This window comes from Cricetulus griseus, chromosome X, assembly GCF_003668045.3.
Source record: "Cricetulus griseus strain 17A/GY chromosome X, alternate assembly CriGri-PICRH-1.0, whole genome shotgun sequence".
NCBI lineage: Eukaryota > Metazoa > Chordata > Mammalia > Rodentia > Cricetidae > Cricetulus > Cricetulus griseus.
In genome coordinates this window covers 14,426-86,514 of record NC_048604.1, presented here as the reverse complement: position 1 = coordinate 86,514, position 72,089 = coordinate 14,426, and the positions used below count along the sequence as shown (strand labels likewise).

At 38.1% G+C, this 72,089-nt stretch overlaps 1 protein-coding gene and 1 pseudogene across 2 annotated transcripts; one reads left to right on the top strand and one right to left on the bottom strand.

Moving 5' to 3' along the window:
• Positions 1 to 27,711: 27,711 nt before the first annotated feature.
• Vamp7 (vesicle associated membrane protein 7) lies at positions 27,712 to 57,512 on the top strand. 2 transcript variants are annotated; one of them, XM_027432514.2, is made up of 8 exons: positions 27,712 to 27,864; positions 30,884 to 30,973; positions 34,494 to 34,551; positions 37,364 to 37,501; positions 39,436 to 39,526; positions 42,483 to 42,550; positions 54,514 to 54,606; positions 55,688 to 57,512. In XM_027432514.2, the coding sequence occupies exons 2-8, from the start codon at positions 30,945 to 30,947 to the stop codon at positions 55,754 to 55,756; spliced, it is 546 nt and encodes a 181-aa protein (XP_027288315.1). In that variant the 5' UTR covers positions 27,712 to 27,864; positions 30,884 to 30,944; the 3' UTR covers positions 55,757 to 57,512. The 2 variants fall into 2 exon arrangements, with proteins under 2 accessions (XP_027288315.1, XP_027288314.1); XM_027432513.2 differs by having other exon boundaries at positions 30,884 to 31,038.
• Positions 51,479 to 51,576, bottom strand: LOC113837632 (annotated as a pseudogene).
• Positions 57,513 to 72,089: the final 14,577 nt, after the last annotated feature.

The following is a 72,089-nucleotide window of genomic DNA, read 5'->3' as shown; positions in this document are numbered from 1 at the left end:
TTGTTTCTTTTTCTGATTTCTTTGACTCACTAACCAGTTCTGTCATATACTTCATTGTTCAAGGCAGAAACCTAATTAAATTTAGTCTTGTTTCTACTGAACCTTCCCATTCATTATCCCTCATTTTGAGACAAAACCAAGTTGTATCATTCCATCCACAAATATTTTAACATATATCTGTAAAGGGATAAAGACATACTTTAAAACATAACCTCAATATCATATCTAAGGATAACCATTCCTAGATGGTATAACTGGATGCTGACATGTAGGAGATTGCAGATAGATCCATATACTGAAGAACAACTGAGACATTCAGCCTCATGGAATGGATAACTACTAAATTATTAGACTTTCTATATTACTAGAATAGTTGGACCATAAACTGTAAGTCACGCTAATAAATTATATATATATATATATATATATATATATATATATATATATATATATCAATCAGTTCTATTTCTCTAGAGAACCCTAACAATAACCAATAAAGCCTACTTGTGATAAATAAATCAATTGAATAGCCATATATATGCAGTACTAAAGAATGGAACTTATGGCTAAATACACACACACACACACACACACACACACACACACACACAGGTATGTACTACACCCCTTTTAGAATCAGATCGCTTCATTACTACATCAAATATTCAAGGGAGAAAAGTAACCTATAACTAAATCAATTAAACCTATCTATATGGGCATATATCTGTCCTCATGTTCCTCCATTGGCCTATCTGTCTATCCATTTTCCAATAACATAATCTTCTTATTAGTATAGATTTACAGTAATTCTTAAAGTAATGAGTTGCTCACTATTATTAGTTTCCCAACTTTATTATTCATTGTCAAAATTGCTTTAGCTATTCTGGCTCATTAGTTTACCTTATAATTCTAAGACGAGCTTGCCTATATCTACAAAAAAAATCCTTTACACAATATTCCTAAGAATTTCATTATTTTTATAAGTCAGTTTGTGGAGAATTTATACCTTTACTATACAGAATATTAATTCATGAATCTAGTATAACTATTTGTTTAGGTATGTGATTTTTTCATGGGCATTTTGTTTCTTTTTTAATATTTTTAATTTAAATTAGAAACAATCTTATTTTACATATGAATCCCAGTTCTCTTTCCCTCCCATCCTCCCATGTCCCCCACAGACCTCCCTGCCTGCCTCCTATCCACTCCCCAGGGAGAGTGAAGCCTTCCATGGAGGGAATCATCAAAGTCTGTCACATCATTTGTGGCAGGGCCTTGGCCCTCCCCATATATCTAGGCTGAGAGAGTATCCCTCCATAGGGAATGACCTCCCAAAGTCCATTTGTGCACTAGGGATAAATACTGGTTCCACCAAAAGAGGCCCCATAGAATGCCCAGGCCTCCTAACTGTCACCTATGTTCAGGGGTCCTGGTTCAGTCCTATGCTGGTTCCCCAGCTGTCTGGCTGGTGTCCATGAGCTCCCACTTGCTCAGGACAGCTGTTTTTTTTTTTTTTTTTTTTTTTTTTTTTTTTTTTTTTAATTTTATTTTATTTTATTAGTTCTAGTTAGGGAACAAGCTTATTTCAAGTCCCTTCTCCCTCTCCCTCCCCTCACCCCCAAACTTTCTCCCCCACCCCCAGCCCATCCCCCCAACCCCATCCACCCACTACTCCCCAGGCAGGGTAGGGCCCTCAACGGGAGCTCAGCAAAGTCCACCAAGTCTTCCTATGCTGATCCTGGGCCCTTCCCCATGTGTCCAGGGCCAGAGTGTAACCCTTCATATGGGATGGGCTCTCAAAGTCCCTTTTTGCACCAGGGAAAAATACTAATCCACTACCAGAGGCTCCCTGGAGTGCAGAGGCCTCCTTATTGACATCTATGTTCTGGGGTCTGGATCAGTCTTGTACAGGCCTCCTGGACAGCATCTGGGGTCGATGTGCTCTCCCTTGTTCAGGCCAACAGTTCCTGTGGGTTTCTCCATCCTAGTACAGACCCCTTCGTTCTTCATTCCTCCCTCTCTTCAACTAAATTCCCGATTTCGGCTCATTGTATATCTGTGGATGTCTGTCTCTGTTTCCATCAGCCACTGGGTGAGGGCTCTAGGATGGCATAAAGAGAAGTCATCAATCTCATTTTAGGGGGAGGGTTTTTAGGTTATCCTCTCCACCATTGCCTGGATTGTCAGATCGTGTCATCCTTGTAGGTCTCTGGAGATCTCCCTGGTTCCTGATCCCTTCTCGGGCCTACAGTGGCTCCCTCTGATATCGTTTCTCTCATCTTGCTCTCTTTCCTCTATTCTTCCCCCAACTCAATGTTTCTGCCCCTCCATTTCCTCTCCTCTTCTCCTCTTCTCTTGCTCTTATTGTAGCAGCTCCTTCCCCCCCCCACCCTCATGCCCCCAATTAGTTCGGGAGTTCATGCCATTTCCATTCCTGGGGACCATTTAACCCTTAGAGTCCTTCATGTTTCCTAGTTTCTTTGGTGAAGAGCATTATATACTGGTAGTCTTTTGTTCTATGTCTAAAATTCATATATCAGTGAGTACATACCTTGCTTGTCTTTTTGTGACTGGGTTACCTCACTCAGGATGGTTTCCTCTAGTTCCATCCATTTGCCTGCGAATTTCAAGATTCCATTGCTTTTTTCTGCTGAGTAGTACTCCATTGTATAAATGTACCACATTTTCTCAATCCATTCTTCAATAGAGGGGCATCTAGGTTGTTTCCAGGTTCTGGCTATTACAAACAATGCTGCTATGAACATGGTTGAACATATGTCCTTGTTGTAAGTACATGCCCTATTTGGGTATATACCCAAGAGAGGAATGGCTGGATCTTGAGGTACACTGATTCCCATTTTTCTGAGCAACCGCCATACTGATTTCCAGAGTGGTCTTACAAGATCGCACTCCCACCAGCAATGGAGGAGTGTTCCTTTTTCTCCACATCCTCTCCAGCATAGATTGTCATTGGTGTTTTTTATTTTAGCCATTCTGACAGGCGTGAGATGGTATCTCAGAGTTGTTTTGAGTTGCATTTCTCTGATGGCCAATGATTTTGAGCACTTTTTTAAGTGTCTTTCAGCCATTTCAGATTCCTCTGTTGAGAATTCCCTATTTAGTTCTGCACCCCACTTTTTAATTTCGTTGTTTGGTGTTTTGGTGGCTAGCTTCTTGAGCTCCTTATATATTTTGGAAATCAGTCCTCTGTCAGATGTGGGATCGGTGAAGATCTTTTCCCATTCTGTGGGTGGTCGTTTTATCCTACTGACTGTTTCCTTTGCCTTGCAGAAGCTTCTCAGTTTCAGTAGGTCCCATTTATTAATTGCAGACCTCAATGTCTGTGCTTCTGGCGTAATGTTCAGGAAGTGGTCTCCTGTGCCAATTTGTTCAAGGGTTGTTCCCACTTTCTCTTCTAGAAGATTCAGTGTGGTTGGATTTATGCTGAGATCTTTGATCCATTTGCACTTAAGTTTTGTGCATGGTGACAGGTATGGATCTATCTGTAATTTTCTGCATGTCCGAATCCAATTGTACCAGCACCATTTGTTGAAGATGCTGTCTTTTTTCCATTGTATAGATTTAGCACCTTTGTCAAAAATAAGGTATCCATAGGTGCGTGGGTCGATATCAGGGTTTTCAATTCGATTCCATTGGTCTATCAGTCTATTTTTGTGCCAATACCAAGCTGTTTTCAGAACTATGGCTCTATAGTAGAGCTTGAAGTCGGGGATGGTGATGCCTCCAGAAGATCCTTTATTGTAAAGAGTTGTTTTGGCTATCCTGGGCTTTTTATTTTTCCATATAAAGTTGAGTATTGTTCTTTCAATGTCTGTGAAAAACTGTGTTGGGATTTTGATGGGGATTGCATTGAATCTGTAGATTGCTTTTGGCAGGATTGCCATTTTTACTATGTTAATTCTACCTATCCATGAGCATGGGAGATCTTTCCATTTTCTGGTATCTTCTTTAATTTCTTTCTTTAAGGTCTCAAAGTTCTTATTGTACAGGTCTTTCACTTTTTTGGTTAGTGTTACCCCCAGGTATTTTATGTTGCTTGTGGATATTGTGAAAGGTGATGTTTCCCTGATTTCTTTCTCATTGGATTTATCATCTGTGTATAGTAGGGCTACTGATTTTTTTGAGTTAATTTTGTATCCTGCTACCTTGCTGAAGGTGTTTATCAGCCGTAGGAGTTCCCTGGTAGAGTTTTTCGGGTCACTAATGTAGACTATCATGTCATCTGCAAATAGTGAAAGTTTTACTTCATCCTTTCCAATTTGTATCCCTTTGATCCCCTTTTCTTGTCTTATTGCTATAGCCAGAACTTCAAGTACAATATTGAAGAGATATGGAGAGAGTGGACAGCCTTGTCTTGTTCCTGATTTTAGAGGAAACGCTTTGAGTTTCTCTCCATTTACTTTGATGTTGGCTATTGGTTTGGTATATATTGCCTTGATCATGTTTAGATATGTTCCTGTTATTCCTGTTCTCTCCAAGATCTTTATCATGAAGGGATGTTGGATTTTGTCAAAGGCTTTTTCAGCATCTAGTGAGATGATCATGTGGTTTTTCTTTTTAAGTTTGTTTATATAGTGGATTACATTGATGGATTTTCGTATGTTGAACCATCCTTGCATCCCTGGGATAAAGCCTACTTGATCATGGTGGATGATTTTTCTGATATGTTCTTGTATTCGGTTGGCCAATATTTTGTTGAGTATTTTAGCATCGATGTTCATGAGGGATATCGGTCTGTAGTTCTCTTTCTTAGTCATATCTTTGTGAGGCTTGGGTATCAAAGTGATTGTAGCCTCATAGAAAGAGTTTGGCAATATCCCATCTGCTTCTATTGTGTGGAACAGTTTGAGGAGTACTGGAATTAGCTCTTGTTTGAATTTCTGGTAGAATTCTGCAGTGAAGCCATCTGGCCCTGGGCTTTTTTTGGTTGGGAGGCTTTTGATTACTGCTTCTATCTCATTAGGGGTTATAGTTCGATTTAAACTGTCTATCTGATCTTGATTTAATTTTGGTAAGTGATATTTATCCAGAAAGTTGTCCATTTCCTTTAGGTTTTCCAATTTTGTGGAATACAGGTTTTCAAAGTATGACCTAAAGATTCTCTGGATTTCCTCAGTGTCCGTTGTTATGTCTCCCTTTTCATTTCTGATTTTGTTAATTAGCATGCTCTCTCTCTGCCTTTTGGTTAGTTTGGCTAGAGGCTTGTCTATCTTGTTGATCTTCTCAAAGAACCAACTCTTTGTTTCATTGATTCTTTGTACTGTTTTCCTAGTTTCTACTTTGTTGATTTCGGCTCTCAGGTTGATTATTTCCTGGCGTCTACTCCTCCTTGGTGAGTTTGCTTCCTCTTGCTCTAAAGCTTTCAGTTGTTCTGTCAATTCTCTAATGTGACTTTCCTCCAGTTTCTTCATGTGAGCACTTAGTGCTATGAACTTCCCTCTTAGCACTGCTTTCAGGGTGTCCCATAAGTTCGGGTATGTTGTGTCTACATTCTCATTAAATTCTAGAAAGTCTTTGATTTCTTTTTTTATTTCTTCCTCAACCAAGGAATGGTGCAATTGGGAGTTATTCATTTTCCACGTAAATGTAGGTTTTCTGCAATTCGTATTGCTGTTGAATTCTAGCTTTAATGCATGGTGGTCTGATAAGATACAGGGGGTTATTTCAATACTTTTGTACCTGTGGAGGTTTGCTTTGCTGCCAACTATGTGGTCAATTTTTGCTGTTTTTGTGGCTTTCCCCAACATGGTCTTGACCCCTTTGCTCATCATTCCCCTCTCTCTACAACTGGATTCCAGGAGTTTGGCTTAGTGCTTAGCTGTGCTTCTGTTTCCATCAGTTACTGGATGAAAGTTCTAGGATGGCATTTAAGGTAGTCATCAGTCTCATTATAGGGGAGGGCATTTAAGGTAGACTCTCCACTATTGCTTAGATTCTTAGTTGGGATCATCCTTATAGATCTCTGGACATTTCCCTAGGGACACTTTGTTTACTTGGGTTATTTTTTAATATCACTGGATGCAATACTTTGTTATTGTTTTTTTTTAAATCTGTGTTCACAAAGAATATTGGTCTCTTGCTTCCAGTAACATCCTTTGGAACAATCAGACATCAGCAGGAAAAAAGGGAAAAACAACAAATCCTCAGCATAAACTTAATACTTTTTACAAAAGTTAATTCAAAATGCATCATACTATAAATAAATATAAAACACAACAAAATATTTTAAATACTGAAAAAACGTATGTATTTAGGTATGTTCATGAACGAGCTAAATACTCCTGGATGGATACATTTGAAACCACCAGCAATTACCTCTTGGTTGAAGGAAGGTGCAGTGAAGTCTTTTAGTGTACATTTTAATCTTTGTAGATTACATTTCCTCTTTAAAAAATAAACACACATAATTTACTTTAAAACAGTTTTAACTAACAAATCACAATGGCATATAGTATATGTTTATGAAGTACATTATGATACCTTGAAAATATATTAAGAATATCAAATCCTGGGAAAGATGTGAGCAACTAGGTCTCTCACACATTACTAGAAGGATAAAACATAATGCAGTAACTCTACATATTGGTTTGATAACTTCTCACAAAGTTCAATATGTACTTAACAATGTGACCCAGAAATTCCACCACTGATTTTCTGCTATAGATAAATGAAAATTTGTGTTGGAATACCAGTGTTTAAAACAACTATATTATAATTTATCTAAGCTGAAAACAAATATTTTTCAGTAAGTGAATGCATAAACAAATTGGTATATCCATATGAGTACAAACTATTGATATATAGAGAATCTGATGGTGGCATTATATTCCATAAAAGAAGCTTGTGTGAAAAGTTACGTATACCATCATGTCATCCATATAACATTCTGCTGAAGACAAGACTATTTTATTCATGGGGGCAGTAGCTATAAAGAACTATGACAAAGGATTATGAATATTTAATATGGTGGTGATAACAAATGTCTAGATATATCGTAAAAATCATAGAATTATACACCTAAAGATAAAACATAATTTTCTGTATGACAACTTTAAAATAATATTGTTGGAAGACATTGCTGTCTGGTCAAAGTCTCCCCATGGCCTAGCAGCTTATATCAATAGCTCAACATCATGGAGCTCCCTCCCTCCAGAAGAACTTCCTGCCTCTCTCTGTTCTTATCTGGAGAATGTCCCTGGGCGTGGAGGACTGACTATCTAAAAGCTATCTCTAAACCAAATGCCTGTCCCTAAATGAGATGCCTGACTTATCTTTAGCTTGAACCCTGGAACAGATCCCTGTTAGAAGGCTCTCTTGCTGCACATATAATAACTAAGACTTGTGCTAAGAGTCTTATGATAGGAGCATGCCTCTTAATGCAAATTAGGGTTTGTTGTCAGGATCCCCAATCATATATAATCCTTATACTCTGGAATAAAGTTGAGCTGATTCACCAAAGTCTGTCTTCCAGAGATCTGTCTCCATTACTGCTCATGGGATCCATACAAAGGTTTCTGTCACTGCTACTGCCTCTTGCCCTCTCAACCTAGTAGCCAACAGGATGAGAGGGAAAGAAGACCCCGCCACACACACACACACACACACACACACACACACACACACACACAATATTAAAACTATTTTCAAAGTTAACTTTAGTTTTGAATTTAGTGTTCAGAATCTCACTGTTCTGTATTGCCATACCAGAAATATAAATCCTAAATATTTTCAGAAACCAAGCTGGTTTAATAAATTGATTCAGTTATACAAGTGTAAGAAAAATGGATTGATAGGAATTTTTTTAAATTATAGAGCATCTCAACAAAAGATTTTTCTACTCTAACTAAAAACAGGACAAAACTAGATATACATATTTCACCCAGACATATTGATCTATATATTTTTACAACTAAGATAACATATTAATTAATTTTTAATATATGCTAAATAGATCTTACACCAAATATATAGATATCTTTGCATGACAGAAATACCTGTTTCCTACTGCTATACCAAAACTTAACATGATCATCAATGAAATCATTTTTCTTTTGACTAAAAACTTTTTTCAACTTTTAACTCACTGCTACATACCTCCCAGGCATAGTTTTACATAGGACCATCTACTTCTATTCTTAATACTTATTGCAGTTTAGAACTAAATTAATTTTTGTGTTATAACCTGTTTTCCACACTACACTATAATAAATGTGGATAACAATTATCTCTTGGAGAGAGGGAGCATGGTGGTGTCCCCAGCTGAAGCCCAGAAGCATCTAAGAAAAGCAGAATGGCAGCGACACCAGCACCAGCCCAGAAGCATCTGGGAGAGAGAGAACATGGCAGTTGTGCCAGCCCCAGCCCCATGGGAAGTGTCAGATTGAGAGGGAGCACAGTGGTGGCTCCCAGCCTTGGCCTGGAAGTGTCAGAGAGAGACCATAGCCATGACCACAGTGACCCAGAAACATAGACAGTAATGGCTTCCAGAAACTATATTAATAAGTCCCTCTGGGAAAGAGCACCTGTGTCCTAGACACCAACCAGTGCCAACATCTGTATGAGATATACCACTGCATCAGCAGCCACCAGAGCCACAGACTTTTCTGCACCTTGCAGAGCAATCATGAGAGCTATGGCCCTGCAAGCACCTGGAGGAGTGAACAGCTAAGCCTCACAATCACTTGAGGCTCTGCCCTTTCTGCTCCTAGGTGAGCAATAAATGGAGCCACACAGAACAACTGCACCAATTAGAGGAAGAGGAACTCTCTGAAGCAAGGCTCTACCTATACTAATTGGAGGAAGAGGTGTGTAGCCAACAGTGCAAAAATACACTCAACAACATAAAAAACAATATGGCACCACCAGAAACTATTGGCTCTACAACAGTGAGACCTAAGCATCCCGACACAGATAAAGCAGAACAAAATGACCTTAAAATAATGTTATGAAGATGATTGAGGTACTTAAAGAAGAAATGAAAAATTCCCTTAAAGAAATCATGGAAAAGACAAATAAAAATTGAAGAAATCAACAAATCTTGTAAAGAAAACCAAGAAACAGCAATCAAACAGGTGAAGGAAATGGTTCAAGACTTAAAAACTGAAATAGAGGCAATAAAGAAAAAAACAAAGCAAGGGAACTCTGGAAATGGAAAATCTGGTTAAATAATCAAGAACTACAGATGCATGCATAAACAACAGAAAATAAGAGATGGAAAAGAGAATCTCAGGTGTTTGAGATACAATAGAGGGAATAGATTCATTGGTCAAAGAAAATGTTAAATCCAACAAATTCTTAACACAAAATACCCAAGAAATATGGGACACCATGAAAAGATCAAACCTGGGAATGATAGGGATAGAAGAAGAAGAATACCAACTCAAAGGTACAGAAAATATATTCAACAAAACCATAGAAGAAAAACTTCCCAACCTAAAGAAGGACATGCCTATGAAAGAACAAGAAGCTTACAGAACACCAAATAGACTGGACCAAACAAAAAGTTCTCTTGCCACATAATAATCAAAACACTAAACAGCCAAATAAAGAAAGAATATTAAGAGCTGCAAAGGAAAAAGGCCAAGTAACAAATAAAGACAGACCTACCAGAATTACATCCAGTTTCTCAGTGGAAACAATGAAAGCCAGAAGGCTGTGGACAGGTATTATGCAAACACTAAGAGACCATGGATGCCAGCCCAGACTATTATGCACAGCGAAGCTTTCAATCACCATAGACAGAAATAAAAAGATATCCCAAGAAGTGCCTTGGTCCTGCCTCAATATGATGATGGGACAGACTTAGTAGACTTTCTGGGGAAGCCTTACCCTCTCCAAGGAGCCAATGGGAAGTGGGGGATTGAGTGAGGGAGTAGAAGGGGAGGAGGGAGTGGAAACTAGGATTGGAATGTAAATAATAAATTAATAAAAATTAAAATGAAAAACAAATGATATTCCAAGACAAAACCATATTTAAACTATGCTATCCACAAATCCAGCCCTGCAGAAAGTATTAGAAGGAAAACTCCAACCCAAGGAAGTTAGCTACACCCACAAACCCACAGGTAATAGGTAATTCCACACCAGCAAATTCCAAAGAAGGGAAATGCATATATAATACCAACAACAACAACAAAAACAAAAATACCAAGAACCAGCAATCAGTGTTCATTAATACCCCTTAATATCAATGAACTCAATTCACCAACAAAAAGACACAGGCTAACAGATTGGATGCAAAAATAGGACCAATCCTTCTGCTCCATATAAGAAGCCTACCTCAACTTCAAAGGCAGACCCTAAGAGGAAAGGAATTGGAAAAGATTTTTCAAACAAACGTACCTAAGAAACAAGCTGGTTTAGGTATTCTAATAAATAACAAAATAGACTTCAAACTAAAAGTAATAAAAAAAGATGAAGAATGTCATTTCATATTCATAGCATGAAAAAACCATCAAGATGAAGTTACAATTCTGAACATCTATGTACCAAAGAGCACCCACATTTGTAAAAAGAAACATTAATCAAGCTTAAATCACACTTCAAGCCCCACACATGAATAGTGTGAGACTTCAACACTCCACTTTCACCAATGGACAGGTGTAACAATAAGTCTTTCTGTCAAAGCCACCCGTGTCCTCCCACCATGTGGGTGCTTTCTGCCAGGTAGCTCAAGTTCAGCCTACCGCCATGTTAAGGTCCCAGGTTACACACAGAGACTTATATTAGGTACAAATGCTGCTTGGCCAACGACTAGGATTTCTCATCTGCTAGTTCAGTCTTAATTATCATAACTCTATATATTTTATAAGACTTATCTTATGGAGGATGACTTCTGCTGGTGTCCTCATCCCGGGATCACATGGTGGCTCAGAGCAGAGAGCAGGAGAAAGTACGAAAAGGGTGACTTCCTTTTTGCCCTTGTTTAATATACTGAGACTGCCTGCTATGTCACTTCCTGTCTGGATCTTTTAATACATTTCCTAGAATCCTCCTTGACTCCTATCTTGCTTCCCATCTATCTTGCTTCCTCATTGGCCAAACAGTACTTTATATATCAACCAATAAGACAAACACATACAAGAAGCACTTCCCCCATCAGACAGGTCTCCCAAACAAAAATTTAACAGAGACATAAAGGAACTAACAGATATCATGATGGTGATGGACTTAACAGACATCTATAGAACTTTCCACCCAAATCCAAAAGAACACACTTTCTCAGCACTTCATGGAACCTTCTCTAAAATTGACCACATACTCGGCAACAAAGCAAACCTAAACAGATACAAAAAAATGGAATAAGCTCCTGGATCTTATCAGATCACCATGGCTTAAGGTTAGAATTCAACAACAATGCAAATTCCAGAAAGCCTACAAAATCATGGAAACTGAATAATGCCCAAATGAATCATCCCTGGGTCAAGAAGAAACAAAGAAAGACATTAAAGACTTCCAAGAATTCAATGAAAATGAAAGTACAATATACCCAAACTTATTGGACACTAGGAAAGCAGTGCTCAAAGAAAGTTCATAGCACTAAATGCCTACATAAAGACATTGGAGAAATCCCATTCTAGCGAATTAACAGAACACCTGAATGCTCTAGAACAAAAAGAAACAAATTCAGCCAGAAAGAGTAGATGGCAGTAAATAATCAAATTGAAGGCTGAAATAATAAAATAGAAAGAAAGAGAACAATAAAAAGAATCAATGAAGCAAATAGTTAGTTCTTCAAGACAGTCAACAGGATAGACAAATGCTTATCCATGCTAACTAAAAGGCAGAGAGAGAATAACCAGATTAAGAAAATCAGAAACAAAGAGGGGGGTATAACAAACAGACACTGAGGAAATTCAGAGAATCGCCAGGTTATACTTCAAAAACCCATATTCCACAAAATTGGGAAACTTAAAAGAAATTGACAATTTTCTGTATAGATACCACATACCAAAATTAAATCATGACCAGATAAACAATTTAAATACACCTACAACCCCAAAGGAAATAGAAGCAGTCATTAAAAGTCTCCCAACCCCCCTTTAAAAAAGCCTAGGACCAGATGACTTCAACACAGAATTCTACCAGACTTTCAAAGAAGAGCTAATACCAATACTTCTTAAATTATTCCACACAATAGAAACAGAAGGAACATTGCCAAACTCCTTTTCTGAGGCTACAGTAACCCTGATACCCAAACCACACAAAGATGCAACAAAGAAAAAGAATTACAGACCAATATCCCTCATGAACATTGATGCAAAAACATTCAATAAAATACTGGCAAACCAAATCCAAGAACACATTAAAAAATCATCCACTATGACCAAATAGGCTTCATCACAGAGATGCAGGGTTGATTAGACATACAAATCTGTCAATGTAATGCACCATATAAAAAACTGAAAGAAAAAACACATGATCATCTCATTAGATGCTGAAAAAGCCTTTGACAAATCAAACACACATTCATGATAAAGGTCTTAGAGAGGTCAGGGATACCAGGACCATAACTTAACATAATAAAAGCAATTGACAGCAAGATGACAGTCAACATCAAATTGAATGGAGAGAAACTAAAATAAATTTCACAAAACAGGGACAAGGCTGTCCACTGATACAAAAATGAATATTTATAGATATTCTACCAACTCTGAGAGAACACGGATGCCAGCCCAGACTACTATACCCAGCAAAGCTTTCAATCAATATAAATGGAGAAAACAAGATACTCCATGACAAAACCAGATTTAAACAATATCTAACCACTAATCCAGCCCTACAGAAAGTACTAGAAGGGAAACTCCAAACTAAGTAAATTTACTACACTCACATAAACATAGTCAATAGATAATCCCACTCTACAAAAACACAAAATAAAAGGCAGGGTAAATCCTGATACAATACCAGTACCAACAACAAATCAAAAACAAACAAGAATAAACACTCAATGGACCTTAATTTCCCTCAATATTAATTGTCTTAACTCGCCTATAAAAAGACACAGGCTAACAGCTTGGATACGAAGACAGAATCCATCCTTCTGCTGAATACAAGAAACACACCTTGAATTCAAAGACAGACATTACCTCAGAATAAAGGGTTGGGATACGATATTCCAATCAAATGGACCCAGGAAACGATCTGGGGTAGCTATCTTAGTATCTAACAAGTTAGACTTCAAAATCAATCAAAAGAGATGAAGAAGGTCATTTCATATTCATCACAGGAAAAATCCACCAGGAAGAAGTCTCAATTCTAAACATCTATGCCCCAAATGTGAAGGCACCAACATTCATAAAAGAAACTATTAAAATTCAAATCACAAATAAGGCCTCACACAGTTATAGTGGGAGACTTCAACACCCCACTCTCACCACTGGACAGGACCACCAGACAGAAACTTAACAAAGAGACAAAGGAACTAACAAAAGTTATGACCCAATTGACATCTATAGAAATTTCTATCCAAACACAAAAGAATATACCTTCTTTTCAGCATCACATGGAACCGTCTCAAAAATCGACCACACACTCAGCAACATAGCAAACCTCAACAGGTACAAAAAAATTGGAATAATCCCCTGTGTCTTATCAGACCACTATGCTTTAAAGTTAGAAATCAAAAACAAAACAAAGTGCAGAAAACCTACCAACTGATGGAAATTGAACAACACGCAATTGCACCATTCCTGGGTCAAGGAAGAAATAAAGAAAGAAATTAAAGACTTCCTAAAATTCAATGAAAATGTAGACACAACATACCCAAACTTATGGGACATTTTGAAAGCAGTACTAAGAGGAAAGTTCATAGCTCTAAGTGCTCATGTGAAGAAACTAGAGAATAGACACACCAGAGAGTTGACATCACAGCTGAAAGTTCTAGAAAAAATGGAAGCAAATTCACCCTGGAGGAGCAGACGCCAGGAAATTATCAAACTGAGGGCAAAAATCAATAAAGTCGAAACAAAGAATACAATTCAAAGAATCAATATAACAAAGAGTTGCTTCTTGAAGAAAATCAACAAGAAAGACAAACCGTTATCCAAACTAACCAAAAGGCAGAGAGAGAGCATGCAAATTAACAAAATCAGAAATGAAAAGGGGGACATAACAATGGACATTGAGGAAATCCAGAAATCTTCAGGTCATACTTTGAAAACCTGTACTCCACAGAATTTGCAAACTTAAAGGAAATGGAGAATTTTCTGGACAGTTATCACTTACCAAAATTGAATCAAGAACAGATAAGCAACTTAAACATACCTATAACCACTAAGGAAATAGAAGCAGTCATCAAAAGTATCCCAAATGAAAAAACCCCGGGGCCAGATGGATTCACTACAGAATATTATCAGAAATTCAAAGAAGAGCTAATACCAATATTCCTCAAATTGTTCCACCCAATAGAAACAGAAGGGACATTGCCAAACTATTTTTACAAGGCTACAATAACCTTGATACCTAAGCCACACAAAGACACAACTAAAAAAGAGAACTACAGACCAATATCCCTCATGAACATTTTTGCAAAAATACTCAACAAAGTATTGGCAAATCGAATCCAAGAACACATCAGAGAAATCATCCACCATGATCAAGTAGGATGCATCCCAGGGATGCAAGGATGGCTCAACATACGAAAATCCATCAATGTAATCCACCATATAAACAGACTAAGGGAAAAAACACATGATTCTCTCACTAGATGCCAAAAAAGCCTTTGACAAAATCCAACACCCCTTCATGATAAAGGTCTTGGAGAAATCAGGGATAACAGAAACACACCTCAACATAATAAAAGCAATATACAGCAAGCCAACAGCCAACATCAAATTTAATGGAGAGAAACTCAATGCAATTACTCTAAAATCGGGGACAAGGCTGTCCACTATCTCCATACCTCTTCAATATTGTCCTTGAAGTTCTAGCTAGAGCAATAAGACAACAAAAGGAGATCAAGGGAATGAAAAATCGGAAAGGAAGAAGTCAAACTCTCACTATTTGCAGAAGATATGATAGTTTACATTAGTGACCTGAAAAACTCTACCAGGGAACTCCTACAGCTGATAAACTCCATCAGCAAAGTGGCAGGATACAAGATTAACTCAAAAAAATCTGTAGCCCTACTATATACCAATCAGACATTGGTGGAGAAAGAAATCAGAGAAACATCACCCTTTACAATTGCTACAAACAACATAAAGTACCTTGGGGTAACACTAAACAAAAACATGAAAGACCTGTACCGTAAGAATTTTGAGTCTCTAAAGAAAGAAATTAAAGAAGATACTAGAAAATGGAAAGATCTCCTATGCTCTTGGACAGGTAGGATCAACATAGTAAAAATGGTAATCTTGCCAAAAGCAATCTACAGATTCAATGAAATCCCCATCAAAATACCAGCACAATTCTTCACAGACCTTGAAAGAACAATTCTCAACTTTATATGGAGAAACAAAAGACCCAGGATAGCCAAAACAACCCTGTACAATGGAGGAACTTCTGGAGGCATGACCATCCCTGACTTCAAGCTCTATTACAGAAAACAGGTTGGTATTGGCACAAAAATAGATAGGCAGACCAATGAAATAGAGTTGAAAACCCTGATATTAACCCACACACCTATGAACACTTAATTTTTGACAAACAATCCAAATATATACCCTGGAACAAAGAGAACATCTTCAACAAATGGTACTGGCATAACTGGATGCAGACATGTAGAAGACTGCAGTTAGACCCAAGCCTATCACCTTGCACAAAACTTAAGTCAAAATGGATCAAAGACCTCAACATAAATCCAGCTACACTGAACCTATTAGAAGACAAAGTGGGAAATACCCTTGAATAATTGGTACAGGTGACTGTTTCCTGAACTGAGGTCAACAATTGATAAATGGGACCTCCTGAAACTGAGAAGCTTCTATAAGGCAAAGGAGACAGTCAGCAAGACAAAACGGCAGCCCACAGACTGGGAAAAGATATTCACCAACCCCACATCTGACAGAGGGCTGATCTCCAAAATATACAAAGAACTCAAGAAGCTAGTCTCCAAAACACCAAACAATCCAATTAAAAAGTGGGTACAGAACTAAATAGACAATTCTCAATAGAGGAATCTAAAATGGCTGAAAGACACATAAGAAAGTGTTCAACATCCTTATCTATCAGGGAAATGCAAATCAAAACATCTCTGAGATATCATCTTACTCCTGTCAGAATGGCCAAAATCAATAACACCAATGACAGTTTATGCTGGAGAGGATGTGGAGAAAGAGGAACACTTCTCCACTGCTGGTGGGAGTGCCAACTTGTACAGCCACTTTGGAAATCAGTACGGCAACTCCTCAAGAAAAATGGGAATCAGTCTCCCACAAGATCCAGCAATTCCACTCTTAGGCATATAGCCAAAGGAAGCACATTCATACAACAAAGAAATCTGTTCAACAATGTTCATAGTAGCACTATTTGTAACAGCCAGAAACTGGAAGCAGCCTAGATGCCCCTCAACTGAAGAATGGATAGAGAAAATGTGGTACATTTACACAATGGAGTACAACTCAGCGGAAAAAAAAACAATGGAATCTTGAAATTTGCAGGAAAATGGATGGAACTAGAAGAAACCATTCTGAGCGAGGTAAACCAATCACAAAAAGACAAACATGGTATGTACTCACTCATATTCGGATTTTAGACATAGAGTAAAGGATTACCAGCTTACAATCCACACTGCCAAAGAAGCTAGTAAACCAGGAGGACCCTAAGAGAGACATACATGGTCCCCTGGAGAAGGGGAAACGGTTAAGATCTGCTGAGCAAATTGGGAGCACGGGAAGAGGTGTAGGGAGCTAGAAGAATGAGAAGGGGAGAAGAAGAGGGATGCAGAGGACATGAGGGAGCAGAAAGGTTGAGTCAGGGGAAGGATAGATGATAACAAGAATGGAGATATCATAATACAGGGAGACATTTTTGGTTTACAGAGAAATCAGGCACTAGGGAAATGTCTGGAGATCTACAAAGATGACACCAGCTAACAATCTAAGCAACAGAGGAGAGGCTAGCTTAAATGCCCTCCCCTGATAATGAGATTGATGACTAACTTATATGCCATCCTATAGCCTTCATCCAGCAGCTAGTAGAAGTAGAAGCAGACACCCACAACTAATCACCGAACTGAACTGGAATCCAGATGCAGAGAAGGTAGAGTGAAGAACACAGGGGTCCAGACCAGGCTGGTGAAACCCACAGAAACAGCTGACCTGAACATTGGGGAACTCTTGCTCCCCAGACTAATAGCTGGAATACCAGCATGGGACTGATCCAGACCCCAGGAACATGGGTTTCAGTGAGGAAACCTCAGAAATCTATGGACCTCCTGTATAAGTTCAGTACTCATGCCTAGCATAGGTGTGGACTTTGGGAGCCCATTCCATATAGAGGAATACTCCCTGAGCCAACACACATGGGGGTGGGCCTAGGCCCTATCCCAAAGGATACAATAGACTCTGATGACACCCTATGGAAGGCCTCACCATCCAGGGAGAGCAGAAAGGATATGTGATAGATAGGGTTTTTAGTTGGGGGGTGGTGGTAGAGAAGGACGGGTGGGAGAAGGGAACTGGGATTCTCATGTAAATCAATCCTGTTTCTAATTCAAATAAAAAAGTTGAAAAAAAGAATATTTATATAAATTTTTGTTTTCATTTTAATGGGGTTGATTATAAATGGTTAATAATCGCAGTCAATCTCTTTCTAAAGGAAAAAGGGAATGTGATATAGAAATGAATACTTTGCATTGGTATTGATTTTGGTTTATTGATACAAATAAGGTTAATTTTGTTATATGCATATTTCTACTCTTGTTTAGGTAATATGTTTATACAACCATTTTAAAATGTAATATATAATTAAATACAGATTATAGAGAGTCATCTATAATAGTCAGAACTTATAGTTAGGCTTTCTAGATACACAGGGATATATTTCAAATGTATAGGTATTCTTTAAAACCTTTCAAAGGCATACAGAACATAGCATTTAAAATGGTTTATTTAGGGTTTTTCATGAAAATTGAAAGTTCTCCTATGCTCTTGGATGGGTAGGATCAACAAAATAAGAAATGGCAATCATGCAAAATCCATCAAAATCACAATACATTTCTTCACAGACCTTGAAAGAACATTACTCAACCTCATATGGAAAAACAAAAATCCAAGATTAGCTAAAACAATCCTGTACAATAAAGGAACTTCTGGAGACATCGCCATCACTGACCTCAAGCTCTACTATAGAGCTATAGTAGTAAAAAAAAACCCTTGGTATTGACATATTAACAGATACATGCATCAATGGAATCAATTTGAAGACCTTGATATTACTCCATATACATGTCAACACCTGATTTTTGACAAAGTAGCCAACAAGGTACAATGGAAAAAGGGAAACATCTTTAACAATTGGTGCTGGTATAATTGGATGTCAATATGTAGAAGATTTCAAATATATCCATATCTATCACCTTGCACAAAATTCAACTCCAAGTGGATCAAGGACCTCAACATAAAGCCAGTTACACTGAACCTAATAGAAGAGAAAGTGGGAAGTAGCTTTGAATGCATTGGCACAGGAGACTACTTCCTAAATATAATACCAGTAGCACAGACACTAAGAGCAATAATCAATAAAAAATGGAACCTACTGAGACTGAGAATCTTCTATAAGGCAAATGACACTGTCAATAAGACAAAATGAGAGCCTATGGAATGGAAAAAGATCTTCACATACCCCAGATCTGACATAGGGCTGATCTCCAAATACATAAAAAAACTCAAGAAACTAGACAACAAAATCCCAAACAATCCAATTAAAAAATGGAGTGGAGAGCTAAACAGAATTCTCACAGAAGAATCTCAAATAGCCAAAAGACATCTAAGGAATTGCTCAACATTTTAGTCATCAGGGAAATGTAAATCAAAACAACTCTGAAATACCATCTTACGCCTGTCAGAATGGTTAAGATAAAAAAATACTGAGGAAAGCTTATGTTGGAGAGGATGTGGATTACGGGGAACACTTCTCCACTGCTGGTGGTAGTGCAAGCTTGTACAGACATTCTGGAAATCAGGATGACAGTTTCTCAGAAAATTGTGACTCAATCTACCTTAAGACCCAGTGATATCCTTCTTGGATATATACCCAAAGGATATTCAATGATACCACAATGACACTTTCTCAACAATAATCATAGCAACATTATTCATAATAGACAGAACCTGGAAACAACCTAGATGCTCCTCAACTAAGGGATGGATAAAGAAAATGTGGTTCGTTTACACAATGGAATATTACTCAGCTGAAAAAAAAAATTACATAATGAAATTCACAGGCAAATGGATAGAACTAGAGAAAAACTATTCTAAGTGAGATAACCCAGACTTAGAAAGACAAACATGATATGTACTCACTCATAAATGGATTTTAGATACAAAGCAAAGAATAACCAGACTACAATCCACAGCTTCAAAGAGGCTAGATCCTTCCTCCAGTAATTGATCAAACCAGATATAGAGATCTACAACCAAGCATCAGGCTGATCTCCAGGAATCCATTTGAAAAGAGGGAGGAGGGAATACATGAACAAGGGAGGTCAAGACCATGATGGAAAAATCTACAGGGACAGCTGAACCAAACTTGGGGAAACTCATGAACTCTAGACAGACAGCTATGGAGTCTCCATGGGACCAAACTAGGCCCTCTTTAGGTGGGATACAGTTGTGAAGCTTGGTCTATCTGAGGGGCCCCTAGCAGTAAGATCAGGATCTATCCTTAGTGTATAAACTATCCATTCCCTATGGTAGGATTCCATGCTCAGACTTAAAGCAGAGTGGTGGGGCTTGGTCCTACCCCAACTTAATGTGACAGATTTTGTTGACTTGCCATGGGAGCCCTTACCTGTTGGGAGAAGTGGATGGGGAGTGAGTTGGGGGGAAGTCAGGGTGATGGGTGGAGGGTTAGGAGAGAGTACTTTGGTTGGAATGTAAAATGAAATTAAAAAATAAATAGTAATAACAATAAATTATATCTTATTTATATAATCTGATAAGTAGTCAGTCAATATTTGTTAAATAACTACATGCCACTATTATCTACCTAATCACTGGGAAACTTGATAGCTATACTCTTTTACTTGTTGTGTTTCCTTTCTAATGAATCAATCTTTAAAAATTATTTTATTTTTATAAAACTTCATAGGATGCCATGCTCAGCCTTAATGCATGGGAGAGGGGCTTGGCCCTGCCCTAACCTATTGTGCCAGACTTTGTTGACTCCTTATGGGAGCCCTTACCTTTGAGAAGGAGTGGACTGGGGGTGGGCTGGAGTGGAGGTAAGGGGGACAGGAGGAGGGTTGGAAGGGAGAACTGTGGTTAGAATGTAAAATGAAATTTAAAAGAATAAAATTATTTTTTTAAAAAACCTTCATATAGGGGGCTGGAGAGTTGGCTCAGAGGTTAAGAGCACTGACGGCTCTTCCAGAGGTCCTGAGTTCAATTCCCAGCAACCACATGGTGGCTCACAACCATCTGTTATGAGATCTGGTGCCCTCTTCTGGTGTGCAGATATACATGGAAGCAGAATGTTGTATACATAATAAATAAATAAAATCTTTTTTAAAAAAAAACCTTCATATAGGTGTATTGTATAAGGAGCATACCCCCTATACCTCCTTCTTGCCTTTTTCCAATCCATTTGTTCCTTGTTTCTCTAGACAATTTTACCTTCTATTTTCATTTCATATATACATATATGTTCTTTTATGACTATATAAAATGTAGGATCCACAAATGAGAGAAAATATGACTAGCTTAATTTTAGTGATATGGTTATATCTAATTGCATTCTTTTTCTGCAAACAATATAACTTCTCAACAACTCTCACTTTTTTCTAGTGCTTTTGCCTTAGTTTTACATCATTTCATAACATATTCAATCATCTGTTTTGAAGAGATACTATGTTACTTCTGTAATTCTGTTATCAGCTTTTCTAACAGTATATTTTGAGGTGGTATTTTTAAAATTCCCATTTACCTTTACAGTTTATTCCATACAATTTCATGGTTAAAAGCATTGATTTAGTATAGAAGTGAACACTATCAAATATCTTCTAAATGACAAACAACAACATTATGGATCATGCATATATTGGTCATCATCATTTGTATTGTGCAAAAGGGGAATCAAAGACTCAGAGAGGTTAAATAAAACATTCAAATCCACATATCTAGTAAGAAAGGTAGGATTCAAGACCAAGTTTGATTATGAGTCTCTGCTCTTTTTACTATAACATTATCTTCTCCAGTTATTATTACCTTTATTTCCATTGTACCATTTGACTAGCTCTTTGTATGTTTTGAAATTTTTGCACACACTATCCCTCTGAATCTTATTTGAATTGTCTGAGACTCTGAAACTCAGAGAAAAGTCTCTTGACCAAGGTCAAAGAGTAAGCTGATAAAATACAAGGACTGTGACTCTATCATTTTCCATTATGTCATGGTATCAATGTAGGTACTCTCAGGTAGGATTATCACTTCTTTTTAATATTCTTTATAGCACTGAGAACAGAATTGGGAAAATAACCCCTTAATATATTTATTGTGTTTCTTGTTTTACAATTTGACTTAATAGAATATCTAGAGTATTTGTTTTGTTTTGTTTTGTTGCAAATAAAGTTTAGTGACAACCTGAATGACAATGCCTTTCCATTTAGTTTCTCAGAGAACTGAAATTTTCTTGAATTAATGTATTCACTTGGTACATGGCTAGCCTTTAATTACTTCTTATTTTCAAATCTTCAATAATTTAGCACCCAACAGTCTTTTAAATAGGAACAATTATCTTGCTTTATGATCCTTTTTTCTAACCAACATCCTTTTATCTTTAATCTAGCCTTCAAGCTAAAGACAAGTTTTGAGAAATAGCAAAGAACTTTTCCACATATCAGTGAATTAATTCCCAACATTGCCCTCCTTTACAATACTCTCATGTCCAAATACATAGTAAACTAAAGATACAAATCTCAGTTATCACATGTCATGTGGGGGTTTTCTTTTAATGTGTGAACAGTAACACAACTGCTGTTGGTACAGATAGAGCAGTTTTGTGCAGCTGAGGGAAGGGTTCAGTCTTAGGTGAAAGAGTATAGTGACAATGAGTCAGGAGCTTGAAAATGACCCACCCCTGCCATATTTTCTACAGAATCTCTTGGTGGAGAGCCCAGATCCCTTCCAGTAAGCTGCTCAAAATATTTGATTTCGTTTTTTATTTGGTTGCCAATTTATTAAGTGGCTAACCTTGGACTGCATCTACCAAGCATTTAATTAATTAAGGCCAGTTTCAAATACCTTTTAAGATTCTTGCTAATTTAAATATACCAAGCTGGCACATTTATAAAAATGCAGCAATTTCTGAAATACTAAATCATCTCCAGTAAGATGAAGTAGTTGTCAGCAAAACATTAATCAAGTCAAGAACTAATTGTTAAGATGAAACAGTAAAAACAATCCAACAGTTCTCTTCCCTCTCCCAACATTTTGAAAAAAAAAGTGGTAAGCAGTATATTTTCATGAAATTCTCAGAGCCTTTTAAATATATTCTTCTTGTTGGAAAATGGGGAAACAGGATATCAGCAAAGTCACAGCCTAGTGCTCTAATACACAAGTGTCCTTCATTTACAGAATGATTTTTTAAGAAAAAAATTAGTCATAATTTCTATATTTCTACCATGTATTCCAGGAAGGAAATGTGCTCATGCCAGACATAATTTTTGACCCCAGATCCTGGTGAAAGTATTGTTACATGTGCACCTTTGTCTAGCAGACCTTCAACTACAAAGTCATGTATTCATATTTCTAATTTTGGTCTTTGCTCATTTATAGAAGTTTGCTAAAATTCTCAATTTACAGTTTTTCCTGATTTTTTTGTTCTCTCTTCTATAGCTCTTCTATCATCCAGAGCAGTGTGGTTTCTTACAATAGGCATTAGGTTCTTTAATTGCTCTAGGACAGAAATGTCTGAACCAGATTTGGCACAGGGGCAACTTCCTCCTGCCCACTCTGGGAACTCCTGCCCTGGGGTCTGCAGTTAGGTCGACTCAGTCCCTGAGTACCAAGCAACCCTGAGTCTGCTGAGGAATAAAATAATGAAGGAAAAAATTATCAGATCTATTTAAAAAGTATTAGATATGTTTGCATGATTATCTGTTGAGATAATATGGTAAGACATTCAAAGTCTGAAACAAAATGAAATGTAAAATAACTGCCCAAGGAATTAAATTTTCTAATAAAAATCTGTGTATTTCTAGTACATAAAATATATAAAATAAGTTCAAACAAAAAGAAATCACTAGTGAAATCAGCAGCAACAACAACAAAAAACATACAATACATGCTTTATCTTGATCTTGAAACTTGAATAAAGAAAATAAGTATATCCTGGAAATTGTTAAACCAAAGCAGGTCTTCACTGTATATTTGTAGCCCCAAACACAGACTACATGTGTAATTACTCAAAACATAAGTTTTAACAACAAAAAATTGATTTAGAATTATGTCAGATAGATAGTACCCCCACACAACAAGCAGAAGTAAACACAAATCTCCAGAGGAATGTAGTATCAACAAAATGGCAGAAGGAATTTCCCCTTTTATTGAAAATTAATTTTTTCATATATTATAGTATTACTATGATTTCCCTTCCCTCTACTCATCCCAGTTCCACCCATATCCCCTCCCATCTGGATCCATACCCTTTCTGTATCTCATTAGAAAACAAACAGGTGAAAACCATGCTGTGTCTGCCACCATCGGAGTCATGGACCTGCACTCACTGGGAGAGGTGAGTGCCAGGCCTTCTCCTGCCCCCTTCCCCCCTTTCTGGAGACCCTTGATCCAAGCACATAGTCCCATCCCACCCAATGAATCCCCCAGAGACCTGGGGGCAGACCAAACCATCCTGCATCCACCGCCATTGGAACCTTGGACCTGCACCCACCGGAAGAGGGAAAGGCCCCACCTGCATCCACTGGAAGAAGGAATTGGAAGACAACAGTATAAGAACACATTCAACAACATAAACAGTAATATGACACCATCAGAATCTAGGAGTTCTACACCAGCAAGACCTGAACACCCCAACACAGATGAAGCAAAAGATAATGACCTTAAAAACAATTTTATTGATAAAGGCCCTCAAAGAGGAAATGAGAAAATTCCTTAAAGAAATGGAAGAAAAAACAAACAAAAATGGAAGAAATGAAGGAAAAAGACAAACTAAAAAATGCAAAAAAATGAACAAATCTCTTAAGGAAAGCCAAGAAAAAACAAATCAAACAGGTGAAGGAAACAATTGATTGGAAACAGGACAGACAGTCTTAATCTCAAGTGCCTCTGATCTTTTTTCTTGACTATGGCCTAAGTTTAGTTTGTTTCCTGAAGATTCTAAAGTCTTTGCCATTTCTCCACAATACCCTTTCCTCTAATTTTCACAATTATCAATTCATAATGCTTTCCTGCTTGTCATGGTGAGACCTAGTTTATGTAAGTATGTTAGGTATTTTCATTTGTTATGTTTCTTAAAAAGGTTACATGTGAAAGTTCAAGATATGGTTATTATAAAAAAGATAGTATAAAAGACTACTGCCTGCAAGTTTAATGTTTTAGTGTCTGATTATGACACAAATGACCTATTGATCTAATTTTTACTCTGGACATTCCTAATTCTTTACATATAATATTTCACTAATGCTTACACAAGCCTTGGACAATAGGAAGATATCTGTTCAGCAAATCTACATGCTAACACATTCTATTCAAGGTCACTGACAACTGAAACATTGTTTTAAAAACAAGCAGTGTTTTTGAAGAACTGTTTATTATTATGCAACCTCAAAACTGGCTGTCTTCTTTCAAGAAAATCAGTATGTACACGGAAAATCCAACTGGCCCATTTATGTTCATTTTATAAACATCACAAGTTTTCATGGAAATATCAATTTGTTCATTACTCATCCTTAAGTTAATAGAATTCACATTCCTAATACTTATAGACAGGGATACTACAAACAGAATTACAAGAAAATTATAACATTTATTCAGTGAAGTAAAAAGGGAAACAAAAATTCAAATAAAAGTAATATAACACTAACATACACAGAGATGGTGAACAGAAAGAATCCTCCATCTTCTAGATCTAAAAATACACTGCCTCACCCTTTCATATAAAAGAGTAAGTATATAATTTGAAAACTTTTAAACTGTTGAGTTTTGTTGCTATATTTTTTATCCAAATACTCCTTCTTCATTCTATTCTTACTCTTCCCTTTCCAAAATACACATAGAAAATGCAAGAATATTTCTTGTGCGATGTCTCATTTTTGCTTCATTTGTATTGAGTAGTGATTGTGAAAATTAGATTCCAACTTCTTTAGTCTCTTCAATGTAGATGCACACCAGTGACACTATATGGTGCTCCCAGGCCTTTTACCTTTAGCCTAAAGTGTGGTTGATACATACTCAGTAACACTTCATTGGAGAAAATAGATTTTCCCTTTCCTAGCATGTATCAATTGTAAATAACTTATTGGTTAGGGATTGGACTTTGTATCCACTCTCCCTTATTAGTGATTTGAACTTGTGTGGGTCTTGTGCATGCTGTACAACTCCATAGTACAATAAAGAAAAGAAAAAGGTAAAGAAAAGTAAAAAGGTAAAGACAGATAATGGAGGGTTTTATATTTCCAATGATACACTATAGGTAATGTTATCCTCTGCTTAGAATTACTATTCATTAATCATTGACAATCTTTGAAAACGAATGAGAAAACCGAAGCTGTGTGCAATGAAATATTAAGTAGTTAGAATACGGATTACTTATTTGTAGCTATGAGCTTTGAAGAAATATATGCATTCATAATCACACCTAGCATTTTTGAGTGGACAGCCGATTGGTTGTCCATGCACTGATTTTGCCATTCATTGAGATGGGATTTAGAGAGAAACAAGCAGGTTATGGAACAGGTGAAAATAGAAATCTATTGGGTAGATTGGGAACTATTATTAAGTTATACATACCCAAGATGTCCAGTTGACACTGGGGCCTCAGTACTATTGTCTGGGCTTCCTTCATGTTGTTCTTTTGTTTAAGTTAGAAAGAAACGTGCGCTATGGAACCGGCGTGGAACATGAAACAGGAGGTACATTAATGGTTAACCATAGAGTTTATTAAAGTGGGGGAGGGGGAGAGCAAGAGTGGGGAGAGACAAGATGAAGAGGGTAAGAGCAGAACAGTAAGAGAGACAGACGAAGAAGGTAAGAGAGCATAAGTGGGTGGGGATCTGTCTTTTTTTTTTTTCCGAGACAGGGTTTCTCTGTGTAGCTTTGGAGCCTATCCTGGCACTTGCTCTGGAGACCAGGCTGGCCTCGAACTCACAGAGATCCGCCTGCCTCTGCCTCCAGAGTGCTGGGATTAAAGGCATGCACCACCAACCCGGCCTGGGATCTGTCTTTTAAAGGGGTCCTTTGCAGACTAGTACTCATGGACTCTGGGCTGACCAGAGTACTGCCTGAGTGCATTCTGCCAGGTGACAGGAGCAGACCAGCATAATGCCTGAATCCTTTCACTGTGTAAATGAGAATCATCAAGATATGAATGCCAGCAATGCAATGGGGATAGCTGATATAACCAAGAAGTGTGAAGGTTAAGAAAACAAAGTGCAGGCCAGAGGTCTAAGCAACATGTAAACTCCGAAAGTAAATGAGCTGGCATAGAGGTGGGAAGCAAACCTGTGACGGTAGTATCTTTTGAAGACTAGATTTTAGGAAACAAAGGTTTTAAAAGAGATAAAATTCAGAATATGTATTTTGCAGAGTTGAATTATAGCAATGGCTGAAAAGTACTTTTTAGCAACATTGAGAACTTTGTATTAAATGGAGAGTTTGGAGAACCACACTCAAGTGTGTGGTGAGGAGGCTGGAAGTATGGGATTGAAAAGGGTGACTTTCGAATGTTTTTCAAAAGAGAAAACTCCAGGGTCTCTAAGTGAAGGTAACAAAGAGACAGGAAACTGGGAGCTTGTACGGGTAGCTGCGGAGGTGGAGGTGGTAATGAGAAAGAAGTGTTCATCAAAGAAGTAAAAGGATATAGTAGTATAGCAGATTCAAACCACAGGAAAGTAGCTGCTGCTGATTACTGTTGTTGTTGCTGCTGCTGCTGCTGTTATTTTTGCGGCCAAAGCATGGGGAAAATGATTGGTGAGTAACACAAGGAAGTTAATTTTTTTTTTCATAACGAAGGGACAAGGGGTTCCTGTCAGAGAAATTCTGTTTTGTCTATGAACAGGCGACATCATCCCTGATAATCAGCTGGGAAATGGCGGGGGAAGCTCAGCTCCTCATTTATCCTGCTGATTATACCGGTAGACTACTTGTGTTGGCTTGCATTCTCTGGTTTTCTGGTATTAAATGGTACAGCATTAGATTTTGTTTTAGGAGCTGTTGACCGGACTAAGGAAGACGTGGTGACATTATAGTCGGAACTACTACTCCCAGAGTGCAGTATGGGCCCTGGGAAGTGCGGAGGGTAGGGAACGTCTGGGATCCCGCCCTCTAGCCCACTCCCATTGGAGGAGAGCTCACGTTCCCAGGAGGCCACATATAGGCGGGGCGCTTTGCACGGAAGCTTGGGTGTCAAGTCCCATCCTTCTCTGGTTTCCGGCAGTGGGCGACACTGGGAAGACCTGCGCACCTTGGCCCGAGCGGGAGTGCCCGCTAGAGGGTACCTTGACAGGTAAAGGGAGTGGGGCATTTTGCGGGAGGTGAGGAGACAATTCGGAGAGAGAGCGGAAGTGTAAACTGGAAGGTGCCAGGGTGGAGTAAAAGGCAGGGCAAGTGTGACTTGAATTTTTATTTTGTCTACAGTTCTAATTGTTGAGCAGGTTCAGTTTTGGCAAAGCATGTTTTACTCAGCTAAAGAGGTCTCGGTTAGTGTCAGAACGCTTCGTTTAAGTTGTAATTACAGGGTAGGAAATATTATTTTTCTCTCATTCGCGTTCTGCAGACTTTTCTATAGCCAAAAAGCTCTTTCACCCATGTTCACCGACATCACTTTCTGTTTCTTGTTCTCCTTCTGTTCATGCTTATTGTAAATTCCTATCCTCCACACACCCTTAGCAGTATTGACATTCCTTTCTCAGTTCTAGTAGGCAGTAGATCTCCACTCAAGCCTATTGTTTGAGCGTGTTACTGTTATTTTTATTGATGGCCAATATTTACCAAATTGATCATATACTTTACTCTTTGGTTAATATGGCTCTGACTCTCATAGCAAATGAATTATCAAGTCTTTTTCTTGGGATTTTATTAATCGCACTTTATGACATGCATCACCATTCTCTTTAAAAAATTCTTTCCCTTTGAATAGCTATGGCTGGAAGCAATATATTTAATATATAGTTATTAAAGAATGAACACACACTAGATACTCCTTTAAGTGCATGAGATACATTGATAGTAAAAAGACATAGGAGGTGACTAATCCAGAAACTTACATGTTTGGGGGACAGGGATGAGAGGAATAATACATCAGTATGGTGGTTTATGTTTGTTAATGCAAAATTTTAAAGGTAGTTTGCTTGACAGAATAAAATCCTGTCCTGAAAAAGTGAGAGGGATTGAGTTGGACTTCAGATCATTTTTGAGAAACAATGCTTGTAATAGCAACAAGAGTAATCTTGATCTGTAACCTGACTCTTCATCAACACCCCTTCTTTTTAATTGTCTTCCTTGATAGTGTTCTTCCTTTGCTACCCGTTCCAAGGTTATCCAACAAATTGTAATAAACCACAAATCGTGGTTTATCTGCCATTGATTTATTTCTTGCTAATGTCTCAGAATAAACAATTGGTGATTGGATTATTATCAATCAACTGTCTTACCTGAATTAGGGAGAGAGTTTGGTAGTAAAAAAAAATACTCTTCTTGCCAGTTTCTATAGAATATAAAGTTATCTCTAGGTATAATATTATAAGTGTACCCAGTGTTCACTTAACTGTTTGATAAATATTCTGTGCTAGGTATTGTGCTGAGAATTGGGAAGATAGGGTAAAACAAACAATCTGACTTATCTTTTAAGGAGAAATGTTAACAGTATACTGAGGAAAATTATGATACATACATAGTCATTCTTTTATTCAAGATTAGCATCACATAATTGCATAATCTTATTTTGAACAGTTTAAACAATTGTAGTCATTCCTAGTTTATTCATTCTCTACACCTTATTGTATTTATTTATGTCTGTCTCCCTTTATATTATGATTCCCTTAAGCTGATTATGTCTTGGGTTTTTAATCTTCCCCTTAATTATTGGTTATGTCTTGGGTTTATCACTGACCCTATTCTTTTATACACAGTGTATCTTTTATAAATTATATTTTAAATGTCAAATCCACATGAGCTCATCTTTGATAAAGGATATAGAATCAATTCCTTGGGGAATTTACTATTTAGTGATGAGTTAGGGGAGGAAAAGTCATCAAGAAGAAAGCTAGAGAAGCCAAATACATAGGAAAGTTTCAAGAATGAGAATCAGTTAGCATGTTGATGGCTCTTGAAATTAAGTAAGGTGATAATAGAAAAATGATCATTATTTTATATCATAGAGGGAGACTGTTAGTGATTTTAGGAAGCATTATATTTTGCATTTTTAAGGGCAAAAGCCAGCATATAGTAAATTAAGGAGTTAAAAGGAGACAGAGAAGCAAAGATAATATATAGACAAAAGTCTAAGAAATAGAATTATAACTGCAGAGTGGTGATACATGGTCAAGGGAGTCTTTTAGATAAAGAGAGATAAAAATATGAGACACTGGTTTGGAAATTATAATTATACATATTTGTTCAGAGGCTTCTGGAACGCAGACTACTGAAGACATAACTCTAGGGAACAAATTTATTTAGGCAGTAAGAATGAAGACAAGATACTACTAGAAGTTCAGCTTAAATGATAGATGAATGCCTTTTTGCTCTATGTACTGTCCTTCAGTGCTGATATTCTAATCAGGGCTCAGCAAATTCCCTGAACCCAACCACTTAATAGTTTTCTACTTCATCTAATCAAATATGGTTATATGAAATATTTTCTTATAGGCTCATCTAGGCCAGATTATTTAAATATAGTTTTCAGAATTTGAGCTCGGTCTTAAAAATTTGATTTTAAGTGATTGTGTCAAGTGACACATTCTGCTACCCAACATGATTTAAAGTCTCATCATAGTACTTAAACTGGTGTCTGTTACAAGGTGAATACTTAATATGGGTTGTTGTTATTATTATAATTGTGAGTCTAGAGTCTAGTTTCTCTTAAACTGTTCTCTAAGATAAATTTTCAGGATGAGATTGTTTCATTAAACTGTAATGTCATCTTTATGTCACTTTGCTATCTATGATCATTGCTTTTCAAAAGAGTATCAGTTTTTGCTATATAGTTTATAAATTCAGCCTATGTATATACTGATAAATAACAATAAGCAGTTTAAGTCATAAGCTTGTAAAAAACATTGAGGTTGTTCTTTTTTTTAGTTTTCCTTATTGCTGAGGATCAAACCCAGGGTTATGGGCATACTAAGCATACTTTATACCACTGAGCTGTGTTCCCAGTTCCTATTAAGTCTTCATTGATTTTTATACTATACTGGCTTGTTCAATACTATTTTTAGATGAATGTAGGTAAATGATAAGTTTACTTTTGAAAGCTTGTGCCTAAATAATATTCTAAATCTGTGTTCTTATTTTTTTACTTTTAACAGATTGAAGTCATGGCCATTCTTTTTGCTGTTGTTGCCAGGGGAACCACTATCCTTGCCAAACATGCCTGGTGTGGAGGAAACTTCCTGGAGGTGACAGAGCAGATTCTGGCTAAGATACCTTCTGAAAATAATAAACTAACTTACTCACATGGCAAGTGAGTTCTGATCTGCATGTGGTAGAGGGAAGGAAGGAATTTTATTGCAGTAAAAACAGCAGAAACCATGCTTTTAGGTAGATTAATTTGACAAAACAATAATTTGACTAGCTTAGAAAATGTCTGGTGCTAAGTTAGTCATGGTGGTATCTCATGCCTCTAATCCTACTACTATATCCCGTTGTGAGTTCAAGGCCAGTCTAAACCACAGAATGAAACCCTATCTCAAAATAGTAAAAAAAGGTCTGGTTTTGTTACTTATAACTTATGATTATTTTATCCTATCATTGAAATATTAAAGAAAGATAGGGAAATGTTACATATAAAATGGCTTCACTATAGAGTTCTAAGATATGTGAAATGATACAGATAATATAAACAGTATTCTTTTTTTCATTATTTTAGTACTTAGCTATTGATAGGCACTTTACCTGTTGAAAGTGATATAACAAGAAATGTGGTATTTGCCTTCACAAAGATTATAGTTTAATGGTGAAATCTATACAGAAGTCTACCAAAGACTTGGAAATAGTGGCATTCTAGTTAGAAGGAGCAGAGTTATGCAGTCATATTTATGGAATTGCAAGTCATTCTCTGTGACAACTACTCAGCATGATGATGATAAAACTAAAGAGATGGTTGGAGAAAGTTATGCATGGCTTCATAGGGCATATTAAGAATGTAGACTTACTTGTAGGCAGTGGAAAGGCACTGAAGGTTTTTAAGGTATGACAGCTTTTGCTCTAGAAAGATCACAATGGTGGCGTATTAAAGAGGATATAGATGGGAAGTCCTAGTAATCGTGTTAAAAAGCACTTTAGCTTTTCTCATTGATGCTTAAAATATTTTATTAATTAAGCCTTATATCTTTAGTTTTTATGTCAGGAATCCTTATTACTTTCTAGGATTAAGCCCCTTTACAAGTTAGTTAAAGCTACTGTTAGAAGACACTGTGATACAAAATTGATATATATGAAATATTCCAGAGATAAGTGATTTGGAGCTAGAGGGGTGGCTCTGCCATCACTGCTGAAAAAATATGAAATTCTTTTAGTTGGAAGAAGGGAATATATCTCCCACTAGTATTATTGGAGTCAGAATTTAGTAACATACCTGCATCTGTCTATAAGGGAGGCTAGGAAATATAAGTACAATGTAAGTTTTAGTAAAAGAAATTATTTTATACATTTTGTGATCTCTACTCGGTCTTCACCTGGTCTTTACCCATGTTTGTTAGGTGAGGTTTAGTCATTGAGATTTTTTTTTAACTTCTGCCTTGGTTTCAGTCATATAATGTTTGTCATCTCAATAAGACAACTTTTGCTTCTGTATACCAAAATAAGAACATCCACATTTATAAATTGAATACTTTCACTAGACATTCAGCTACCTAAGCGTAAAACTTCAGAATTATATTTTACTTCACCAAATATTTACCTTTCTTCTACAAGTTTGTCATCCCATTCTTACTTCATCTCCATTTTTCTTCAGTGACCTTGTCTTCTACTACTTTAGTCCTAATTTTTGTTTTCCACCCACACTTAGTGACTTACTGCTCAGTGCTAATTTATTTGTTTCTTCATAACATTTGTAATAATTCTCACCTTTTATTGGCATATGCTTACCATACTTAATGTTTGTAAAAATCTGTTTAGGAAGCCAAAAGCAAGTTTTGAATTTTTTTTTAAATTATAAATGTTCAGCCAATAGCTTAGGCTTGTTACTACTAGCTTTTACATCTTAAATTAACCCTTATTTTGTCTATGTTCTGACACGTGGCTCGGTACATTATCTTATCTCCTGCTTTATCTGTATCTTCTCATGACTCCTCAGACTCTACCCTTCTTCCCAGCATTCTCTCTGCCCTGAAAATCCTGCCTAGCCACTGACCAGTCAGCACTTTATTAACCATTGAGAGTAATACATATTCACAGTATGCAAAAGGATTATTCCAGAGCAGTGGGGAGATGCTATCTCAAATTGCCTCCTGCATCACACCTTCACTGCTTTCACTTCTGAGCCATGTTTTCAGTCCTGCAAAACATAAGCTGCACTATTGTTGGATTTCTATCAGAAGCAATGCTTGTTTCTGGCCTTGCTCTGCTTTAGGTTGTTATAGTCCTTCATTCCTCCTCTGTAACTCTCCTTGGGCATGAACTTAGAAAGTGAGGACTTTCTGTCTTTTGTGCCAGTTTTTACATAAATTATCTTTTCTTATTTATATGATTATGATAAAGGTAATGCACTATATGCCTTCTGACTCAAAGATGGAGGCAGTTGATTGTGGGGGAATATTTGGCAGGGGGAGTGAAATGTAGATAGTGTCTTTGAGTATTCAGAGCAGAAAGATGGTCAATGGAAAATGTGAACATCTCTCATGGAAAAGATGGCCTGGAGGAACATTCACACCAACTGGTAGAGGCCATGAGGCGGGAAACACTGCATCAGGAGTGCAAAAAAAACTTTTCATAGTACAAGAAAACGTTAAGTATGATAGACATCATGTAGCATATGTAGGACTGGAGCTCAGGTGGTGGGTTACATACTGATTTTTGATATCATCAAATGTGATAACATTACCTTCCCTAAGCAAAAATGTTTTGAATTTTTCGTTGTTCTCAAGTCAGTATACAATGCAGTTTATAAAATCTTGTATAATCTATTATGTACTCATTTTTCCACTGTCATCTGTCCAGGCAATTATTCTTTTCCCTGAATGTTCTATACTTTTGTCACGTGAACAGATTTTACTCTTACATATCTATTATGTGCTTTTTATCTCCATATCCTTACACTGCCTAATTTTGCACTTTTGTATATTCTTTGCTTACTCTTTGCATTCCTATCTATTACTTATTCTTTAGAATTCAGACCATATTGCCTGCTTACTCATATGACACTCAAGTTTGTTATCTTGTTTGCCATGCTACATTGTTATTCCTTATACTACAATCCCTAAAAAAAAACAGGGAAACAGGGATAGATGATTTTACATTCTGTATCCTTATTACCTTGCACATTAACTTGATCAAAGTAGATACTCAAATTTTATTGTTGAGAATTTTGTAGCAAAGGTGTTTTTATTTGCCATACCAGGAAAAAGCTAAACAAAACAAGAAGCCTGTGGACCACTGGGGATATATTTTAATTGTGTGTCCCTTCTAAGACACCATCTCTTCTGTAGGCCTTAAAAATCCATTTATGCTTTTGTAGTTAACATTTTAAATGTTAATGCACATGTTATTTAGGAACGAGAACCTCTTTTCACATTTTATTCATTCCTGTCAGTTTATCCAGAGATACAAATGTATAGGGGAGGGGAGGATGAGAATGAATTGTATTTGTAATTAATATAGTGAAGTTGGACATACTAAACTGGCATATATAGATAGAACTTAGAAGCAAAATAGATGATGTTTAAAATTACAATATGATTTATATCTTTTATTCTACAGTTACTTGTTTCATTACATCTGCCAAGACAGGATTGTGTATCTTTGTATCACTGATGATGTAAGTAACTTGAAGATATATTGCTATTTTACTATGCATACTAATACAGTCAATTATTAATTATCTATACCTATAGTGGCTAAAGATGATAAAAATTTGTAGCTTGAATTTTTTCTGCATTTTGCATTTATTATAAAGAGCATATTATGACAAAGTTTGATACTTGAATATGTATTATTTAGCTCAGTTTTGATAGTTTCTGCTTAATCTCTCTGAAAATTTACTACCCCATACAGTATTTTCAAATTAGCATTTATTATGATTGTTTTTGTTTTTTTAATCATTTTTTGAATCTTTAAAATTTATTCTTGGTTTGCAATATACCCTGACTGTAGTTTCCCCTGCCTCCACCTCCTCTGTTCCCCAGGTTCACTCCTGCTGTTTCCCTTCAGAAAAGAGCAGGCCTCCTAGGGCTATCCACTGAACATAGCGTAACAAGATACAATAAGACTAGCCATAGACCCTCATAACAAGGCTGGGCAAGGCAAGGAAGTAGAAAGAAAAGGGTCCAAGAGCAGATGGAAGAGTCAGTGACTCCCCCATTCCCACTGCTACAAGTCCCACAAAAACACCAAGCTAACAACCATAACATATGTGTAGAGGACCTAGTGTGAATCCATGCAGACTCTGTGGTTGCTGCTTCAGTCCCTGTGAGCCCTCCTTAGTTAATGTCTGTGGGTCATGTTCTCCTGGTATCCTTGGCCCCTCTGGCTCCTACAATTCTTCCTCCCCCTCTTTCCATGTGGTTCCCCAAGCTTCAAAGGGGAGGGACCCAATGGAGAGATCCAATTTGGCCTCTCTCTACCTAATGACTACGATTGTTATAAAAGCTTCTCAAAATGTTGACATTGAATATTAAATTAATTATTTAGTTCCTTCAGTCAATATTTAATAAATTTTTATATATCTGTACTTTAGAAAAACAGTATCATAGTGCATTATGATCAATGTACATGTGTAGTTTACATTGGTTAGGTTGTTTTCTGAGTATTTTGGCTATAAGTCCAGAATGTTCAGTAACTTAATGTCATCAAGAAACATTTTCATTATTCATTGTTAGTTTCTTACAAGTTCCCCTTATGGTTGCATGTAGCTACATGGCTACTTATTTATGTACAAAGAAGAGAGACAGAGGAAAATATGCCCCTCTCTTTTCTTTTGAAGTTAACTCCTTTTCATGCCATAATGGCCATGTGCTATTTCTAAGCTGTTCTCTGATAGAGTCATGGAATTAAATTAACATGATTTCTATAAATCAATGTTCTTAAATTTTCTTGTCACAGACTCCTTTATCCCTTGTGTTTATACCAAGAATGTTGTTAAAGGTATGAACTAGAACACACAGGAGTCTAAACAAAATCAATTCTACTTACATATAACATTCAATATATTTTAAAGGATATACTAATAAATATATTTCTTTATGACTTCATTGAATACCTGGTCATCAGCCTAATAATAATACTTTTGAAATGTTAATGCATGTAAACTATTTCAAAATACCTGTAACTGTGATAGCATATTAATAAATATTTCTGGAGATGACAAGCTATAGGTACTGTTTAATACTCCTTTGTTTTGTTACTTCCATTCAAAATTGAAATTTAACCTAAAGAATGATGAAAATAACAGTGTAATATTTCTTCGTATCCTAATACAAGTGCCCCTAGAATTCTGACCATTGATCCCAGTTCAAGAATCTGTGATGTAGTGGTGGAGTGATGGTTCAGTGAGTGGTTAAGAGCATTGGCTTCTCTTCCAGAGGACCCAGGTTAGAGCCTCAGCAACAACATGGTAGCTCACAAACATCCGTAACTTAGGAGATCTGGCACCCTCTTGCGGTCTCTAAGGCTATGCATACATGTGCTACATAGGCAAAAACACTCCCACACATAAAATAATGAAAAATCCTTGGTTTAAACTAAGTCAAAATGATGTTCAATTACATTGATCATCAAATGATTTTTTCCTCTGGTTTCACAATAAAGTCCAGCTGTATCTGTAAGGACTGATGTGAAATGCTTAAAATCGATGAGAACTGTCATAGAATATCAAATGGTCCAACTTGAGCAGCAAAACTCTTAAGCTGTGGTTTGTTGCATGTGTGCACACACACATATACACAACTTTTTGACTTCTGGTGAGTAGACAGGGTACGTCACTTGACCTTTTCAGATGTATCACTGCTATTAGAAAGTATTAGTTCAAAATCCATATCAATAGCATTATATTTATATATTAAATACCATAATCTTTTTAAAAATCTGTTTTTTATTTTGTTTAGGTGTATGTGTATTTCTATGTGTGAGAATGTCCACAGAGAGCAGAAGAGCAAATCAGATTCCTTGGAGATGGAGTTATAGGCAATTGTGAGCTGTCCAACCTGGATGCTGAGAACCAAACTTGGGTCCTCTCAAAGAGCAACAAGCATTCTTAACTACTGAGCCATCTCTCCAGCCTCCAAACTATACTATTTTTATTGATGTATTGAGCATCTTCTTATGCTAGACCTTGTGATCATGTGAAAGAACTGGAAGAATTGAAAATCAATTCCTGACCCCTGAGTTATTAATCTACATACCATTGTTTTTAGTTTGAATTTGGCTCTCAGCTTTTTAATTTATTAGCTGTTTGACCTGACAAGTTAGTTGTCTTTTTGTAGCTTTTGTTTCTTATCTATGAAGCAGGATCCGTTCTGCTTACTCCTCATGGAGTCAGTCATGAGTCAGTAAACATTATTGTTGTTATTACTAATCTGCCAAATATCTTTGTTTACTTTGTAAATATGAGTACAATATTGGTCACTTTACAGGATTTTGAGCGCTCTCGAGCCTTCAGTTTTCTGAATGAAGTAAAAAAGAGATTCCAAACTACTTACGGTTCAAGAGCACAGACTGCACTTCCATATGCCATGAATAGCGAGTTCTCGAGTGTTTTGGCTGCACAACTGGTAAGATTTTTCTCAGGACATAGTGTTTTAATTTGTATTTTCTTTTTTGTTAAATTCAAGCATCATGGATATAGGGGCCCAGACCTATAGAACACTTTTCTGATTGTGTCACTATAAGCCAACATAATAAAGCTCTCTATTAAAAGAGGTAAAGTGGTCATTTTAGTATAGATAGCTAGTTGGTGATTATTCTCTATTACTAATAGTCAGTATATTCTAGGATTTTGAAGAATGATAAAGATAGACTAGTTTGGCTACCCTTTTAATGCTTAAATCCACTAAACATTTCAACTGGCATTTTAACCTATATATACACCTTTTCCTTAGTTTGATTTTTTGAATAGCTCAAATTAGACTTGTGAAAATCTGTTCATCTGCGTAACTTCCTCACCAACTGAAATGATGGTGTGTATGTGTGTGTAACTCTGAAATGCCACCACAGTCAAGAAAAAAAAAACTTTTCTGTTAACCCTAAACTTTCCTCCATGCCCCTTTTTAGTAAGTCACCTACCCAATGCTCTGTCCTAGCAAATCTATATTTTATCTCTATAGATTATTTTTTCCTTGAATTCTCTATAAATACAATCATAAAGTACTCTGATTTAATCTGTTTTGCTCATTATAATTCTTCTAAAGTGCTCACCTATGTTGAATAAATCAGCATATTTCTGTATTCTGCCGAACAATACTGTGTACATACTGTTTAACTCATTTATCTGTTGGTAGATATTTGGGTTGCTGTTAGTTTTTAACTGTTATGAGTAAAGCTGCTGTGAATTTCCACATATGAATCTTTGTGTGGACATATGTTTTTATTTCTCTGGTAAATAAATACCTAGTAATGGAATTTCTGGGTCATATGGTGATATGTAATTTAAAAATGTATCACACTATTTTTCCAAAGTGATTATACCATTTTAAATTCTCATTGGCAATTCCAGTGTTTTTTGTCCTTGTCAATATTTATTATCTGTCATTCATTTTAGCTATTCTAGTGGGTATGCACTGGTACCTTGTGTTTTTAATATGCATTTCATGATATGAATGATGGTGAGCACCTTTCAGCATGCTTTCTCTTTATATGTAAAAGTATTAGGGCACAAAGACATAACCTATAACTATTATTTAATTGTGAATATGGAAAACTATACATTTTAATCAGTTTTTACTTTTCTATTTTTAAAAATATTCTATGTAGCAGCAAAACTAATAACTTTTGTTATTAACTCCAGATCTGTGTGTGATTCTTTGAATTACTAATTTCCTCCCTATAACAAATATGAAAATATATACATAGTATTATAGTAAATTAAATAACATCTCTTCTTAATTACATAGTGAAATATCTGTAATATTGTGCATTAAACATTTTATAGTTGTTTATCTTGAATGATAATTTCAAAATACATGCTATCATCAGTCTTTTAAATTCTAGATCTTGAGAGAAGTGAGTGACAATAAGAGACATGTTGTTATCCCAGCAGATAGAAGGGTAGATATTAAAAGAAGCGAGTGTATGCCTATTTCATCATATTCAAGAAGTAAGGAAAATCAAGGTTAATTTTATCCTGTCCTGCTTCTCACCATGCCAACCATAGTAATTTTTAATTTTCTCCTTCCTTCCTGTATAAGCAGAGATTACATATTCCCTCACGTCTGCCCTAAGAGTCTCATATATTTCATATATTGTAATACATTCACTGAATTTTACTTAAAATAAGATATTTTATGCTAAAATGCATTCCATATGAAAGCAATTTTTACACTGCCAATATTTTTTCTAAATGTAATACTGTTTTTTCAGATATATGTACCTTTTATATAATAGAACCATAATTATATAGCATTCCTCAATATAGGTTGTTATTTTTATTTCTTATTGTATTGTAATACTAGTGTCTTAATATTGTAAGTTAAAACTTAATATCTTGTAGAAGCATCACTCCGAAAATAAAGGGCAAGACAGAGTGATGGAGACTCAAGCACAAGTGGATGAACTGAAAGGAATCATGGTCAGAAACATAGGTATGTTTCAGTGGCATAGTTTTATTCATATGAACACAAATAACAGTGGATTACTAGATTGGAGTCAGATTATTGTAGAAAGGCTAAAACAGCACTTCTTTGTTAGTGGTTCTCAACCTTTCTAATGCTGTGACTCTTTAATATAATTCCTCATGCTTTGGCCCCAACCATAAAACTATTTTTGATGCTACTTCATAAATGTAATTTTGATACTGTTATGAATCACAATGTACATATCTGCTATGCGGGATATCTGATATGCAACCCTTGTGGGGGTTGAGAACCACGTATCTAGGTGCTAATATCTGGTCTTGCCTTTGTTTGGTGAGTGTTTTGTTCCTGTGTTTCTGTTGCCCTCTCTGCTTCTTAGGAGGGTGTGGTGACTAAATTGCTTGGTAGGAAATGCTTCTTGGATTCTGCTAAGTATGGCCACTAGGGATTCCTGGTTCAGTGTATTTCTAGGTGTTGGTATCTGATACTTAGGAATAGGAATAAACTAGAACAGAGAGGCTGAGGGGCTTCACAGAAGGAAGGAAAGGAGGGTGATCTACCTTGATCTTTTTAGTACACTAGGAATATAGGCAGAGAATCAGGAGAGGCCACAGCAGGTAGTCTGCTACAGATCTGGGAATGACACTTGGGCATTGATTTTGGAGGAAAGGAGGAGGTGTAAAGATCTGAAGATCACCTACCTTCTTCACTGGCTTACTTGCTTCTTTGGATGGCTTTGCTGGTAGGTTCCCAAGGAATGCCTACTGGAGTTGGGGTCTGAGACAATGGTATGAGTGTGGAGGAAGGTAGGAGGAGATCTGTATGATCCTCTAGAAATGTTGGTTAAAAGGGATAGGAGGCTGAAGCAGGTAGTCTGTTACATAGCTGGAGGATGAGACTAGGAGTTTGGATTTGGAAGAAAGAAAGGAACATTGAAGATCTGCAATTACCTTGCTTTCCTGGCCTGTGTGTCTGGCAGTGTCTTGGTTATGGTTACTACTGCTGTGATGAAACACCATGATGAAAAGAAACTTGGGGAGGAAAAGGTTTATTTGTCTTACACTTCTACATCATAGTTCATCACTGAAGGAAGTCAGGACCTGACCTCAAGTATGACTGGGACCTAGAGGTGGGAGCTGATGGCAGAGGTCATGGTGGGGTGCTGCTTATGGCTTGCTCTCTATGACTTGCTCAGCCTGCCTTCTTATAGAACCAGAACCACCAGCCCAGGGGTAGCTGCTCCCACTGTGTGTGTGTGTGTGTGTGTTGGGGGGGTTGCTAGCCTATTTATTTTTTCAATTTATGGTGTCCTTTTCTTTTTGTGAGACAATCTCATGTAAAACTGTTCTTAAACTTACTATATAGCTGAGGATGACTTTGAATTTCTGGTTTTCATGTATTCTAGTTTTCTTTCTGTTATTTTGGTAAAATATCCAAAAAAAGCAACTTAGAGAAGAAAAGGGTTGCTTAAGCTCACAAGTCCATCATAGCAGGGCAGTACAAAGGCAGTCAGTTACATCACATCTACAGAAAAATACATGCATGCTTAGTGGTCATCTACCTTTCTCTACTCTAAATGTCTCATGTCAGAAAACTAGGGAAGAGTGCTAACCCACATTTTTGGCTGGGTCTTCTTACATCAGTGAAGACAAACAAGACATATCCCCATAGATATGCTTACAGACCAATGTGATTTAGACAATATTTCTCTTTTTCTAAATTTGTTTTTTGTTTGTTTATAGGAGACACGGTTTCTCTGTGTAGCCTTGGCTGTTCTGGAACTTGCTGTGTAGACCAAGCTGGTCTCAAACTCACAGAGAGCTACCTCTTCCGAGTGCTGGGATCAAAGGCTTGTGCCACCACCACTGAGCCTGATCTAGACTATATTTCATTCATATTGTCTTCCCAAGTGATTCTAAGTTGTGTCAAGTTGTCAATTAAAACTAACCATCACACCATGATTTGACATCCAAAGTATTGTGATTATAGGTGTATACCATTTTATGCCATGCTAATGATTAAATCCAGGATTTTGCATGCTAGCAAAGAATTCTGCCAAGTGAGCCACATACCCAGATCCCCTTGTGATGTCTTTCTTTGACTAAATACCATGATAATAATGGACCCATAATATAAGTTGAAAAATACTCATTTCTTTTGATTTTTAAGGAAGTTTGTAATAAATTGGTATCTATTTTTCTTAAAATATTTTATATAGAATTCATCTTTGACTCTATCTAGAATTGTTTTTTTTCTTGTGTAGGGTTTTGAAATTATTGGCTTAATCTCTTATTGTTATATTCAGATTTTCATTTTTAAAATTATTTATGTGTAGTACCTGGTACATGCCACAGTGTGGGTGTGAAGGTCAGAGGTCAACTCTGTGGGGCCTATTCTCTCCTACATTTATATGGGTCCTGGAGATTGAACTCATGTTGTCAGGCTTGGTGACAAACACCCTTAACTTCTGGGTTATTTTGCTGAGTTCAAAATTGTATATTTATTGTAAGGATATGTAACAAGTTTATAGGAAGAAATAAAAGATAATTTAGATGACCTCAAACATCTATAGTGGGCTTTGTTTAATGCTAGAGAGATGCCATCTTGAGTACTGGCCTCACCATGATCAGGGCAAAGGACCCAGTCAATCAATGACCAGAGTTCAAGAGAACACAGTTCACATTCTCCTATCTGAGTTTTGTAATGATAGGGAAATAGGGAAGGCATTTGTTATGGGCAGAATAGGAAAGTTAGCTGTTTTCCTTATATAAGCTGTTTTTGAAACTGTAGAGTCTGTTGTCTCTTTGCAACTACCAGTTGTCTTTAATTGGGGTCAGCTGCTTTTCTTCTGTAGTCAAACAGTGACTTTATGGAATTTTGAGTACAATTTTAGGGCCTTGGCTTTGGTGATTGGTTTCCTTTATTTCTAAAATAAAACATTATTTCTATTTGTAAATATTTCCAGATTTGGTTGCTCAACGTGGTGAAAGATTGGAATTACTGATAGATAAAACAGAAAACCTTGTGGATTCAGTAAGTACAGCATATGATTTTTTTTCAGGGCATTAGAGCAACTGCACTGATGTCTAAGAATATGGAAATGACATTTTATGCTGAGGTGGTTTGTTTCTTTTCTCATATCTATTATGTCCTTATATTGTGTTAAGACGGGTAGCAGTGAAACATACAAAACAACCACAATCTCTCAGCATTCATTAATGGAGCTTTTGTCTAGAAAATATACTCAATATACAGAAATCTTTTTCTAAAACTTTGGATTGAGCCAAAGTTTTTTGATTGATAAATAATTCATTATGTACCTTTGCTGTGTGTTTTAGTTTGGTATGACTCATTGTGAATTCTGAAACTAAGCAATTCCCTTTGGTGTTTGTAGTGTTAGCTTGACCTTTTCCTTATATCAAGCCAAAGGTATAGGTTGAAATGTGCTATTAATCCTTAACTGAGAGAAGAGTGTCCCTGTGTAATGGGGGATGTCCTTCTGTATGTTGTGAATATATGTTTCTCTTATTGGTTGATGAATAAAACTGTTTCAGCCTATGGACAGGCAGGGTATAGCCAGGCAGGAAGTATAGCAGGGCTACAATACTAGGAGAATTCTGGGAGAGGAACACAGAGAGTGAGTTGTCATGTAGCTACCAGGGAGCAAGAGGGCTGGGCATCACTGGTAAGCCAAGACAATGTGGAGATACACAGATTAATAGAAATGGGTTAATAATTGAGAGAGAACTAGACAATAAAAAGCCTTAACCATTGGCCAAACAGTTTAAATTAATATAAGCCTCTGTGTGACTATTTGGTACTGAAGGGCAGCAGGACCAGGTTGAACAGAAAACTTCTATTCTCACATATTTCTTTACATTTTTTAAAATTCTTCTCTCATATACTACATACTTCCCTCCCATCCCCTAGTCTCTCCACTTCCCTTCTCCCCCAGATCTAGCCCCCTTCTGTCTTCCCTCAAAAAAAGAGAAGACCTTCCCAGGGCCATCAACACAACATGGCATAATATGCTACAATAATACCAGGTACATACCATCATATCAAGGCTGAACAAGGTGACCCAGTAGTAAGAAAAGGGTCCCACAAGCAGGCAAGAGTCAGAAGGCCCCCTGTTAGGAATCCCACAAGAACACCAAGCTACTCAGCCATAACATATGTAGATGATCTAGGTCAGATCCCTATATGCTCCATGATCTCTGCAAGCCCCTATGAGTCTTGGTTAGTTGATTTTATGGGCTGTGTTCTTGAGTTGTCCCTGTCTTCTCTGCTTCCTCCTATCTTTCCTTCCCTTCCTCCCTAACCCTAACCCTAACCCTAACCCTAACCCTAACCCTAACCCTAACCCTAACCCTAACCCCTAACCCTAACCCTAACCCTAACCCTAACCCTAACCCTAACCCTAACCCTAACCCTAATGTTTGGCTGTGGGATTCTATATCTGCTCCCATCAGTTGATGGATGTAGTCTCTCTGGTCTCTTTGATGAGGATTGTACTAGGCTCTGCTTCCAGAATACTCTGCAGGCAGGACAAACTGTACATTGAAGGTTTTGTGTCTGTTTTGATATCCCAATCCCTCCACAGAGGCTCTGTGTCCCCCATTATTAGGAGTTTTTGCTAGGGTTATGCTCATAAATTCCTTGGAGTTTCCATTGCACTAGGTTTTTCCCTCACCTCCAGATGCTCCCAATTCCAGTCATTTCTCCCAGTATTTTCTCCCCCACCCTGACTTGATCTCTCCTGTTCTCAACCCCACTTGCCCCCAGTCCACCCTCAAAATCTATTCTATTACCCCTTCCCAGTGAGATCATTGAATTCTCCCCTTAAGCCCTCCTTGTTACTTAGCCTCTCTGGGTCTGTGAACCTTAGCATGATTATCACTTTACAGCTAATATCCACTTAGGAGTGAGTACATAACCATGTGCATCTTTCAGTGTCTGGGTTACCTCACACAGGATGATTTTTTCAAGTTCCATCCATATGCCTGCAAATTTCATGATGTTATTGTTTTTAACAGCTGTGTAATAAGTACTCTGCTGTGTAAATGTGCCACATTTTCTTTATCCATTCTTTGATTGAGGGCCATCTAGGTTCTTTCCAGGTTCTGGCTATTACAAAATAAAGCTGCTATAAATATAGTTGAGCAAGTGTCTGAAGATGAAGTTTTTTTGTCCCACCTTGTCCCACAACCTCTTTGCCCCAGATAAATATACAAAGATTTATATTAATTTATAAACTGTCCTATGGAGGGATACCATTGCAGCCCAGGCCTGGGCCCTCCCCTAAATGATGTGACAAACTTTGATGGTCCCCGTAGAGGGCCTCACTGTCCCTGGGGAGTGGGTGGTGGGTGGGTTGGGGGGTTGATGGGGAGGATGGGAGGGCGAGGGAATGGAGGATTGATATATAAATAAGAGTACTTCCAAAGTAAATAAAAAATTGTAAACTGTCCAATGGCTAGAGCTATCTCTCTCTTAATTATTAACCCATTTCTATTAATCTATGTATTGCCAGGAGGCTGTGGCTTACCTGTAATCTGGCATGTTACTCCTTTGGCAACATGGCATCTCTCTCGCAGCTTCTGTCTCCTTCTCAGCCTTCTCCTGGTCTGGTAACCCTACCTATCTTCCTGCCTGGCTATTGGCCAATCAGCATTTTATTCATCAACCAATAAGACAAACATATATACAGAAGGACATCCTCTATCAAGTGTCTTTGTAGTATGATTGAATATCCTTTGAGTATATGCCCAATAGTGTTGTAGCTGGGTCTTAAGGTAGATCAATTCCCAATTTTCAGAGGAACCGAAATGTTGATTTCCAAAGTGACTATATACGTTTTCACTCCTACTAGCAGTGGAGGAGTGTTCTCCTTGCTCCACATCCTGTGTTTTTTATTTTAATTATTCGACAGGTGTAAGATAGAATCTCAGAGTCCTGTTGATTTGGATTTCCCTTATGGCAAGGATATTGAACATTTGTTTCTTGGCCATTCTTGTTTTCTCTGTTAAGAAGATCTGTACTCCATTTTTTAAATTGCAGTATTTGTTTTGTTGATGTTTAGTTTCTTGAGTTCTTTATGTATTTTGGATATTAGCCCTCTATCAGATATAGAGTTGTTGAAAATCTTTTCCTGTTCTGTGGGCTGCTGTTTTGTCCTTTTTTTTTTTTTTGGTTTTTTTGAGACAGGGTTTCTCTGTGGCTTTTGGAGGCTGTCTTGGAACTAGCTCTTGTAGACCAGGCTGGTCTCAAACTCACAGAGATCTGCCTGCCTCTGTCTCCTGAGTGTTGGGATTAAAGGAGTTCAATACCACTATCTGGCTGTTTTGTCTTATTGACATTGCCCTTTGCTATATAGAAACTTTTAAGTTTCATGAGGTTCCATCTATTAATTATTGATCTTAGTGCCCACACTCTTGGTGTTCTGTTCAGGAAGTTGTCTTCTGTGCAAATGCATTCAAGGCTATTCCCCACGCTCTCTTCTATCAGGTTCAGTGTATGTGGTGTTATTTTGATGTCTTTGATCCATTTGAAGTTAATTTTTGTGCAGGATGGTAAAGTATGGATCTATTTGCTTTCTTCTACATATCAACATCCAGTGGATGAGTGCCATGTGTTGAAGATGCTTTCCTTTTTCCATTGTGTATTTCTGGTTTGTTTATCAAAAACCATGTGTCCATAAGTGTATGTACTTATGCCTGGGTCTTTGATTCAATTCCATTGATCAACCTATCTGTGTTTATGCCAATACCAGGCAGTTTTTATTACTACAGCTCTGTAGTACATCTTGAAATCAGGGATGGTGATACCTCTGGAAGTTCTTTTATTTAATAGGATTGTTTTTAGCTATCCTGTATCTTTTTTTTTCCATATGAAGTTGAGTGTTGTTCTTTCAAGGTCTATAAAGAATTTTGTTTGAATTTTGTGTTTAATCTATAGATTTTTTGGTAGGTTGGCTGTTTTTTACTATGTTAACCTTACCAATTCAAGAGGGTCTTTCCATCTTCTGATATCTTCTTCAATTTCCTTCTTCAAAGACTTGAACTTTTTTTAAGATTTATTTATTTATTGTGTATACAGTGTTCTGCCTGCATATATCCCTACAGGCCAGAAGAGGGCACCAGATCTTATTACAGATGATTGTGAGCCATCATGTGGTTGCTGGGAATTGAACTCAGGACCGCTGGAAGACCAGCTAGTGTTCTTAACCACTGAGCCATCTCTCCAGCCCCGATTTGAACTTTTTATCATACAGTTTTTTTATTTAGTTATAGTTACCCCAAGGTATTTTATATGATTTGTGACTATTGTGAAGGATCTTCTTTTCCTGAATTATTTCTCAGCCTGTTTGCCATTTGTATATAGGAAGGCTACTGATATTTTTATAGTTAATTGTGTATCTAGCCACTTTGCTGAAGGTGTTTATCAGCTGTAGGAGTTCCCTGGTTAAAAAAAATTGAGGTCACTTATGTAATAACTATCATATCATCTGCAGATAGCAATACTTTGACTTCTTCCTTTCTAACTTGTATTCCCTTGATCTCCTTTTGTTGTCTTATTGCTCTAGCTAGAACTTCAAGTACTATATTTAATTGGCATTGAGAGACTGGACAGCCTTGTCTTGTTCCTGATCTTAGTGGAATTACTTTGAGTTTCACTTATTTTAATTTGATGTTGGTTATAGGCTTACTGTAAATTGACTCTGTTATATTTAGGTCAAATTGCATATACATTCAGGAGACAGAAAGCAATGAATGCTGATATCCAGCTAGCTTTCTCTTCTTTGTTCTGTCCAGAACTCCAAGTCAGGGAGGGAATGGTGCTGCCCATATTTAAGATGTATCTTCCCACCTCAATTAACCTAATTTATATAATTTATCAGACATGCATACATGTCTCCAAGGTTATTATAGATACTGTAAAAATGACAATGAATATAAAACATCATAATCATGTTGATTGTGGCTAGCAACAAGACTGTAGTGATTAAGAGCCTGAACTCTAGAATCAGATGGTCTAGATTTTAATACTACTTGCTAGTAGTGCTAGCTTAAGCACATTATTTAATCTCACTATGCCTAAATTGTTATAATCTGTAAAATGGCAATATAATTTTTTCATTGAGTTTTGAGAATTAAACTATGCATGTAAAGTTCTTGACATGATATCTGTTACATTCTAACAGGTATTTGAAGTTATGTTATTGTTAAGTTTAATATTGATATCTATTAATGGCAGGTTTTAGGATGTTTGTGTGACCACTGTTGTGTTTTACAGCATTTAAAAGTATGTGTTAATTAAAAGAATGATGTAAAGATTTTAATTTTTTGTAAATTTTATATATGCCTATATTTCTACCCCACCTTCCCTTCCTGCCAATTATGTTATTGTTGAAATTTAATATTTTTAATTTTAATATTGTTAAATTTGCTATGTTAACTTTAATATTAATTTTAATTTAAATATTACTAGTAGGTTTTAGGATGCTCTATGACCAGTGTTGTGTTTTATAGCTTCTCTGGTATAGTTTGGGAGATGCACTGCTCTAAATTTGATAACTTAGGGGGCAGTTTATTATTATTCTCATTTTACAGAATAATAATATTAGATTACTCCCTAAGGCCTATGACCTAACCATCTGTGGGATTTGGGGCCTACTTAACCATACCAGGCATGAGTTCCATCTTGTGGAGCAGACTTTACATCCATGTAGAGATGTGGGTGGCTGGGTATAGAGGGGGGATTCCAGCATTGATGGGAAAAGTGTTAGCAGGGGTGACAGTGGTAGTGTTCATTCAGAGGTGGCAGTGGTCATAGAAATAAGTGGTGGAGGAGGTCATGGTGTCTCTACAGCAATAAAAAGGTAAGACACATACTATATGATGATGAAGATACCAAACAGTGATTCAAATACTGAAAACATGCATTTTATTTATTACTTTTCTGTTGCTATGATAAAATACCCTTATCAGAAGCAACTTATAGATGAAAGAGTTTATTTTGGTTTATGGTTCCAGAGGTATAAAGAGTCCATTATGGTCAGGAGACATGGCTGCAAGCAATATTCATAGTGGCAGGAGCAGAGAGAGAACTGGAAATGTAGGGCAGGGCTGTATACTCTCAAAGTTTACCCACAGTGACATACTTCCTCCAGCAATGTGGCAACTCTGAAACATCCCTAAGCAGTGTCACCAATTGGGAACCAAGTGTTCAAATGCCAGAACCTATTGGGGACATTTCTCATTCAAAGCATCACATTCATTTAATCCCCCTTAAAGTCTGGTTTATCAATAAAATATGTCATCCTGATATTACTTCTGTCAGAAGGGGTATGTATTTGATCTTTAAAAATATCAATAGATGATAGTGATTTTCTGCATGCTATTGTCATTGCAAGCAGTGTTGGCAGCTACAGAACCAAATAATCCATAATATGCAGTAGTAGCAAATCAGTACAAACAAAATCAGGGAATATGTAAACAAATAGCTTAACTTTGGGCACATGTATATGCAGGAAAACCATTTTGTTGACAGAACCAGCTCCAGCAGGTCAGAGAAACTGGAGAGGGGGTGTGGGGTCAGCAAATACACAAAGGAGACTTTTCTGAGAGAGCAAAGCTTAATTTTTCAATTTATTTCTCTCTTCTCTTCTATCTCTTTTTCTCTTATCTCTTTTATGTCACCTAAGACAAAAATTTCTATGCAAGGAAATATTACCTCACAGTCACAAGTTACATAGTTTCCAAAAATGAATTAAAATCTTTACATAAGAAGAACACACATGAAGATCACAAGTTACATGTTTTCCTTAGAAGCCCACAAGTAGTTAAACATTTTTCTTTGTATTAATTTTCCCACCATGACATCTTCACCCCAAAGCAATAATCCTTAACAAAGTTTTAAGCAAGCCAAGTGTATTTCATCCAGTTACTTTTGTACTGGTAGGCAGCTATTTCAGTTTAGGAGATTCCTATCCTATTTCTACTCTACAAAACCTTAAACAAGTGGTCTAGCTAACCATATATTTTTCTTTATACACAACAGAGTCATTTGATTTCCTTTCACAACTTTGTTTTTTCAAGGCGCATACCAGGGCCTGTTATTAATTCTGTAAACTACATGACCAAGGAACTCAGGCCTAATCTTGGATAGAGGGGGCATAATTGTTTTCTTTAATCTTCAGCCTGTTTTCCCACAGGCACAATTCATGGGTCTATAATGCATGAAACTTTTTTGTTCTCATTTTTCAACCTCCGTGAATCTCACATCTAACAAAGGGGAAGTTGACTTCTAGCCCTTGTTTGTATCTCTTATTGGAGCAATTTGCAGAATAACCTAAACCATTTCCCTAATCATCTTTACTAACTGACCTAACCACCTATATCTTTAAATTATTGATCCAGCTTAAGTATCATTTCCTTAATAAAAATCATCATTATGATCTGCAATTGAATTTCCCAATCACTATCCTAAATGTGTGGTATCCTTCCACATAGTAATCACACCATGCCAAATACAACAGGAACATGACAGCAGCAAGCAGGAGAAAGCACAGTAAAAGCAAAGGGCATTCTGGAGACAATCTCCTCTGGGTTTTGCCCCTCCAGAAGCCCATCATAGCTTTGCTCTCTGATGAGCTGTATTCTATAAGCTCCATGGCTGACTGCGGCTGCTCTGACATGGCCACTGACACCATTTTCTAGTTCAGACTAGACATGCGCGCGCGTGTGTGCGTGCGCGCGCGCGCGCACACACACACACACACACACACACACACACACACACACACAAATAGATAGAGAGATAAACAGATAAATAAATGTCCTCCAAAAAATATGTGCTATGGTACTTGATAGGAATGTAGTAATAGAAGCCTTGTCTTCAAAACCATGTTATGTAAGGACCACAACAGAATTGCTTCTGAGTAACTAAGATATAGAGAGATGCTACTAGCCACAATTGCCTCTTTTTGAGGAGTATCAGCATCTGCTATTCTTAAGAATTATACATTTTTTTAATTGGCATACTTGCCTAAAGGTGCTATTAGATACCACTGGAATCTGGAAAAAATTCCTACTCTGTAAATTAAATATTTTTATTTTAAAAGTTGAAATACTTCAATGTTTTTCTTAAGAGTTTAAAAATTGAGATCAACTAAAACATGTTACTTTAGTGTTTAGTAGTGTAGCAAGACTATCGAGTTGCTTTGTGATTTCACCAGATACTTAAGATAATATTTGAGTGTGTCAGAGCCATTCAGATTTTTGGTGTTTCAACATAGCTGCCTTTACTGTTGTTAACATGGATCCTCTGTACCTGTAAATTTACTTGCATGCTTGTACTTGAATTCTTAGTATGTATAGCTGAATAGACCACCATTTTAAGCATTACAAAGTTATTTTTCCATGTAAACATTTGAATAATAGTTTAGAAAATCATACTCAATAACCTGGTATCCCACAACTTCTTAACAGTGAAGAATGTTATTTGTTTAAATCAGAATCTTTTTAAAAAATTAATTTAAAAAATTTTTATACATTTATGTGTTCTCCAAGCTACATGTACATATGTATGTTTTCATGGACATGCACACACATATACACATCTGTATCATTATCTATAGTGGGAGTGATAGAAAATATTTTTTTATTTATTCTTCTCTCATATATTACATCCTGACCTTAGTTTCCCCTCCAGCCCCTCCTTCCAGTCACTTCCTTCCTACCTCCCTTCTCCCCCAATCCACTCCTCTTTTCACTTCAGAAAAGGGCATGCCTCCCAGGGATATGAACCAAATATGGCATATCAAGTTTCAATTGACTAGGCACCTCCCTCATATTAAAGCTGGATGAATCAACTCAGTAGGAAGAAGAGTCCCAAAAGCAGGCAAAAGAATCAGAGACAGCCCCTGCTCCCACTATTGAGTCCCCCAAAAGACCAAATATATAATACATATGCAGAGTGCCAATAAATAAGAATATTCTTTTCCATGTCCAGGAAGGGAAACTGCCATAGCAAACAGGTCCCAAAAGTACATGGAGAGAAAACTCTTGAGTAATGTGATTTATCCAGTTTAAAATATGGTAACCTACTTGGAGCCTTTTTATGCATACAAATAGGAACACTTATTCTTTACCTGTTAACATGAACAGATAAGATTCTAATAGAAAATTTCTCTCTATTTATTTGTGGAAATGCACTGAGGGACAATTTCCATTGCTCTGTTTTAGGCCATCAATTTGGAATGTTTTATCATAGTTCTTTACTCTTAACTTTTCCTATGTAGGGCTTGAGAGATGGCTCAGCAGTTAAGAATACTTACTGCTATTGCAGAGGTCCTAGGTTTAGTTCTCAGCACACATATAGTAGCTGACACCTGTCTTATATGTAACCCTGGCTGGCTTGAAATTGGCCATATAGACCAGGCTGGCCTCAAACCCAGAGATTCCTAAACCACTGTGTCTTGAATGCTGGAATTAAAGGTATGTACAAGGAAGTATATGCCAGTGGATGATGGTTCTTGGGGTTGTCTTGTCATTAGATCTTTCCAGCCTCCCTTTATCTATTTTCGCCATGAGGTAAGGACTCTTTCACACACATTGCCATCCCCATATTGTTCTGGCAAAGCAGAGGACCAACTGACTGGACTGAGCCCTCTGAAATCATGTGCTGAAAAAAATATTTCTACCTTTAGGATGATCATCTTGGGTCTGTGCACACATTATTGTAAAAGTCTGACTGATATAATTATTAGCATTATTATTATCTTATAATATATATTAACTTTTTTCAGTTAAGGATCATTTTCTCTGATCATTTAACTATTTTACTTTTGTAGTGCCTTCTCATATACTCTACTCAGTGCACTTACTTATGGCATGAATGTTCGGGGCTTAATGTACTTAGTTTGGGCATGTGATATATACTCATGTAGAAATTGGCTTTGTGCATGGCATCCTTCCCACTCTGCACTAAATGAAACCCAGGCTGATACCTTGTTACCTGCTGCACGATGGAGCCTTTGTAGAGAAAGCAGTTAATTGAAATGTAGCAGACATATTGAAAAGTGTATTAACTCTAAGTGTACAGCCTGTAATGATTTACTAATGTATGCAAATACATGCATTGAGCCAACATGCAAATTAAGAATTAGAGTATGATCAAAACTCAGAGGTGCCTTTCTCTGCTCTTCTACTGACTGACTACTCCCTTTGAAAGATCATCTCTGTCCTGACTTATCCCCATATATTATAAAAGCTATTGGACTGGGGCTGTAGCTGGATTGATAGAGTGCTTGCTTAGTGTGCACAAAGCACTTGGCTTAATCTCCATCATGTCTGTCTTAGGTTTACTATTGCTGTGATGAAACACCATGACCATAACCAACTTGGGGAGGAAAGGGTTTAGTTTTACTTTACAATGGCACTTTACTGTTCGTTGAAGAATGTCAGGGCAGTAACTGAAATGGCAAAAATCTTGAAGCAGAGCTGATGCAGAGGCCATGATGGATTGCTTTTTACTGGCTTGCTCCTTGTAGCTTGCCCACCCTGATTTTTTTTATAGAACCTAGGACCACCAGCCAAAAAGTGGCACCACCTTCAATGGAATTGGCCTTTCCATATCAATCACTAATTAAGAAAATGCCCTACATGCTTGCCTACAGCACAGTGTTTCTTTTTGTTGTTGTTGTTGTTTGTTTTTTGAGACAGGGTTTCTCTCTGTAGCTTTGGAGCCTATCCTGGCACTCGCTCTGTAGACCAGGCTGGCCTTGAACTCACAGAGATCTGCCTGCCTCTGCCTATGGCTCCCAGGTGCTGGGATTAAAGGCATGCACCACCAATGCCCAGTATTACAGCACAATCTTATGGAGGCATTTTCTCCGTTGAGGTTCCCTTCTCTCAGATATCTCTGGCTTGTATCAAGTTGATCTAAAAATTAGTCAGTACAACCACCTAAACTAGGCAAGGTGCTACATACCTCACTTTGGAAGTATATCCAGAAAGATTAGTAGTTTAGTGTCCTTAGCTTCATAGCAGGTTCAAGACTAGCCAGTACTACTACATATGACCATGTCTCCATATAAAAAGAAGCTATAACATTTACTCTTTTTCTTTCAAAATTCTGACATTAATCCATGATATGTAGATTGGCTACATAAATATATTAGTAAATTTTTAAATTACTATATAATATTTCATCGTGGTTTATAGATATTTTAGTAGTTTCCATTTCTAGGTATGAAAAATATCTCAAATATTTTTATTGAACTTTCACATATATCTCTTTTGTATAATTACTTAGGAGTAGAATTTCTGGGTAATTAGTACATTTTGTTATTTATTTACCTATTTGTTTTAAACTGCTTGTATCCTGATGAAATCTTTTAATATATACTAAGAATATTATGATGCAAAAGAAAATGGATAACTGAAGAAATGTGATCCTGTGGGGTTTTGACAGTTAACAAGTAAATACATATGTTCCTAGGAAAATCACACAGATTTATGTGTATGTTTCAAAACCCAAAGATCATATTGGATAGAATAAACAAATATGCCTGCAGAGTGAGTCTTTCTTATAAAAAATTTAAATTGGAAAATGTTTTCCCCTAAAGTATTACTTGTTCATTCAACACTATGTCATTGCTACATAGAGAAGGAAAAGAAGTGAAACCTTGCCAGTAAGTTCATATTGCTTATTATAGGTTTCAAAGAACTCTGTTCTAGCTAACTACTGATTCTGAATAACCAGTCTGTTTGAAAAGAGAATAAAGGAAAAGGGGGGCATTTGAATTTGAATAGAATTAGTATAAGTATGGCTCAGTAGTAGAGTGTTTGTCTGCCATGGTCTGGGCTCTGGGTTCCATCCTAGAACCATGAAAGTAAGATAATTGATTAAAATAAAAACTTGCAGGTTGTTACTATGAATCATTCATATAGCCAGTGCCAAGAATAAAGCAACTTATGATTGTTTTCTAGTCTGTAACTTTCAAAACTACCAGCAGAAATCTTGCTCGAGCCATGTGTATGAAGAATATCAAGCTTACTATCATCATCATCATTGTATCAATTGTAAGTTTTTGTCTCTTTAGTATATGAGCCTATTTTCACTCTAAGATATTAGGTGATGGCATTTTTATTGATTGATATTCTGAAATGGGCTACATTCATCTTTTAAATTGTAAAACATATGATTATGAAATACCTTGTGAAATCAGCATTAAGTACCATCTCCATTTAAACTCCTTTTTTCCTTTTGAGAATTTTTGTATATAATGAGATATATAAAACTGTGGTCAAGGACATGGCTCAGTGTTTAAAATCACTTGTTCTGTAAGCAAGAGGACCTGGGTCCAAATCTTCAACACGCACCTAGTATCTGTGCGTGCCTGTAACCCTAGCCTGTGTGGTATAGACATGTAGATCCTGGTAGCTTGTTGGCTAGACAGACTAGATAAAAAGGTGAGCTCCATGTTCAGTGAGAGACCTGGTCTTAAAAAATATATAGGAAAGCAGTAGAGGAAGACACTGGAGGTACTGTGGCTTCTGCATATACATTCACAGGTATGCATACACTCACTTGTTTTGTTTTGTTTTTTGAGACAGGGTTTCTCTGTATTGTTTTGGAGGCTGTCCTGGAACTCGTTCTGTAGAACAGGCTGGCCTCGAACTCATAGAGATCTGCCTTCCTCTGCCTCCCAAGTGTTGAGACTAAAGGTGTGCGCCACCACTGCCCGGCACACACACACTTTTATTATGTAAAATTTTCAACCAGTTTCGTTTATACACAGAATTATATAGGAATTAATATGTGATTTCATTTATTGAATATTTGTTAGCTATATATATGCTATGTGTTTTAGCATTGATCCAGACTCATGATTGAAGCTCAGTGTATGCATACACCTCTGTGACAGTTGTTAATGAACTCTGAAACTGTACATCCCATCATATCTTAGAAGCTAACATTTTTTATTACTGGAAATAATAAAACCATTCCTCACAAACAATACGTATTATTGATAAGTTTCATTATTGGTTACATTAGTGAAGAGCTATTACTCTCCTAGTACTGGTAGTGTTTCTTTAATATTGTGTTCTGTGAACCTTGTGATAGAGTCACGTAATAAAATTGCCTTCTTTTGTCTTCCAGGTGTTCATCTATATCATTGTGTCACCTCTCTGTGGTGGGTTTACATGGCCAAGCTGTGTGAAGAAATAAGAAAGAAAAAGTTAACCAAGGGTGTGAAAGTGAAAGGAGATAAAGTCAATCCATGTGACTCATGCTTTTTACTACTCTCAGAAAGTATCTGCCAGTTTCTTTAATCTTCTTTTCACTTTTTCTTGTTTTAATAGTATTATATACCTCTAGATTTATCTTTGCCCTGACATATAGTTTATTTTAATGAACTTCACATTGAACCAATATTTACAGGAGTGTCTTCAAAGTGGCATTTATTTCTTTTTTTTTAAAGTAGAACCTTCTACTTAGAAAGACATTTTTGTTTTTAACACACAAAGCTTTTGCCAAGGTGGAAACCACCATTCTTACAACCTGTCTGCTAAAACTGTCTGGGAATTTTGTATGTTCACACAAAATTATTGGGAGACAGATTGTATTGCTAACATCTCATTTTAGTCTCTTTTGTTATGGGAGAGTTTTGGGTGCTTCAAAATAACATAGATAATTTTGGGAATTGTAATAAATTGTTGGTGCTGCTTATATCCAGGAGCCCATACAGGTAATGTATTTATCATTTTTATTTCATTAAGGTGGAAGCATTTTGCTAGCTCATTAGAAGCACAAGAATTATACCTGTCCTCCCAGTATTTACTTTCTTAAAGGTCAGTGAATTATTTATTCATACTCCAGATAGTTTAATACCTTCTGTTTCTCCATTACAAAGTTGAATTGAGAAGGTGAATTAAGTACATTGAAGATTATGGGTTTTACATATTATTTTTTCTTCTGGGCAAAATTTTGAGAAATGTGTTAATAAAATATGTAACAGAGGGTAGGGGAGACAAATACCTCTGGTTTATCAAAGAAAAAGAAGTGAGCCTCAGTAAAATTGTAAGCATTTTAGCCTCACAAAATGCAGTTATATGGGAAGGTTTTTTTTTCCATTCTGGGAAAAGCCAAACTGAATACAGTCAGAAGTCAACTCCAGGATTTGGATTTAACTTCTGTTGACTAATAGTTTGATCTTTCTTTATGATTTATTAAATTCTTTTATCTGCCTAATTTTGAGTAATTGTAAAACATGAACGAGAATAGACAGTATAATTATATAGAAATAATACAAAATATCTTAACATACATTTACTGTAGAATAAGAAAATCTGAATGTAATGCTGCTTCATCTACTCTGGCTTCAGTTATTTAGTAGTTGGTGGCTATCTGAAATCAAGATATTTTTGCCCTAGATGTAATTGCATTTATTTATCCATTGGTGAGATTAAATATAAGTGATATTACATTTTATTCTTTACTCAATGAAAACAATAAATTAGTGTTTTGAACTCAGCCAACTGTTTAGCCTAGTCATGTGCCTTGAATATGTCTGTATATGACCTATAATCAGAATCTTGGTACCTCTTCTTCCACATTCATGCTACCTGTTTCATTTAGTTGACATACCTAATGCTCATAGGAAATCTTTTGTTCATCAGTCATAGCACAATGTTAGTTCCAGACATTTCTATGAGCACCAATTCATTATAATTATATAATTATTTCCTATTAGTAAATACATTCATTCTCAAAAAAATTTTGACATTCCCAAGTAATAAATTGAAGGCTTAAAATTTATTTCCTTTTCTTATGTGCACCCAAATAAAATTTATGTGCATGTTTTAGGGCTTACTTAAATGTTCCTTTCTCTATTTATGTATAAGAATGCTTTTTACAGCACATGTCTCATTGTAAATGATGCACAAATTGAAGACATTAATAAAAGTTAAGAATAATACATTGAGTTTCTTGTTTTAGAAGTTCTTACTATAGTTTTATTTAAAGACATTTAACCATGTTTTGTAGAGCAAATAATTTTATTTATGTTGAGGATATGCTGAGAAGTGTAAGCTAACTCTTTTCTGTGACTATGTAAAGCATAGTGATTAATTCCTGAAACCAGGGCTAGGAAGACAAGTCTTGGCACTCCTACTCTGGGCCTTGAGTGGTCAGTGAGAAGGAAAATTGTGCCAGTGAATGAGAGTCCTTCAATCTCTCTGGCTTTTATTTGGAATGTATAAATGAAAAGGAACCTGTATGATAATTGAGTTCACTGACCAACATTAAAGAATGTATAGTTACAGCAGAGAAAGGGGTGGAAAAGAATGAGGGTGAAAGTTTTCCTGCTGTGACAGTAGTTCACATTAGCAATGAGTACTTAATTAATCAATCTTAGATGATCAGTAAGTGTCCTGAGTGCCCACAGACCTGGCAAGCAAGAATCTGGATAAAGAACTGAATTTTTGTGAAACCAAATTATTGTAGTTACTCTAGTTCAGCCAAAATAGAAGATCTGGATAACATGTGTGTCCCTGCCTAACAGGGCTATTATTTTCAAGGTTTAAGATTTGTACTGCATGAAAGAAATGGTCTTGGTGTGCTGTAATACAAATCCCTAGTCTCTGTAGCACATAGCAATAAAGCCTATTTCTACTTTTAACAATTTTGGGGGAGATTATAGTTCCACCTTCTCTTTCCTGCCTTCACATCCAAGTATGCCAGTCATTACAGGCTGGGCCTTAACTGGTCATTGAGAAAGAAGAAGAGACAGGAGAATGAGTGTCCTAATGCAGTCCAGGCATTTATTGGGGAGTGGCTATGCAGAAGCTCTTGTGTATGAATGTGAATTAATTGTCCACACATTCAAGCTGTTCACAGTACAGAAAGTGAGGGATGGGAAGGAACCTTAAATTTTTCCAGTTTTGTCTCAGTTGGTATTACCAATGTGCAATCAGTTAATCTGTTATAGGTGATCTATAACTGTCCCAAGTAGCTGTTTCTTGGGCTCCATAGACTAGGTTCCTTTACTAGGAGATTGATATGTCCCTATTGAAATGTTATGGCTGTGCCCAGGACAGATGACTGAAGTTTCTGTCCTGCCTAGTCCCACAACTGTTCATTCCCAAATAAACAGAGGCTTATATTAATTATAAACTGTTTTGCCTGTAGCTCTGGCTTATTACTAACTAGCACTTATATCTTAAATTAACCCATAATTCTTATCTATGTTTAGCCACATGGCTTGGTACCTTTTCTCAGTTAGGCATTCTCATCTTGCTTCCTCTCCATCTGGTTTAAGACTGCTTTTTTTTGCCTTTCCTCTTCCCAGAATTCTCCTAGTCTGGTAGCCCCGCCGATAATTCCTGCCTGGCTACTGGCCAATCAGCATTTTATTAAACCAGAATGATTGACAACTCTTTACAACGTACAAGATCATTATCCCACATCAGACAGAGATTCTATTCTCTTGACCATGGGATGTTTTCCTCTTAACAGGCCTTTACTACATTTAACTTTCCTCCTTTTAGCACCTATGATCACTTAGCTTCAGAGACCAGAACTCCCCAAATAGTTTTGACATCTGTAACACAAGTTTTATTAGATCTTAATAATAAAATCCCAGAGTCATATATAGGGGTAAAACCTGAAAGATCAGAGACATGAAGGAGCAAGCCACAGCCACACCTTATTTCCCAAATTTCCCAGCTGAAAAGAGTGTAAGTTTCTGTTTCCTCCAGCCTATATTCCTTTCTCCACCCTGCCATCTCAATTCCTGTCTCCACCTCCCTAGTGCTGGGAGTAAAGGCATGTACCAACCACCATTGCCTGACCTCTATGGTTAGCTAGTGGCAACTTCTACCCTCTGATCTTCAGACATGCTTTATTTGTACAAACAAGTTATCACCACAGACGTTTTTGCCTCTGGCAATGATGAAACTGCTAACAGTCCCTGTGACTCTTCTGGCTTTTAGTCAAGAAAGTAACTGGTTAATTTTCGTTGGGGTCTTTTTACCCTAAACTCCCTAGTCAATTTCTACCTCCAGTTCTTATCCTACCTCCCTCTTCAAAGGTAACCCTGCCCATTTTGTGATTGGAGCAATGAGTGATCTATCTTATTACAGCTGAATTTGGGGTATCAGGTGGCAGTATTGGGATACCCTTGTAAAGATCAAACTCTCAAATGTAGACAGGAAAGGAATTCCTTTACTTGTGTCTGGAAAGAATTAAACTGTCTAAAGTTCATAAGACATTCTTGATGGGCTCACAGTAGCCCCCATCTATTAGACATTTCCATTTGACCTCTAGGGTTATTGAACCCTCAACAGAATGATGAACCCATAATCAGTTTTCATACCCTTTCTTAGCTGTTTAACCAGCCAAAAGTAAGCATTATGCCCTTCTCATGTTTCTTCTGGATAGGGAGAGAATAGGTATTTAGCATTTGGAGCCAAGGTCTGACCTCTCTCTCTCTCTCTCTCTCTCTCTCTCTCTCTCTCTCTCTCTCTCTCTCTCTCTCTCTCTCTCTCCCCGCCCCCCCCGTGTGTGTGTGTGTGTGTGTGTGTGTGTGTGTGTGTGTGTGTGTGTGTGTGTGTGTGTGTGTGTGTGTCTTTTTGTATTTCAAGGCAGGGTTTCTCTGTGTAGCCTTAGAGCTCATCTGTAGACCAGGCTGACTTTGAACTTAGAGATCCACTTGCCTCTGCCTCCCAAGTGCTGGGATTAAAGGCATTCACCACCACCTTCTGGCTGAGACTGGTTTTCTAAATAACATCTCATGTAGACTTACATCTAATGTCTGTGTACTGTAATCACTTGGGTTGTTACCAATTCTCTTATTCTTTTGCTAACTGTTCAGTGACTTAGCATTGGTAAATCCTTTATATCCTAAGCACTGGTAAATCCTTTATATCACCAATTCTATTCTTCTCCATCACAGCTTAATAGTGGAGTGTTAACCAACAAAAGCGATGCCATTTACAACCTCCACAAATTAACTCCAAAAGGATCTTACACCTAAATGTCAAATGTGAAGTGCATAACTTTTAGAATATACTTTAGAAACTAGGCCTCTCTTGAGTTTTGCAATGTTCCTAGGCCTTGGGAGGTTTCTCTAAGGCCATGATGTATTGAGAAGAAACAGACCCCCTAAATCCAGGAATATGCTTGGGAGACCTGGTAAATTCTGTGGTCAGACCCTTTGGGGAGTGGTTGTTTCAGATCCTGAGAACACAGCAGCTTTCACAGATGGAGCTGTGGTTATCAGTCCCAAGGCCACTGTGAACTTCGTTTATAATGTTATTTACTTACCCTGTTTTCCTCTTGTGCAACGCTCTCTGAATAGCCTCCTTCTGCATTTGTATACTTTTTAAACCAAATCTATTTATTTACATTAGAAAGGGACTTGCTATTGAATTTGGTACAAATCTCCAACCAATCTGGGATAAGTCTGTTCTTCACATGGAAGACATGACTTTGAATCACTGTGCCTTGTCCTTTGAGCTCACAAGGACCTGACATTCAGAATTCATTAGCCAATCAGGGACTCTGGCAGACCTGTCAATCCAATGGGTGGGTTCTTCGGTGAGCCAGGGTTCTGGCTCAGCTCCTATCCTGAGTAAGTCAGAAGTTGGCTTGTGAGCACTTTGCTTTGGACTCTGCTGTGGGTAGAGCATGTGCAAGGCTGTCTGCTGCCCATGGTAAGTGAGGGCTGCTGTCCCCAGATGGGAAGGAGTGGCTGACCATGATGAGTGAGGTCCCCCTGTTCCCAGACTGAGAGTTGCAGTGGCTGATGCTGGGTCCTAGGAGCATGTCCTCATCCAACTGTTTGGGAGCCAGTGTCCTGCATCTCCTTCGTGTCCTGCATGGTCCTTGCAATTCCTTTGGGCCTGTGCAGCAGCCTCTGAATAACTTCAATCTATGTGGTTTGTCTGTGCATAGTGTCATGGCAGAACATTGAGACCAGGACTGTGCTTAGAAATATCCTTGTTTTTTTACATTCCTTCTGAAATGCTGATACCTGTAGTGCTTGTATTGTCATTATGGAAGACAGATTTGCCAAACTTAGAGAGCCTGGGTCCCTCTAGTGTCTTCCAGAAGTTCTGCACTTTAGTTTTTTAATATTTTTTTTTAAATTAGAAACAATCTTATTGTTTTTTTTTTTTTTTTTTTTGGTTTTTCGAGACAGGGTTTCTCTGTGTAGCTTTGGAGCCTATCCTGGCACTCGTTCTGGAGACCAGGCTGGCCTTGAACTTACAGAGATCCGCCTGCCTCTGTCTCCCGAGTGCTGGGATTAAAGGCATCCGCCTGCCTCTGCCTCCCGAGTGCTGGGATTAAAGGCATCCGCCTGCCTCTGCCTCCCGAGTGCTGGGATTAAAGGCGTGCGAAACAATTTTATTTTACATATCAATCCCAGTTCTCTCTCACTCCTATCCTCCCATGCCCTTCCACCGAAAACCCGTCCGAACCCCCCATCCACTGCCCAAGGAGAGTGAGACCTTCCATGGGGGATCATCAAAGTCTGTCACATTTGTGGCAGGGACTAGGCCCTCCCCCATGTAGGGGGAGACAAGTCCCTCATTTAGGCTGAGAGTATCCCTCCATGGGGGAATGGGCTCCCAAAGCCTATTCATGCACTATGGATAAATACTGGTTCCACCACAACAGGCCCCATAGACTGCCCAGGCCTCCTAACTGTCACTCATATTCAGGGGGTCTGTTTTGATCCTATTCTGGTTCTCCAGCTGTCTGGCTGGGGTCCATGAGCTCCCACTTGTTCAGGTCAGCTGTTTATGTGGCTTTCCCCAGCATGGTCTTGACCTCTTTGCTCATCACTCCTCCCTCTCTGTAACTGGATTCCAGGAGTTCCGCTCAGTGCTTGGCTGTGGATCTCTGCTGCTTCCATCAGCTACTGGATGAAAGCGCTAGGATGACATTTAAGTTAGTCATCAATTGCATTATACGAGAAGGGCATTTAGGATAGCCTCTCCACTATTGCTTAGATTCTTAGTTGGGGTCATCCTTATGAGAAGGGCATTTAAGGTAGCCTCTCCACTATTGCTTAGATTTAGTTGAGGCCATCCTTGTGGATCTCTGGACATTTCCCTAGTGCCAGATTTCTCTTTAAACCTATAGTGGCTCCCTCTATTAAGGTATCTCTTTTCTTGCTCTCCTCTATTCATCCCGCTACTCAATCTTCCTGATCCCCCATGTTCTCCTACCCTCTCCTCTTCTCCCTCCCTCACCTTCCTCCTTCCCCTGTGCTCCCAATTTGTTGAGGAGCTCTTGTTCCTTTCCCCTTCTCTGGGGGACCATGTATGTATCTCTTATGGTCCTCATTGTTTCTTAGCATCTCTAGAGGTGTGGACTGTAGGCTGGTAATCCTTTGCTCTATGTCTAATATCCATATATGAGTAAATACATACTATGTTTGTCTTTCTGTATCTGGGTTACCTCACTCAGCATGGTTTCTTCTAGTTCCATCCATTTGCCTGCAAATTTCAAGAATTCATTATTTTTTTCCCACTGAGTAGTACTCTGTTTTGTTAATGTATCACATTTTCTTTATCCATTCTTCAATAGCGCAGACACTGATGTTGACAATTAATTAATGGGACCTCCTGAAACTGAGGAGCTTCTTTAAGGCAAAGGACACACTCAACAAGACAAATCGGCAGCCCACAGAATGGGAAAAGATCTTCACCAACCCCACATCTAACAGAGGGCTGATTTCCAAAATATAGAAAGAACTCAAGAAGCTAGTCACCAAAATACCAAATAATCCAATTAAAAAGTAGGGTACAGAACTAAATAAAGAATTCTCAATAGAGGAATCTAAAATTGCTGAAAGACACTTAAGAAATTGCTCAACATCCTTATCCAACAGGGAAATGCAAATCAAAACAGCTCTAAGATAGCATCTTATACCTGTCAGAATGGCTAAAATCAAAAACACCAATGACAGTTTATGCTGGAGATGATGTTGAGAAAGGCAACACTCCTCCATTGCCAGTGGGAGTGCAAACTTGTACAGCAACTTTGGAAATCACTATAGCAGTTTCTCAGGTTAGGGTCAGGGTTGGGGTTAGGGTTTTGGTTTCTCAGGAATCAGTCTACCTCAAGATCCAGCAATTCCACTCTTAGGCATATACCCAAAGGATGCACATTCATACAACAAGGACATCTGTTCAACTATGTTCATCGCAGCATTATTTGTAATAGCCAGAAACTGGAAGCAACCTAGATGCCCCTCAACCAAAGAATGGATAACGTTCTGCACTTTTAAATTTAACATTTAACATGTTCAGGATTTGTCTGGAACTAATTGTATGGAACTTGTAAATGGTATTTCATGTGTACAACTGCACTCCACTGCTAAACTGTGATGTAGAAGATGTTATAAAAATTTACCATATCTTAGGAGACATTTTAGGCACACAAAGTAGAAATTAGCTAATTGAGGGCTGACTCCCAAATACCCAAAAGATATTTGAGCAGTATGCTAATCATTGCCAGTTAGAGATTGATAGGATAAGATGTGAATGTTTGTTCATTTGGATTAAGCAGCCATTAAGCTACATTCCCAGAATGAAGGAGACAACCCTGATTTACTACCAGCCAAATGCCCACCTCCCATCAAACAATAGGACCCTAAGGTGCTGCTCAAGGGGTCATGGGTCACAAACAACATTAAATCCTGGTGTGCCATGAAGGTATATTTATTCTAGAACAGTTTATCTCCATCATTTTTTAAAAATTCTTTACCACTCATATTTACATATCCATCCCCCCCCCATTCCCTCACCCTCCCATCCTCCCATGTTCCCCACCAACCCCCCCAACCCATTCCCTAACTTCTCCCCAGGGACAGTGAGGCCCTCCACCAGAGACCTTCAAAGTCTGTCATATCGTTTGGGGGAGGGCCCAGGCCCTCTTTGCTGTATCTGGGCGGCAACAGTATCCCTCCATAGGGATTGGGCTCCCAAAGTCCATTTGTGCTCTAGGGTTGAAGACTGGCTCCACTGTTAGAGGTCCCATAAACTGTCTTGGCCTCCTAGCTGGCACACACATTCAGAGGGCTTGGTTCAGTCCAATGCTGTTTCCCCAGCTTTATGACTAGGGTCTCCATGCTCTCACTAGGTCAGGTACACTGTTTCTGCAGGTCTCTCCAGCCCCATCTTTGCTCCTTTGCTCATCCCTCCTCACTCTCCACAACTGAATTCCAGTAGTATGGTTCAGTGCTTAGCTGTGGGTGCCTGTTTCTGCTTCAAACAGCTACTGGATGAAGGCTCTAGGAATGGTAACCAAGGTAGACAGCAATCTCATTATAGGGGAAGGACATCAATCGCATTTTCTCCCCCACTGCTTGCATTCTTAGTTGGGGTCATCCCTGTGGATCCCCTAACATTTCCCCTGTGCCACACCTCTAGTCCTCCCCTGTCTCAGTCTTCTTGTTCTCCTCCCCCCTCCCCTTCTTCCCTTCCCACCTCCTTCCTCTCCACGCACGCCCCGTGTTCCCACTTTGTTCAGGGGTTCTCGTCTCCCTCCCCTTCTTCAAGGGACTATGCAATCTTCCCTTGGGGTCTTTCTGGTTTCCTAGCTCCTCTGGTAGTGTGGATTGTAGACTAGTAATCCTTTGCTCTATGTCCAAAAATCATATATGAGTGAGTAAATACCATGTTTATCTTTTTGTGACTGGGTTACCTCACTCAGGATGGTTTCTTCTAGTTCCATCCATTTGCCTGCAAATTTCAAGATTCCATTGTTTTTTTTTTTTTCTGCTGAGTAGTACTCCATTGTGTAAATGTACCACATTTTCTCAATCTATTCTTCAGTTGAGGGGCATCTAGGTTGCTTCCAGGTTCTGGCTATTACAAATAATGCTGCTATGAACATAATTGAACAGATTTTCTTGTTGTATGAATGTGCATTCTTTGGGTATATGCCCAAGAGAGGATCCTGAGGTAGACTGATTCCCATTTTCCTGAGAAACCGCCACACTGATTTCCAAAGTGATTGTACAAGTTTACACTCCCACTGGCAATGGAGGAGTGTTCCCATCTGTGGGCTGGCATTTTGTCTTGCTGACTGTGTCCTTTACCTTACAGAAGATTCTCAGTTTCAGGAGGTCCCATTTATTAATTATCGATCTCAATGTTTGTGCTACTATGTTATGCTCAGAAAGCGGTCTCCTGTACCAATTTGTTCAAGGGTACCACTTACCTTCTCTTCTAGAAGGTTCAATGTGGCTGAATTTATGTTGAGGTCTTTGATCCATTGGGATTTAAGTTTTTTGCATGGCGATAGATAGGGATCTATCTGCAATCTTCTACATGTCCGAATCCAGTTATGCCAACACCATTTGTTAAAGATGCTTTCTTTTTTCCCTTGTATAACTTTACCTTCTTTGACAAAAATCAGGTGTTCATATGTGTGTGGGTTAATATCAGGTTTTCAATTCAATTCCATTGGTCAACCTGTCTATTTTTGTGCCAATACCAAGCTGTTTTCAGGACTATGGCTCTATAATAAAGCTTGAAGTCATGGATGGTGATGCCTCTGGAAGTTCCTTTATTGTACAGGGTTGTTTTATCTATCCTGGGTTTTTTGTTTTCCATGTGAAGTTGAGTACTGTTCTTTCAAGTTCTGTGAAGAATTGTGTTGGGATTTTGATGGGGATTGCATTGAATCTGTAGATTGCTTTTTGCAAGATTGCCATTTTTGCTATGTTGATCCTACCTATCCAAGAGCATGGGACATCTTTCCATTTTCTGGTATCTTCTTTAGTTTCTTTCTTTAAAGACTCAAAGTTCTTACTGTACAGGTCTTTCACTTTTTTGTTTAGCGTTACCCCAAGATATTTTTTGTTGTTTGTGGATATTGTGCAGGGTGATGTTTGTCTGATTTCTTTCTCATTGTGTTTATCATCTGTATATAGTAGGGTGTTACTGATTATTTGAGTTAATCTTGTATCCTGCCATGTTGCTGAAGGTGTTTATCAGCTGTAGGAGTTCCCTAGTAGAGTTTTTCAGGTCACTTTTGTAAACTATCATATTATCTGCAAATAGTAAAAGTTTGATTTCTTCCTTTCCAATTTGTATCCCCTTGATCTCCTTTTGTTGTCTTATTGCTCTAGCTAGGACTTCAAGTACAATATTGAAGAGATATGGAGAGAGTGGACATCCTTGTCTTGTTCCCGATTTTAGAGGTATTGCTTTGAGTTTCTCTCCATTTAGTTTGATGTTGGCTGTTGGTTTGCTGTATATTGTTTTTTTTTATCATGTTTATGTATGTTCCTGTTATTCCTGATCTCTCCAAGACCTTTATCATGAAGGGATGTTGGATTTTGTCAAAGACTTTTTCAGCATCTAGTGAGATGATCATCAAAAGAAAAATGACTGGCACAGTAGCACACACTTGTCACCCAGCACTTAGGAAGTAGAGGCAGGAAAATCAAGTCTGCATGGTCCTCTTGTGCTCCATAGAGAGCTCAAGGTGAGTGTATACTATATGAAATATTGTGTAGGGAAGGAAGGAGCCCACATACAGCCACAAAACAATACCTTATCATCTTTGATATCTACACTTAGTCACAAAAGCTTAGCAAGCAATAACCTAAAAGATTTTAAAAAATATTTCAATTTGTGGAATATTTTTGGACTGACAAAAAAGTTGCAAGTGCAACTTTGAACAGCAAGAAAAGCAGATATAAGATACTAATATGCATGGAGAACCTTTAAAATGTGAAAAATCAATCACTACTTAAACAGCATATATAACAAGTATTCTTTCTCTACATGTTCATTTTAAAATTGGGTAGTGGGGTACCTGTAACCATGATCCAGCAATCCCAACTACCCCAGAGGCTACCTTATACTCAGTAGTTCCAGACTGGGCATGGTATCATCGCAAGAACTAAAAAAAAATTTAAAAATTCTGTTAAGCAGTTTAGATGTCAGTAGGGCAAAGAGTGGAACCCCCTCATCCTCCCTTTACTCTCAATTGCCTTTTGACAAAGGCAGATAAATATGTTGCACCACAGACATGTGAACTTCATAAATCCAATTTACAGCTTAGCTTCCAATGCTTAAAATCAGTGATGTCTATTTGGTTAATTATAGACTAATAAGCTATTGCATCTAGAATAAGGAAAACTAGCAATTACTCTTTCCAAATTGTACATAATCCTAAGGCAAGTGCCAAAGATCCTGCAAAATAGGTATGAAATTTATTCCCAAACTGACAGCATTAGCTATTGTGGTGGAAGAGGGTGCATACACTGTATCACTCAAGAGGCAGTCAGCTGGGTAGTCTCCTGTTGCTGACTTTGAAACAGTTGAGAGCTGAAACCCATCATTGGACTTAGTGGGTTGCTCAGAGATCAAGGAGGACTTTGACAAACTGCTTCATAGTAGTGGCTGGAAGGGTATCCCAGAAAGAACTGGTGGAAAGGAATTGGAGACAGGAGGCACATACAGAGGGGTTTGTTTTTTAGGGTAGGAGAGATTGGGTGGCTGACAGAGGGAAAAGTGAAAATCAGTCAAAAACCACAACACAAGGGAAACACCTCTCCCAGAGCTGCAGGGCTGGACTCCTTTTAATTGAATGAAATGCAGAGGTCAAGGAGTACAGGGAGGAACAGGAAATATGTGCTGGGTCTGGGGGAAGCCCCACTCACTTCATCATCTAATTTCAAACCAATGGGAGAGGTGGCTTTGGGTGGGGGTGAGGGGAAATAAAAAAATGTTTGGGTGCAGGTGCACTCGTGGCTGCCTGGTGCCTATGTCTAATGCTCTTCAGCTGTGCATGGGAACTTAATTTGGGCTCACATGTTCTCAACTGACTTCTCAGCACGGGATAAATTGCCAGATTTTTGGCTATATTTGTGAGCGTGGGCCAGCGCTGGCACCCGTAGCCATCCTGGGCGTGGTTTAGGCACTATCTCTTAGCAATGCCACCCAGGCCCTGCCCAGGTGCATGCTGGGACCTGTAGTTCGGAGCCACCCTCCCAGGGTGCGTGTCCTGGGCAGGCTGCGGCCTGGCCCTGGCCGTGGATTGGCGGCCTCACCAAGCAGCTACGGTCAGCACGCTTGGGTCTTGCAGTGACTTCTGAGCCTGTGCAGCCACTGCTGATGCCGGCTTCCTGCAAGCCATGAGGTGCCAAGCCCCATTTAGGGAGGGCGCTTTTAACATCTTCCGGGGGTGGAGCCTCGAATGGCGGGCTTTTTTTTTTTTTTTTTTGGTTTTTCGAGACAGGGTTTCTCTGGGTAGCTTTGGAGCCTATCCTGGCTCTCACTTTGTGGACCAGGCTGGACTCGAACTCACAGCGATCCGCCTGCCTCTGCCTCCCGAGTGCTGGGATTAAAGGCGTGGGCCACCAACGCCCGGCCGAATGGCAGGCTTTTTAAGGGCGGAGTCTGAATTGAGGTGAATCCAGGGGAGGGACGCCTTTGGCACCCTGAGGGTTTGGAGTGGTGCTACCAAACACCTTCTGGATTCACACCAGCCTCTCTGCGCCTGAACTCCCTGTTATGGCATAAGCTTCAAACAACCTGCTTTCTCCACCTCCTCAAGGAACAGATGCCTGAGGTCCACAGGATGGCAGCTAAGGGAATACTTCTCCACCCATACCTCCTGCTGAATGTGAGGCCACCAAGTCCTGACTCCCCACCCCCCACCCCACAAATCATCCCTTATCAGCAGGGATAAGCCAGACTTAAACATACGCCACTAAAACCAGGAAGTCTGTGTTGTTTAGGAGGAAGTCCTAACGGCTTCTATATCTATGCAAAGAGGTTGGAATGTTTGGTAGCCCTGTTCCAAACCCCGCCCTCCAGGTGCGAAGGGTGGGCCCTCACCTGGAGACACCTCAGTTCAGACTCCACCCCCTAAAAAGCCTGCCCTTGGCAGCTTCACCCCTGGAGAGCATTAAATTCCCCCACCTCAGGATTCACCTTATGGTTTTTAGTTTTCTGTTCCCCTGGGGCCACCCAGGAATTCTTGACTCATATTAAACCATTGTGCTGTCTCTCTTCTGCTCACCTGGTCCTGTCACTCAGGCTTCACTAGCCAATCAGAGCCTCTAGCGGACCCGCCTGTCAGACGGGTGGGTTCTTTCAGGAGCCAGGCTTTCTCTTCCGCTCAGCAAGTCAGAAGTTGTGTCCTGTGCTGTGCCTTTGGTTCTGGTGAGAGCGCTGGTCAGCTCAGCAGCCGTACCATGGTGAGTGAGGCGCTGCTCTTCACAGACTGAGAGGAGTGGTGGGCCAAAGTGAGTGAGGGGCTGCTTCCCCCATGTGAGGATAGTGGCTGGCCGTGATGAGTGAGGAGCTGCTGTCCCCATGCAGGAAGGAGTGGCTGTTCTTGGTGAGTGATGGGCGCTGTCCCCAGACTAGGTGGAGCGTCCGGCTGAGTCTAGGAAGCCGGTGTAACTGGTTTTCTCTTGACTGGGTGGGAGCCAATGGCCAGACACAGACTTCACCATATTCCTGCCTGGCCCTACCTGGTCCACCGTGGTCCTGTGTGATCCATGCAACTCCATGGGCTGAGCTGGCAGCCTCTGAATAACTTCATTCCTGGCCAGAGGATTGGGAGCAAAACTGTGTTTAGAAATATCCTTGTTATTGATATCTATGTAGTGCTTATATTGTCATATATTTGCCAAACTCGGAGAGTACTGGTCTCTCTAGTATCTTCCAGAAGTTCTTTACTTTTAACATTTAACATTTATGTTTAGGATTCATATGAAGTTAATTTTGTGGAACTTGTAAATGGTATCTTCAAGTGTGGTGGTATTTTGTTTGCACTTAAACAAATAAAGCCTGCCATGCCATGGTGGCACACTCAGAGGCAGGTAGATCTCTATGAGTGGAGTTCCAGGCCAGGCTCCAAAGCTACATAGAGAAACCCTGTCTCTAGAAACCAAACAGAAAAAAACAAACAAAACCCACAAAGCTTACCTGAAGATGTGCAGAGCTAGGCAGTAGTCAGTCATAGAGTCCAGGCAGTGGTGGCCCACACCTTTAAACCCAGCACTTAGGAGGCAGAGGCAGGTGGAACTCTGTGAGTTCAAGGCCACCTTGGACTACACCAGATTTTCTAGTCTAAAAGAGAAACAGAGCCAGGTGTTGGTGGCTCAAACCTTTATCCCAGTACTTGGGAGGTGGAGACAGGAGTAATAATGGCTTGGTGGAAAGAGGAATATAAGTCGGGAGGAGACAGAAGCTCATTGTGTTCTGTCTGAAGGTTCCTAGGGACAGGATCGCCCCTTTTGTCTAAGGATTCAGTAGAAATAAGAACTAGGGGCTGGCTGCTCTGCTTCTCTGATCTTTCACCATTAACCCCTCTATCTGACTCTATGTTTTTATTATTAAGACCAATTATAGTTAGCACTACAATCTCCAGTGTAGTGTGCCATTGCTCACCTGTGATATAGAAGAGTAGAATTGGTGGTAATAGAATTGATGGTACAATGATTTACCGATTCTTAGGAGATGTTAAGTCACAAAAAGTAGAATTTATGTAAGGGAGGGTTGTATCCCAAATACCCCAAAGATAAGTATGCTAACCACACCTGTTAGAGATTAATATGATAAGATGTAATGTTTGTTCACCAGGATTAATCAGCCTTTACATTCCCATCACAAAAGAGACAACCCTGACTTACAACCAGCCAAAAGGCCCACCACCCCATCAAAGGCCTCTAACATGCTGCTCAAGGGGACATTACAGGGTCACAACCAACATTAACTCTCTGTATGCCATAAAGTTATTTCAATTTTAGAACAGTGGCTTCTTCAGTCTTTTTGAAGATTTTTTTTGAGTCAAAGTCTACTATATTAATTGTGGTGGACTTGAACCCCGTCTGTAGTCCCACAAGGCATTGCCCTTATTATCCTCTTGACAAAACTCCCTAAATTCTTGGATTACAAGTCTGTAGAATCACAGATTTCTAAAATTACCAGTTTCAGTCACATAGTGGGCTGTCCATTGCAGTAACAGGAAAAGGATTTGTGTGTGAAGCATGGCTTCTCCCTTCAGACCAGAAGAGGAGGAATAGTACACTGTGTACATTGCAGGTGGGAAACAGGATAGACAATAGCTATATCAGAGACTGAAGTTTAAGGCAGTGAGCTGCAGGGGTCTCCATCATAAAGAAGGGCTTGATTGGGCAGGGTGAGTGACTTTCTGTATAATTTCCCTGCATGTATTCCTTCCATGTGAATGAAGACAGGTAGAATTGGTGGGTGTACAGTTTAGGGAGGATAGCTTGAACTACTAAATATTCAATTTCCAATTAGCCAGCTCTCCTATGCAGGTATGTGCAATCCTGGTTGACACATTTAAGTCATCTTAGACTTTTGAAACACAGACCATTAGCTGTAACTCCATGTGTTAGCTTACAGCACTCAGTAGCTAACATTTTACACATGACAAAGTCGTTCATTGTCTTATTAGTGTCAGTATTCCTACCAGGAAAGTGCCTACACTGTTTCAAAGTTAGTATACCTAAGTTTTCTTTCAATTATTTTTATCTCTTTAAAAAAGTCAA

Bases quoted from the DNA above. Each gene is read 5' to 3' on its own strand.
- Vamp7 (XM_027432513.2), top strand. From the start codon at position 30,893: ATGGCCATTCTTTTTGCTGTTGTTGCCAGGGGAACCACTATCCTTGCC. The intron at 37,502-39,435 runs GTAAGATTTTTC...AATATCTTGTAG, and splicing joins GTGTTTTGGCTGCACAACTG to AAGCATCACTCCGAAAATAA. The intron at 42,551-54,513 runs GTAAGTACAGCA...ATTGTTTTCTAG, and splicing joins CAGAAAACCTTGTGGATTCA to TCTGTAACTTTCAAAACTAC.